This window comes from Bombina bombina, chromosome 6 (assembly GCF_027579735.1).
Source record: "Bombina bombina isolate aBomBom1 chromosome 6, aBomBom1.pri, whole genome shotgun sequence".
In the NCBI taxonomy this organism is placed as follows: domain Eukaryota; kingdom Metazoa; phylum Chordata; class Amphibia; order Anura; family Bombinatoridae; genus Bombina; species Bombina bombina.
In genome coordinates, this window is record NC_069504.1 from 942,377,259 (window position 1) to 942,449,347 (window position 72,089).

General features: G+C 38.6%; 1 pseudogene; it reads left to right on the forward strand.

The window, feature by feature from the left end:
* The first annotated feature begins 25,473 nt into the window (after positions 1–25,473).
* On the forward strand, positions 25,474–45,442 carry LOC128664782 (GA-binding protein alpha chain-like; annotated as a pseudogene).
* The last annotated feature ends 26,647 nt before the right edge of the window (positions 45,443–72,089 follow it).

Consider the following 72,089-nt stretch of genomic DNA (forward strand, 5'->3'; position numbering starts at 1 on the left):
GGACAATAGGGTGTTCCACCATTAAATATTGTGCTGTTTCCTGATTAAACAGGCCTAGTTCTCTACCATCATCAATTAAATGTCTTAGTTCTCTAGAAAACCTATTTGTTGGATTATTAGGGAGTTTAGTATACTGGGAAGTGTCATTTAATTGTCTGAATGCTTCATTTATAAACCATTCCCTATCCATGACAACAATAGACTCTCCTTTATCTGCATTCCTAATGGTTTACTTCAAGACCCCCCTAAAAGAGAGAAGAAGAACTATTCTGACAGAAGCATATTTTTTGTAACAGATTACAGTGATCAGTATCACAGAGTCTGTGACATAAGAAAGAACCTCCCTATACTGAGTGCTGATGATCGCCTAGCAAACATTGCAAAGAAAGGGTGTAACTTCTCATACAGAAGAGCAAAAACAGTAGGCAACATTGTAGCACCCACAAAACTTCCAGAAAATAGAGCATTCACAAGTTCTTGGCTAAGCTGTGTGGGTGTGTTCCCATGCAGTAATCATACGTGTGCAGCATGCGAACACTTAACCCCTGGCAACTATTTTAAAAGTGAAGCCACTGGAAGAATCTTTAGCCAGCGCGAATGTCTAAATTGCAGGGCAACAAATTGCATATACCTATTAACATGTCAGATCTGTAATGTGCAATATACAGGGTTAACGACACGAGAGGTGAGGAGTTGCATACGTGAACATATCTCAAATATAAAAACTGGCACCATGACAACACCGTTAATTGAACATTTTTCAGGGAAACATGCAAAAAGTCCAAACTCATTGAGATGGACGATTATAGAAAAAGTAAGGGTCCCCAAACGGGGAGGTGATATAAATTATTTATTATCCAAACGAGAAATATTTTGGATGATAAAATTACAGACACAATTACCTAAGGGCTTAAACCTTGAATCAGATGTTATAAACTTTTGGGAATAAATATGTGCGAAAAAGAAAAGCTATAAAACATTAGATGAGAAATTAAATTATAGAAATTAAAATATAGCGTTGCCTAAAATCAAAGTTTTTTTATTGTTATGACTAACCATGCTACATATCTGAAAATAAAAGTGAATGATATCAATATGTGAATAGCATGAAATAAAAGAGTTAAAAAACAGTTAATAATATTTTACAAGTTTAATAAGTTTAAATTGAAGTTTAGATCACCAAGACTAACCATGCTACATATTGGGGAATTTTTGAAAAACAAAAACTTAACTAATGATAAATAAAAAGGATATGGTGCAAGAGAAAATAAACATAAATCCCCTAATAGAATGCACAAAAATAAAATAAGATAATTTCAACCAAAGAGATATATTTGCAAAATAAAGGTCACGATCCTGTTCCGCTATAAATAAATTGTATTTTATTCATTTAGGTATTTACTTACTAATTAGCTAACGAAGAGCAAGAATTAGGTTACTGAATAAATTTAATAAATATACTGAGAATAAGTAAATAGTGGGTAACACAAAATGTGAGAAAGTTATGTCAAAATCATGATAACATTTATGCTAAGTTAACAATGCGTGCAGCAAAAAGAAGGTATCATGAAGTAGAATAGAGCATAGCTAGAATGATTGGGTAAATGCAACCAATTGCAAGTGGTAGCGTCATGTTTCTAGTAACCAATGATAAGTTACGAATTGCCTTTTAAACATGGAGGTGTGTGAGGCTTTGACTACGGCTATTGGCCGAAATGCGCCAGCTGATCCATTGACGCTACCTCAGTGGATCAACATGTGCGTCTGAATACATGGATGCACAGAGGATCCTCTTTTACCTGTGTTGCTGCACAAGAAAAGTTTTTACGCTATGTATATGAAATAAAGAATTGAATTTTAACAGAGTTCCCCGGGTGAGTTCTTTTTTGGATTACTGTTGTACCTTTAGTCCGGGTTGAGCTCTGCAACGTGGAGGCGTGGATAAAGCCCCGACAAGTACACAGAGGATAGGACTCGGGCCAGTGTCTCTGAGGAGGAGGAGAGGGGCGGTGAGTAATCAAGCGTTATTTCATACTGTTATAAGATAACACTACTGTTATAATCACACCGCAAAATATACTCCCTCTATGGACCGGAGCCGGTCTGTCACACCATTGACACAAGCGGAACGAGTGCTAAGTGTGTAATATAATTTGACCGTTACTGACCCGAGATCTGAAAAACAAATGTTTTATAAAGATAAGAATGCTAAGTGTACTCATGATGATTGAAGGGACTTTTATATCATATCTATAATATATATCATTCTGATACGGCATATGTTGTGATAATTGGATTGCAAAAGACTGATCACTACGGGGGAAGGTTAGATATATTGCTGCCAATACTTTTGGTTGTCTACTAAAAAAAAATATATACATGTAAAGTGATATTCAGCAATTCCTGACAGATATCAGTGTTACAACGTAACTATCGCTAATGTTTAAAAAAAAAATTGTTTGGAAATAGCAAAGTGCTACTTGAATTTATTGCTCAATAACTTGCAAAAAAAGCAAAGAACATGTAAACATTGGGTATTTCTAAACTCAGGACAAAATGTAGAAACTATTTAGTATGGTTGTTTTTTTGGTGGTTGTAGATGTGCAACAGATTTTGGGGGTCAAAAATAGAAAAAGTGTGTTTTTTTCCATTTTTTTTCATCATATTTTTTTTTTTTTTTTTTATAATTTTTATTGAGGGAAAGATTTGGCATATAAACACACAATTGCAGCAGTATACAATAGAAATCTAAATTTGCTTATGACAGGTTACAATGCAAAGGTTAGAGATTGATAGACATTACACGTGATCTCAGTTATACTAAGCAAAGCGAAAAACATATACACCTGCTGCAAAAAAATACAAAACTAGGTAAAACAACCGTTCAAGAAAATGCCAATAAAAGTTTTGAACCTTCTTATTTATCTAAGAGGCCACTCTTGGACCTCATAACAAAAAATATTAAACAGCTATAGCAGAAGGTTATCCCAAAGGTAAGAGGCCTCTCATGGACCTCATCCTGAAAACCTCAGATTTTAGTTTTATTACACTATAGGTGTGTCAGATAGGGGAAAAATGGGAGTGCTTATCAATGGAGAGTATATACCCTAGGAGTCCAGAATATAGGGACATGAGTGAGCTACGTATGGAGATAAGTTTAAAAAATGTGTCAAAGTATACCGGATTACGGTTATGAAGTGATAATTTAAAGACCATTAGGGGCCTACACCCATTCACTGTGAACTACGGGATTTTAAGGAGAATACTTTGGTCATTAAAGTAATTCACTATTCGTTGACAGGAGTGACTGGCGGGGACATAGGGAAGAGATGCTTTACCTTATATGCTTACCTTGTTATTAAACTGAGTTGAGGCTTTATGATAAGTACAATTATGGAGACAACTATCAAATACATATAAATATAGGTATGATACATCTGCTAGCTTCTAGACATATATAGGACCTCGCTATCTCGGCCGCAGACAGAGAGACCCAGACCAGGCTAATTAGACGCTGGTGTAAGAAAAAGCATTGGCACAATTGTTGTTCCAAGGGAAAGGAGAGTAAATATATTTGACCTGCAAACATATGTAGAAGGGGGTTACATCCTGCATCTAGTTATATTCATACCAAATACCAAATATCTCCAATGCACTACTCTATTTTTCCCTCCAAATCCCAATCCATCAGATGCCATGCAAATACCTATATAAGGGCTATCCCAGCATGAGTATATTGCTATACTTGACCTGCAGAGAGCGCATTAAATACACACTCACCTCCTGTTACTATAACCAGGGTGACATGATGAGATAGTTATCTCCTACCTGTTACTCTAAATACTATGAAAGGGCTCAAACTGGTGGGCACAAAATCGTTATAAAAGTTATGAACATCAAGGTATAGATAATTGAACTATAAGCTATGCAGCAAACCATATGTTTGCTTTTTGTTCCCCTTCTCTTTCTATCCTGTAGTTATATATTAAACAAGCAACATGCAATACAGTAACCGCCAAATATTTGCATATAAGAAAAATGTCTGCAGCAGTCTGAAGTAACAGCATTGGTAGGGCTCTAACTAGAGGGTATACTGACAATATCAGGATCATGAGAAACAAATAAAAACAAAAAATGCAACCAGGGACTAGTGAAACAGACACAAAACCTTACGGTATAAAGAGCTTTTTTAACTGACCAAAATTTATCAATAGCGTCCCATTAATGACCGCAAAGGTCTGACTGTCAATGTATGGAGATGTCTGCGTAGCTTGAACAAGTAATATTTGTGAGTCCAGGCCATAATGAGTTCACAATAAATGAGCAAAAAATCTGTGTGGCTTTAGGTGGTTGCGTACATAGGAAGTTATGAGGAGTTTACCACCCATCTCCATGTCCCTCAAGGATGCTGCACGCTAACCTATGCCTGCTCTCAATGCACCAAAGCAGTACCTGGGGTAAGTAGAACCACAAGGGGGGTCCAAGCTAGCTGGTATGGATCTCTGGAAATGGGTTCTCGGGATAAGCCGCAGAGAGCTAGAGTGCCATAGCAGGCTGTACTCTAAGTAATGCAGGACCCCCGTGATTTGGATATTCCCATTAGGCAGTCGCCCAACCACTTTTGATATCGTCTTCACCGCCTGTAGAATTGGGATGGTCGCAGACACGGAGCTATACCCCCGTGTCTTCAGTACAACCTGATGACCATCAGCAGGATGTAAGATGTCAGGAAGCCGGGTTGCGGTGTAAGCGTTAATCCCCGCCTGTATAGGATATGTAGAAGTGTTCAGAACAGGCCCTCTCTCTAGGTGACATAGGGCTGTAAGTGGAAGCTCCCTCTGCTGCATTTCTAAGAGGTTCCCCTCCGTTATAGGCACTGGAATAGGCGGCAGCTCCTTCACTCCGTCCTCGTTGCACTGTGGGGCTGTGTCGCCATCTTTGCTCCATGGTGCACTTATTGCTCTCGCAAGACGAGCAAAATGGTCATCCAAGATATTGGTGATTAGCTCCAGTAGAATAGTTTTCTCGGACTCCATCCGATATGTTTGATTAGTTGATCCCCGCTATTAGTAGGCAGTATCTGTACTTCTCTGAGTACCACTTAACGACAGAGGCCCAAAGGCGCTCCGCCGGGGGGTTAGTTAGGAGGCCGCAACCTCAGAAAGTCTCCAGTCAATTGTAGCTGGTTTTTCTCAGGAAAATAGTTAGGTTTGATGAAAGGGCTCCTTCAGCTGAGTTTCATATGCTGTGTACATCCAAGTGATGGTGTATGTAAAAGGTGATTTTAGCCAGATTAATGTAGGAGCCGTGAGCAGCTAACAATTAAGCAGCCTGTCATGGCCGCCGCCCGGAAGTTCCCCTCTTTTTCATCATATTTTATAGTTTTCTTATAGTAAATTGTAAGATATGATGAAAATAATGGTATCTTTAAAAAGTCAATTTAATGGCGAGAAAAACGGCATGTAATATGTTAAACACAAACACCGCAGAAATGTAAAAAAATTAAGGGTAAGAAATTGTAAAATGGCCTTGTCCTTAAGGGGTTAAATTAAATATTCAGGGACAAACTAAGTCATCTATAATAGAGCTTTGGAGTCTGTATATCTGACACAATATGCTCAAAGCTATGATTTAGCTTGTACACCACTAGATTTATACATGGTAAAACCCAATTTAGTATTAACTGGTCGAATTAGTCCTGATGAAGAACCAATTCTCCTGAGTGAACAGATTAAAGTAGTCTGTGTCCCAATTGTTCACTCCTTGAACATGAAGTTGATAGGGAACAGCTGTTTCCTTCCCTATTCATAACAGAAAGAGGGACATTTCTTACATGGTGAGGGAGATGCAAGTTCCTCCTTGATAGTTGATTTAAGCATTTACAATAATGGAGATGGGACTTGACTGAGAATGACCATGGCCTGAAGAGCTCTAAGAAACTCTCAGAGTTCCAGAATGTTGAGTGGTAACCTTGCCTCCAGAGGGAACTAAACTTCTTGTATCCCTTGAGACCTCCAGATTGTGCTCCAGCTCAGGCTGATGAGAGCACTAAAAACAAGAAAAGCAAAAAAAAAAAAAGGACGCATAAATAAACAAGGAAATAAAGTACCTTTGAAATAGCCATAAGGGAAATAGGAACCTGGTAAGACACTGTAAAAGCTTCCTAAGCATTAGGGCTTACCTTACCCATTTGCTAGGTAGACTCAGGAAATCTAAGTTAAATACCGAGCATAGCACCTTATCACATCTGCACCTAAGAATGAGTCTGTGATTTCTAGTTTGCAATGTATGCTTTGTCCTTAAAGCACAGGAGGGCTGAGGAAAAACTTGCAGCCAACACTTTTTGCATGATAAAAAATATGTTAAAACACAAATAAGAATTAGATATGCAGGAATTGAAATATGGTATGAGCTTGACAAAAACCCCTGCCATATATATGTTTTTAAACAAGCATGTAACAGAGATTTGTACATCACCCTATGAAAAGTCATGCAACTATAACGCAGTAAATATTCATGCTTGAAGCAATGAATATTCGAAGTTGAGCCACTGCAGGAAGATCTTGTAATCCAGTAATACAAACTCAGATTATAAAAACAGTATCTGCAGAGATAATGTCTGTTGTACAATTTCATACCTATATATAGTATAAATGTACTGTAAGGAGAGTATGTCATTTTAAATCATAGAACCCTACAGAAACTCTCTGGCATAATTGATCATACTCTAGCAGCAAGGACATACATGTAATATTATATGTATACATTTTGTATGAAAATGTAAGCATCTGAAATAAATATATAAAAAATCCTGTATGATGAATGAATATGCAAATTGTTAATACAGCAGATAAGCCTTTTAGAATATATATGTACAAGCAATAAAGAAAGCAAAACTGAAGCCATAAGCTTGATAATAACTTAGTTTATTGGCTGATGTGTTTCATGCAATACACACATGCACTTCATCAGATGCTAAAGGTTCTGTGGGAAATGTAGTTTATATGCGCTGTAGTCATATGTTCACCGTATTGTGTTTTGGAGCATACTTGCCAGATGTACTGTAATACAGCGCATACAAAGCTACAAATTTTTCTTAATCTGTTATATAAACAAACAGAAAACTTAAAATATAATAAAATGAGATATACTGAATAGATTCATTATGTTATTCAAATCCTATAAGAGAAAATTAGGATTTGTAAACAAAATAATTGTCAGCCGCTTTGGAATCAGTCCGGGATGCAACCCAACTGCTAGCGTGAATAGAAAGCACACGCTAGCACACTGAGAAATATCCAGGACGTGACCCACTCAGGAAACAGATGAGAAAGATTACAAAAAATAATAGTTGCTCCAGAATGCAGGGAAACCACAAAGGAAAAAACGTCCCTTTAAGCAGGTCAAAGAATATAAAGGAAATGCTCTTATTTGCAGCTTAGAAAAAAGGTCCTCATTAGCAGGCTTGTAACAAAGTTCCCTTTTGCAGCTTTGAAAAAGTAAATGTCCCTTTAAGCAGGTTTATAACAAAACAGAAAGTCAAAGTTCTCCTTTGCAGTTTGTAAAAGAAAATGTCCCTTTAAGCAGGTTTATAACAAAACAGAAAGTCAAAGTTCTCCTTTGCAGTTTGTAAAAGAAAATGTCCCTTTAAGCAGGTTTTATTAATCAAAGAAAAGATTGTGTAATAAGGCAAAAGCAAGATCAGGCAGGCAGAAGTCGGCATCCAAACAAAGGCAAAAAGGGTTAAGGCAAAAGGCTTGGTCAGACAGGCAGAAGTCGGTATCCAAATATCAGCAAAAGGTTTAAGGCAAAAGGCTTGGTCAGACAGGCAGAAGTCGGTATCCAAATATCAGCAAAAGGGTTAAGGCAAAAGGCTTGGTCAGGCAGGCAGAAGTCGGTATCAGGAAAACAGATTTTGACAAGGTACTCACAAACTCCAAGGGAAACAAACAAACGGGCCCCGATTCAGATCTCCCGCCGTGGTTTAAAGGCAGGAGCGGCAACGTCATCAGAGGGGTGTGTCGAGAAAGCGTCACGTTGCTAAGCAACGTGACGTCAGTCACACAGAGGAGATCCGGGAGCCGCGGCGACACGGCAATGAACGGACGAAATCATAACAGCACCCCCCTCCTCAAGGACCCCTCCGGGGGACAGGACCAGGCCTATCAGGATGAGTCTTGTGGAAGGTCTTGATCAAAGTAGGAGCATTTACTTGATGAGCCGGTTCCCAAGAACGTTCCGTGACTGGATAACCTTTCCAATGAATGAGATAATACAATTTCTTGCCACGCAACTTGGAATCTAGAATATGGCTGATCTCAAACTCAGGGTGTCCATGCACAAATAACGGTGGAGGTTTAGAAAAAGGCTTAGAATACCTGTTAGTCATCACAGGTTTTAAAAGAGAAACATGGAATACCGGATGGACTTTGAGAGTCTTGGGTAAAGCCACCCGATAAGCAGTAGAACACACCTGACCCAGTATTCGGAAAGGACCCACGTATCGTGGTCCCAATTTGTTAGAAGGTTGTTTCAGGTGAAGAAATCGAGAGGAAATCCAAACTTTATCACCAGGGTGATATTTGGGAGCTTTCTTCCGTCGAAGGTCTGAAAAGAACTTGTAACGTCTAGAAGTTACAGAAAGAATACGATGTATTTTCTGCCAATGTCGAGTTAATCTTCGGGCTGTAAGATCAGAAGCAGGATTCACTGTGGAGGAAGTATGCAAAGGGAATGTTCTGGGCTGATATCCGTAAGCTGCACGAAAAGGAGAAGTCTGAAGGGAGGAATTGTACCGGGCATTATGAGCCAATTCAGCCAAAGGAAGGTAAGAAGTCCAGTTAGAGTGATAATGATCCACATAATGTCTAAGATATGTTTCAAGACACTGGTTTACTCTTTCAGTCTGGCCATTCGATTGTGGGTGGTGAGAAGTAGAGAGAGATATAGTAGTTCCAAAATGTTTACAAAGTGACCTCCAAAATCGAGAAACAAACTGTACCCCTCTATCTGAAACAATATCTAGAGGAAATCCATGGATTCTTACAATATGTGAAATAAAAAGTTCAGAGAGTCTTTTGGCAGATGGTAATCCTGGTAAGGGTACAAAATGGGCAGTCTTAGTGAACCTGTCGACCACCACCCAGATAGTATTGTTTCCAGCGGACAAGGGAAGGTCGGTAATGAAGTCCATGGATACATGAGTCCAAGGCTGGTGAGGTATAGGCAATGGTTGGAGCAATCCTGAAGGAAGTTGGCGTGGAGTTTTGTTCATGGCACATTGTGTGCATACTGAGACGTAATCCTTCACATCTTGAGAGAGAGTAGGCCACCAGACATGTTGTTTGAGGTTTCGAGTGGTAATACTGATGCCAGGATGTCCAGAAAGGGGACTATCATGAGCCCAAAATAAAATCTTGGAACAAAGGCGTTCAGGAACAAAGAGTAAACCATCGGGAGGTTTACAGGACAAAGGAAGATTCCCTTGAGCAGACTGTAATTCTTGTAGCCAGGAAGTTGTTAACTGGGCTATGACTTCATGAGGTTGGAGAATGGTACCAGACTCAGGAACTGGGGAATCTTGAAATTGTCTGGAAAGGGCGTCTGCTTTAATATTTTTTGAACCAGGTATGTAAGACAAATTATAGTGAAACCGGGAGAAGAATAATGACCAGCGTGCTTGCCTGGAATTCAATCGTTTGGCTGTTTGGAGATACAGAAGGTTCTTATGATCAGTGAGTATAGTAAATGGCAAAGAAGTACCTTCCAGCCAATGTCTCCATTCATCCAATGCCATTTTGATGGCAAGCAACTCTTTATTCCCTACGTCATAGTTAAATTCCGAAGGAGTGAATTTTTTAGAGAAGAAAGCAACAGGATGAATCTTTCCAGTCTCTGGTATTCGTTGAGACAGAACAGCTCCAGCAGCAACAGAGGAAGCATCAACTTCCAGGATAAATTGAAACTCAGGATTTGGATGACGGAGAATAGGTGCAGAGGAAAAAGCTTCTTTGAGAGACTCAAAAGCTTCTATAGCCTCAGGAGGCCATTTTTTACAGTTTTGTCCTTTTCTAGTGAGAGCAGTAAGAGGAGAAGTAATGGTAGCAAAATTCTTGATGAACTTCCTGTAGTAGTTGGCAAAGCCTAGAAAACGTTGTAAAGCCTTCAAAGAATCAGGTCTAGGCCAATCCAAAATGGCAGAAAGTTTAGTAGGGTCCATTTCAAATCCAGATGCCGATATTACATAACCCAGAAAGGGTATGGATTTTTGATGGAAAGAACATTTCTCCAATTTAGCAAACAGATGGAATTCTCTTAAACGTTGAAGTACTTTCTTGACGTGGTGCACATGATCTTGGTGATTCTGAGAAAAAATTAAGATGTCGTCAAGGTATATGATGACAAAGATATTCAAAAAATCACGAAAGATCTCGTTTACAAAATGTTGAAAAACCGCTGGAGCATTGCATAGCCCGAAGGGCATGACCAAATATTCATAATGCCCAAATCGAGTGTTAAAGGCAGTCTTCCACTCATCTCCTTTGCGTATACGGATCAGATTGTATGCACCACGTAGGTCGAGTTTGGTGAATATGGTGGCTCCCTGAAGATAAGTAAAAAGTTCAGGAATAAGGGGTAGAGGATAACTGTTCTTGATGGTAATCTGATTTAATCCTCGATAATCGATACAGGGTCTTAATCCGCCATCCTTTTTTCCTACAAAAAAGAAACCAGCCCCTACAGGGGAAGAGGAGGGTCGAATAAATCCTCTAGCCAGATTGTCTTTAATATATTCTTCCAAAGCCATGTTTTCTGGTTTAGAAAGTGGATATGTCTTGCCTCGAGGATAGGCAGCCCCGGGAAGGAGATCAATGGGACAATCAAAAGGGCGGTGAGGAGGAAGACGTTCAGCTTCTTTTTTGGAGAAAACATCCACAAAGTCATGATAAGGCATAGGTAAGGAGTCCGGAGTTTCAACTGTGAGAGCAATAGTGAGTGGTAACTTGGTAATCTTTTGAAGACATTTAGTCTGGCATGTAGATCCCCAGGAAGTGAGTTCACCAAAAGTCCAAGAAAAAATGGGATTGTGAATTTGGAGCCAGGGTAATCCCAAGATAATGGGAAATTGTGGAGTGGGGATGACATCAAAACAAATTGTCTCGGAATGAAGTATTCCTACGGTGAGGAGTAAGGGTTGAGTAGAAAACTGAATATATCCAGAACCCAAAGGATCTCCACTGACCGTAGAGACTGAAATGGAATACTCCTTCTTTAGTAAGGGTATAGAGTGAGTAGAAGGGTTACTGGAACAAAGAGTTTCTTGTATAGGGAATGGCAACTGTTTTGGCTTAACTCAGTTCCCTGGACTAGAGTTAAGCCCTGGCTTTTACTGGCCTAGTAGGACAATCCCTTAATAAATGCCCTTTAAGGCCACAGTACAGACATAAGCCAAGAGTCCGTCTTCTCAAGCGTTCAGTCTCAGTTAATTTTATACTTCCCACCTCCATGGGTTCAGCCTGATCAGTAGTAGGAGAGACTGGAGTGACTGGATTAGAAAAACGAGGAGCCAAACGAAAAGGAGTTCGAGTTGAAGACCTCTGTGTTCTATCTTTTTCTTGTTGGCGTTCACGAAACCTGGCGTCGAGACTGATACAGAGATTTATTAAGGCTTCTAAGGACTCTGGAAGTTCACGATACACCAATTCATCCTTGAGACGCTCAGAAAGTCCTTTACGGAATGCGGCTCTGAGTGCTCCCTGATTCCAAGTGGTTTCAGAGGCAAGGGTGCGGAACTCAATAGCGTATTGAGAGACTGGTTGATTACCTTGACGTAAATCCAGGAGATTGGCTTCAGCAGCGGATGACCTTCCAGGTTTATCGAATACATTTGAGAACATAGATAGAAATGTATCAACATCCAAAAGTATGGGATCATTCTTTTCTAGCAAAGGTGATACCCAAGCCAAGGCTTTTCCTTTCATTAAGGAAATAAGAAATGTGATTCTAGAAGAGGGAGTAGCAAAAAGAGTAGGGCTATTTCGGAAATGAAGACGGCATTGATTCAGAAAGCCTCTACATTCTTCAGGATTCCCATCATATTTATCCGGAAGAGGTATCCTGGGACTTAGTTGTACCTGAGACTGATTGTTAGGAATTGAAGGAGGTAATGCCTCAATAGGATTAGGATTGGGATTAGGATCGGGAGGTGCGGTAGCAACCAAATTTTGTAATATAGCAGTTATTTGATCAAGTTTAGTGTCCAGAGACTGCAAGTGAGTGGCATGAGATCCCAAAAGCTGTCCCTGGTGAGCCACGGCCATGGATAATTCAGTGGGGTCCATTTTTATGGCCCGTTTGTAATGTCAGCCGCTTTGGAATCAGTCCGGGATGCAACCCAACTGCTAGCGTGAATAGAAAGCACACGCTAGCACACTGAGAAATATCCAGGACGTGACCCACTCAGGAAACAGATGAGAAAGATTACAAAAAATAATAGTTGCTCCAGAATGCAGGGAAACCACAAAGGAAAAAACGTCCCTTTAAGCAGGTCAAAGAATATAAAGGAAATGCTCTTATTTGCAGCTTAGAAAAAAGGTCCTCATTAGCAGGCTTGTAACAAAGTTCCCTTTTGCAGCTTTGAAAAAGTAAATGTCCCTTTAAGCAGGTTTATAACAAAACAGAAAGTCAAAGTTCTCCTTTGCAGTTTGTAAAAGAAAATGTCCCTTTAAGCAGATTTATAACAAAACAGAAAGTCAAAGTTCTCCTTTGCAGTTTGTAAAAGAAAATGTCATTTAAGCAGGTTTTATTAATCAAAGAAAAGATTGTGTAATAAGGCAAAAGCAAGATCAGGCAGGCAGAAGTCGGCATCCAAACAAAGGCAAAAAGGGTTAAGGCAAAAGGCTTGGTCAGACAGGCAGAAGTCGGTATCCAAATATCAGCAAAAGGTTTAAGGCAAAAGGCTTGGTCAGACAGGCAGAAGTCGGTATCCAAATATCAGCAAAAGGGTTAAGGCAAAAGGCTTGGTCAGGCAGGCAGAAGTCGGTATCAGGAAAACAGATTTTGACAAGGTACTCACAAACTCCAAGGGAAACAAACAAACGGGCCCCGATTCAGATCTCCCGCCGTGGTTTAAAGGCAGGAGCGGCGTCATCAGAGGGGTGTGTCGAGAAAGCGTCACGTTGCTAAGCAACGTGACGTCAGTCACACAGAGGAGATCCGGGAGCCGCGGCGACACGGCAATGAACGGACGAAATCATGACAATAATGATGGATTAATACATTTCTTAATGCTTTCTTGCATATCTTAATCAAAACAAAAAATATAATTTTTTATATAATAGAAATAAAGTAGATCTTAGTGAATGATAGCAGCTCTACTAAATAAAAAGTAATAAAAAATGATAAAAAAATAAATAAAAATTAAAAGTAAATACATTTTTTTTAATGTTAAAGGGACACTGAACCCAAATTTTTTCTTTCATGATTCAGATAGAGCATGCAATTTTAAACACATTTCTAATTTACTCCTATTATCAAATTGTATTCATTCTCTTGGTATCTTTATTTGAAAAGCAAGAATGTACATTTAGAAGCTGGCCCATTTTTGGTTGTTCTTGCTGATTGGTGGATAAATTCACCCACCAATAAACAATTGCTGTCCAGGGTCCTGAACCAAAAATTGACTGTCTCCTTAGCTTAAATGTCTTCTTTTTAAAATAAAGATAGCAAGAGAATGAAGAAAAATTGATAATAGGAATAAATTAGAAAGTTTCTTAAAATGGCATGCTCTATTTGGGTTCAGTATCCCTTTATAGTCAGGATGAAATCTTTCTTTTGCTTTCATCAGAAGAGTTGCTCTTTGTTTGTATTAATCTTGTTAAGTTCTCTGTATGTAGGTGTACAGGTATATTTTACTAGTCAATAGGGAATAGGAAAGATATGTTGTGCTTAAATGATATTAGTTTAATGAATTGTTCAGTGATTAAATCACTTTCAGCAAGATTACAAGTTTTGCGGTACGGCTATACCGCTGAAAAAGTGGCCATTGAGTGCGGAATATGCAGAACTCTCGTATTACAAGTCGCAGCAGTACGGCTATACCGCTAGCATTTTAGCCTTTACGCAACTCTCCATTCTGAACTCAAAAAAATATTTTTGAGTGTGGAATTTTGAGGTCTCACGTATTACAGGTTGTGTGGTCCAGCTATAATGCTTGCGTTATAGCTTATACTGCCGTGATCTATTCCGCTATCTGAGACCAGTAGTTATGGAGTTTGCAAAACAAAAATGTTTCACAAAACTCATAACAAAAATGTTACAAAGTACACTAACACCCATAAACTACACTATAAACCCCTAATCCACCATCCCCCCGCATCGCAAATACTATATTAAACTTATTGACCCCTAATCCGCCACCCACCTACATCGCCAATACTAAATTAAAGTATTTACCCCTAATCCACCGCCCACCCACACGCTAACACTAAAATAAAGTAAGGCAGAGAGAAAAACAGAAATGCCACAAATGGCCTAGTACCACCAAAAACTGAAGAAGGAACGGATGCCCAGATAATAGAATAAAAAGTTCTTTATTTCAACAAATGGTTTAAAAGTTGCAAACAGGGGCAACAGTGAAGAAAACAGGTGCAAAACAGGCGAGACACCTATGGGCTTACATGTTTCGGCGCTTAGCCGTAATCATAGCCTCAGGTGTCACAGTTAGCAGTAAGTTTAAAAGAAGTACAGTGCATGCTGATTGGTTAAAACATACAAACAAAAGCACGCCTATTTTACACAACAGTAAGAAACATTGGAAAATAACCCTATATGCCATGTAGAGCTCAGAAGAAATAATGAAAACTGAAAGTGGATACAAAGAAGGAAAAAAGGGGGGCGAAATAAATAATAAATGAAAAAAATAAAATAATTGAGAAACATAAATATGTCAAAGTATTAAAGATGCAATCAAGGCATAAGAAAGAGAAAAACAAGGGAAGAAAAGGGGAAACAAAAAAACAAAAAAATATATATATGATACTTTGGTATATTAAACAAACATGAAAGAAAAAAGAAAAAAGTATATAAGAAGTAAAGGGTTGCAAAGAAAAATATAAAAATGTAAACATAATTAATAGTGATAATACAGTCACTTCCTTATACATAGTAATATATAGATAGTGAGATGAGTTTACTTTCATTTTTATATATATATATTTGCATTTTTGTTTTGTTGTAATGTTATTCCCAGAAGTTAATTAGATCATATTTTGAATTCAAACCCAGAGGGAGTCTGGTTTTTAAGGTAAAAATCCAGTACACCTCTCTTTTGGCCAGCGTGTCATCTAAATTACCTCCTCTATTAGGGATTTTTGCTTTTTCTATAGCTGCCCATCTGAAGGTGTCTATACTACTATTGTGTTTAGTGACAAAGTGTTGGACCAATGGGGTAGATGATTTTCCTTTGGATATGGTTGAAAAATGCTCCCTAATTCTAGAATTGACATCCCTAGAGGTTAAACCTATGTATTGCACCTTGCACACTGTGCACAAAATTAGGTACACCACATAGGTACTTTGGCAATTGAGACATGTCTTGATGGAATATGCACTGACCTGTCACAGTAGAGGAAAATGTAGAGGTAGTGAGAACATAGTCACAAGGCTTGCACCTATGATGGCCACATTTGTACATTCCCAAATGTTGTAACCAAGAGCTAGTTGAGTTTTGTGATTGTTTGAGTTGTGTAGGGGCCACGATAGATGCAAGCGTGGGACATTTCTTATAGGAACATCTAAACCCATTATTAACTGTCTCTTGCAGTTTATCGTCAGCGGCAAGTAAGGGGAAATGTTTCTTAATTATGGTACAAATCTGAGGATATTGTTCACTAAAAGTCGTCACAAAGTGAACTTTATTATGAGTCTCAGAGGTCTTACTGGGTTTGTCACATAGCAAGGCAGCTCTGTCCAATTTGTCTACCTTATTTCTGGCTGTTTTTATATGTGTGCGAGTGTACTTTCTCTCCTTAAGCCTCTGTTCAAGTCTATTTGCCTCCTGGATGTAGTCAGATGTCTTACTGCAGTTCCTTTTTAAGCGGACAAATTGTCCCTTGGCTACCGCAGAAGCAGTATTAGAGGGATGGCAGCTGGACGCATGCAGGAGGGTATTGCCTGTAATTGGCTTGCAATAGACTGTAGTGTGTATAGGTCCCTTGACATCTCCAATAAGAGTTAAGTCTAGGTAGTTAATGGACCTAGAGTCTGAAACAAAAGTAAAACGGAGATTAAGGTAATTGGTGTTAAGAAATTCCACAAAAAGAGGGATTAGTGTTTGAGGACCAGACAAAATCAATAGAAGGTCGTCGATATATCTCTGATAGAAACAGATTGACGATTTGAAAGGGTTACCATCTCCAAAAATTTTGTATTGTTCCCATTTACCAAGGTATAGGTTGGCATACGAGGGGGCATATTTAGCCCCCATCGCCGTACCACACTTTTGGAGAAAGTATTTACCTTCAAAGGCAAAAAAATTGTGTGTCAGAAGAAAAGTTAAAACCCGCACAATATATGCCTGAAAATCCTGAGTATAGTCAGTGGCAGTAGCAAGAAAATACTCAACCGCCTCAATACCCTCTTTATGGGGAATTGTGGAGTAAAGGGAGACCACATCAACAGAGATCCATGTATAGTTATGTTTCCATTTGAGGTTAGCGAGGAGGTTGAATATGTGCTTGGAGTCTCGGGTATAGGATGGCAATGCTAGTACCAGGGGCTGGAGAATGGCATCCAGCCATTGGGACAGGCGCTCCAATAGTGAGTCAACTCCACTCACTATTGGACGTCCTCTTACTTCTTCCAGAGATTTGTGAACTTTTGGAAAAAGGTGGAATAATGGCATTTTAGGATTAGATACGAAAAGATAAGAAGCTGTATTAGCATCTAAATAGCCATATTCCACACCATCATCCAAAATGTCAGTAAGAATACATTTGTATTCATTAGTTGGATTTCGTGGTAGAGAGACATAGTCATGAGAATTACTTAGCTGTCGATTAGCCTCAGCTAAATAGTCTATTTTGTCCATAACAACTATAGTGCCACCTTTTTCGGCAGGACGTACCACCAGTTGGTCATTTTGTTGGAGTGTATTGAGTGCTTGTCTAAGTCTGTGTGGAAGGTTAGAAGGTAATCTATCACAGTCAGACTTAAGTCTCTGTAGATCCGCCTCAACACGAGAGTAGAAAGTCTCAATAACTGTACCCCTGCTTTGGATAGGTTGGATAGGAAGATCTATCCTTAAAAGAAGTGCCACAGTTGACAGCTCCTAAGGTGCTGTCTGTTTCCAGAGCTAGAATTTGAAGGGAGACTATATCACATGTTTCAGAAAAGGTCAAAGTATGCGAGGCATGAATAGTGTTGGTGCGAGCTAGTGGGGTCAGTTCAGGTTGGGTGGAGGGTGTGTTGCAAAAATGTTTTTTTAGAGTAATATTTCGAATGAATTTGTTAAAATCTATCATGGTCTGGAACAAATCAAATTGGTAGGTGGGAGCAAAACCCAAACCTAAGCTCAATAGCTCGACTTGGTCCTTAGTTAGTTGAATTGATGATAGATTTACAACATTATTTATTTGTATTTTGTCTGGCTGCGATTGGTCCTCACTGGGTATCTCTCCTGATTGAGTGAGGCTCGTGCGGACGTGCCCCCCACCCCCTGAGGCGGCTGGCCCATGGGAAAAACCTGGTCAAGCATAGACTGTTCTTGTGTGGCTAAATTACCACCATGTTGTACTGTAGTGGTCATTGTACTCTGAGTAGGTGTATATTTAGAGGCTGTGGACTGAGAATTGTGCTTATCTCTATCTTTGGGATTAGTACCTGATTGTGTTTGATTATTCGTACTAGAAGTGGAAGTATTTTTCAGGATGCCCGATTGTGAGTTAGATGCAGTATTCATCTGAGTGTTGGTGTCAGTGATGTCCTCTGTACCTGACGTGTATTCATCTGATGACCTATCAGTGTCACTGTCAGAGAAAGTAACTTGTTTCGATTGTTTGTTTCTATTTCTATTTCTACGTTGTCCTCTGTGATTATTGGACCGTGGCAAACTGCGTCTGTAATCAGACCGCTGCTTCCTATTCCAGATATAGACAGAGTTTTTAAGATAATCTGTCTTGTCTCTGAGGAATTTCATATGTTTGTTCTCCATAATAATTTGTTTGCCACGTGCCAATGATTGTTGTAAGATATTATCAAATTTTGGGAAATCTGGATCAATGCTACATGTATTAAGTTCAATTTGTAAATTGTCAATTTCAGCTTTTATATTATTAAGTTGGTATGTTCTATAGCGTATCAACAAAGACATTAATTGTAACGAGCATTCAGTAAGAACATTGTTCCAATCATTCACAAAATCTTGGTCAGAAGTGTCAACCTCAAAGGTGGGAAATTTAAACAGTCTAAGGCCTCTGGGAATCATCTTAGCCTTAATATAGGACTGGAAAGTCCAGATGTCCCACTGAGCTTTTGTCTCCTTAAATAATAAAGTCTCCATAGTATCAAAAAGGGTGCTCAGTGAGAGACTTGCTTTGTCATCTGAAAAGATTTTATCACAGTCCAAGGGGGGATTAGTACGAGCTGTTGCAGGCATAAGGGAGAAGAACTGTTGTACTGTTGCTGTGCCCTCCATTGCAGATAATGAACGTTAGGAATGCAAATATAAATAAATGTCCATAAATCCCTAATAGAGGAGGTAATTTAGATGACACGCTGGCCAAAAGAGAGTTGTACTGGATTTTTACCTTAAAAACCAGACTCCCTCTGGGTTTGAATTCAAAATATGATCTAATTAACTTCTGGGAATAACATTACAACAAAACAAAAATGCAAATAAAATGCAAATATATATATATATATATATATATATAAAAATGAAAGTAAACTCATCTCACTATCTATATATTCCTATGTATAAGGAAGTGACTGTATTATCACTATTAATTATGTTTACATTTTTATATTTTTCTTTGCAACCCTTTACTTCTTATATACTTTTTTCTTTTTTCTTTCATGTTTGTTTAATATACCAAAGTATCATATATATATTTTTTGTTTTTTGTTTCCCCTTTTCTTCCCTTGTTTTTCTCTTTCTTATGCCTTGATTGCATCTTTAATACTTTGACATATTTATGTTTCTCAATTATTTTATTTTTTTCATTTATTATTTATTTCGCCCCCCTTTTTTCCTTCTTTGTATCCACTTTCAGTTTTCATTATTTCTTCTGAGCTCTACATGGCATATAGGGTTATTTTCCAATGTTTCTTACTGTTGTGTAAAATAGGCGTGCTTTTGTTTGTATGTTTTAACCAATCAGCATGCACTGTACTTCTTTTAAACTCACTGCTAACTGTGACACCTGAAGCTATGATTACGGCTAAGCGCTGAAACATGTAAGCCCATAGGTGTCTTGCCTGTTTTGCACCTGTTTTCTTCACTGTTGCCCCTGTTTGCAACTTTTAAACCATTTGTTGAAATAAAGAACTTTTTATTCTATTATCTGGGCATCCGTTCCTCCTTCAGTTTTTGCTATGGCTTAACACCAGACTACGGATACCCTTTCATCTATAGCCCTGCTAATGTTGTCATCCCGGGTGAAGACTGTCACGCCCCCCGACACTCATGCACGCATACGCTGAATGCCGAATACCAGAGAGAGCAATTTGGATAACAGCCAACTCTGACGGATTGCCGTCTGTCTCTACACTCTACCTCTCCACAGGGATACCAGCGCAGATTGCAGACGCACTTGCTTACGCCGAAGATAAGTTCCGGCCAGCACGCTCTTCGGAGTCTCCCAGGTGGTTATTTTGGTTTTTCATACAGACGGACGGCTCACCCCCGGGTGGGTGAAGGCAATAGCTTCCTAGCTGAGCGGTGAGTGGGGGTCATTTGGACTGAAGTCCCGGGACCAACATTTCTCTTTATATATTGTGAGATATTTCAACTCCTAATGAGAACTGATATTTTTCTAACATAGACACATATTGTGAGTGTACAAATCCTCCCTTCTTACTAGTACCACCAAAACAGATGATATAAATGGGTATAATAAGGAATATACTCACAAGAATATTGCACCCAATGGTGCTATTCAGGCAAGCTGGAGCTTTGCATTAGTCCAGCTCACTGTTTACATCCATCAATCGTGTCAGGTCTGGAACATATTAGATAGTGGTCTCCTTGTCTGTAAGAGAGCAAACAACCATAGCACAATACCATATAGACAGGGGAAACAAGGTATAAGGTAAATGATTGCACTTACAGAATTTGAAGCACCTCCAGGCGCAGTAAGAGCAGGCTAGGACTTCCCAGCCTCTCAGCTGACTGCACTCCTCAGCTTGCTGGACACCCAGGGAGACAATGAAGTAATATCCAAAGAAAAATGCAGAGTAATATTGTGATAGACTACACTAGACACAGCAAGTGTATATTAAAAACAATAATTTTATTAAAAAGTGACGCATTTCTCAGCCTCTGCAGGGGCTGTTTTCTCAGGCTATACAAAAATTAAATGAAATACACTTGCTATATAAAGGGATACAACACACTAAAATTATTGTTTTTTGTTCAGGAGAAAAGGATTTAGAGTTGAAATCAAGAGCCCAAACATCGGAAACCCTGCGAAAGGAGATAAGTCAAAGAAGGGTAGCTAATTTAGCTGAAATCTGTTTTAAGGAAAGAGAATCATTAGATGGCAAAGATTTAAAGAGAGAGAAAATTAAATATAAGTCCCAAAAGAAATCATGTTTAGGAGAAGGAGGTCTTTTTAGTCTAATAGATTTGAGAAGACGACAAATTAGAGGATTCTTTCCAATAGGTAAATTATTAATAAAATCAGGTCTAGCAGAAATTGCAGATCTAGAAAGATTAATAGCCCTATAAGCTAGACCAAGATCAAAGAGATGAGAGAGATAGTTAAGGATTTGAGTTATAGGGGCTGAAAAGGGATCCAGACTCCTAAGCATGCACCAGCTAGACCATCTGGTCCATGTGGAAAGGTAAGATTTGTGGCTTCCTGGAGTCCATGAATCCCGCATGAGAGCTTTAGCTGATTCCGAAAGTTTGAGGAGATTTCTGAGTTTCCCGTAATTGACCAAGTTATCAACCTGAGGGGTTGGTTGAGAATGAGATTGTGAGGGTTGTCTTCGGGGTCTAGTAGGAGATCTGGAAGAACAGGAAAAAGGAGAGGAGGTCTGAATGACATCTCTAGAAGAGAAGGATACCAAGCTTGAGTTGGCCAAAGGGGAGTTATTAGAGATATAGATAGACGATTCCTGCGAACAACTGAGATCATCCGAGCTATCAGGGAAAAAGGAGGGAAAGCATAAGCTCCTTGATTCGGCCAAGTTTGTAAAAAGGCATCTTTTGCCAAAGCCTCGGGATCTGGACGCTAGCTGAAGTAAAGAGGGAGTTGGCAGTTGAGACGAGAAGCAAAAATGTCTATAGAAAAAGGACCAAGCAGAGTTTGAATAGAAAGGAAAACTTTCCTGTGAAGTCACCAATCGCTGGAGTCTCTGAGAAAACGAGAACCCCAATCTGCAGCTGAATTGGAAAGACCTGGAATACACTCTGCCTTGATAGAGATATTCCTGTCTAGACAAAGATGAATAAAGTCCTTGGTTATGTTGGACAGATTCCTCGATTTCATTCCACCCAATTGATTGAGATATCTGACTGCCGAGATATTGTCCATCCAGAGAAGAATGGAAGCAGGAGCTAGAGATTTTACAAATCTCTTTACCGCAAAAGAACCAGCCAAAAGTTCCAAACAGTTTATATGCAAATCTTTCTCTTCTGTGGACCACTTTCCTCCGGTAATGCAACGAACTGCAACGGGCTCCCCAACCCAACAGACTGGCGTCGGATTCTATAATTAAGTCTGGAGATTTTCCAAATATGGCTCTCCCATTACAAGATTCTATGTGGGAAAGCAACCATGAAAGCTTCTCTTTGGCTTCTAACGACAACGGAATGAGATGGGAATAAGAAAATCCTTTCTGAAGATAGGAGATTTTCAATCTTTGAAGCTCACAATAATGAAGCGGGGCAGGAAAGATAGCCTGAAAAGAGGATGAAAGTAACCCAACTATTCTGGCTATCTGTCTGACTGTGACAAATTGTTTGGAGAGAGTCTTGAAGATTTCTTTCTTGATGTTCTTTATTTTGATTAAGGGCAAACTTAAAGAAGCTTTTAATGTATCTATGAGAAATCCGAGAAAAACAAGAGATTTTGAAGGAATTAGAAATGATTTCTCTTTGTTTACAAGAAAACCCAAGTTTTCCAAGAGATTCATCATCGTGGTTATTTGGGATTGTAAAGAGAGAAAATTCTGGTTCATAAGAAGGATATTGTCTAGATAAATGATGAGACAAATTCCTCTGAGTCTCAGAAAAGAGACCACCGGTTTGAGAAGTTTCGTAAAAATCCAAGGGGCAGAGGACAGGCCAAAAGGAAGACAAGTGAAGTTCCAAATTTTATCTTCCCTAGAAAAAGTTAGATATTTCCAGTGTTCCGGATCTATTGGAACAGTGAGGTAAGCATCCAAAAGATCTATCCGGACAAGCCAATCGTTGTCTAGAAGGCAGTCTCTTAGAAGATGAATACCTTCCAGTTTGAAGTGATTGTAAACCACAAAAGCGTTTAGGGGTCTGAGATTTATAACAGGTCTGAACTGACCGTTTTTTTCTTTTTTACTAGAAATAGATTGCTGAAATAGGCCAGATGGAGATTTATACTTTGAGTAATTGCTTCTTTTAAATGAAGATTTTTTTATTTCTTTTTGAACTAGAACTTTGTCTCTCTTGGAAAAATGAATAGGATTGGGAAATAACATTTGGACATGAGGAGAGATGAAATCTATACGGACTCCTCAAACCGTATGTAAAATCCAAGGATCCGAAGTTATGAGGGTTCAGTTGTGAGCAAATAACGCTATTCTTCCTCCAACTCTTAGTGGGAAAGAAGGGGGAGAGGGGAGAAAAGGACATTTTACCTGCAGGAGGGCGAGATCTTGATCTGATCCGTTGTCCTCTTTGATGCCGTGGTCTGGCACGCAATTGAAAAAAATTGTATGAGGTACTGGCTTCATTGATGTATCTGGAAAGATGTGAGGTATGGCCGGGAAAGCAACCTCTTCCTTTACCAACTCTGTCAGAGAAATTCTGAGAGTATAGAATTTTTGTAATTGTTGTTTTTACCTTATTAAGTGTTAGCATAGAGTTTCAAGTCTTTCAAAAAGGCATCGCCAAAAAGCAAACCATCCTTATCAGAATGTAAATAATTTATAGCAAAATCACAAATCTTTGGATCAATTCTGCGAAGGATATTCTTTCTCCTTTCTACAATAATGGCAGAATTTGTATTTCCAATGAATGATAAAATATGTTGAACCCATTCTCTAACAAGAGTAGGGTCCATAGAGGACTCTTTTAAAACTGCCTCCTAGGACAATTCAAACAGTTTGGTAATTGGGCCAATAGTATCGAGAAGTTTATCTTGACAGTTCCTCCAAGATTTATCTAGACCCTTCTTTATTTTGTAACCAGGAGATCCAATAAATTTGAGAACCTTGGGGTCTATATCAGGGGTAACGTTGCTGTTTTTAGGAAGTAAGGGTCTAGGGCATTCTGCCCTCATATTATTTCTAGACCTTTTCTTTAAACTTTTCTTAAGCTGGAAATCCACAAAAGTGATGATTTCCATGGGGGGAAACCACTCAGAAGACCGAGTGTGATGCAAAGTATCTGCAATAAAGCGAGGATTACCTAAGGCATCAGTAAAATTATATTCATCCTCGTCAAAATGTTTTGATTTTTTAGAGTGTTTTTTAATTTTTTTATTTTTGTGTTCAGAATCAGAGGAAGAATCTGAATCATAATTATTAGAGGTTGTATTATCTGAATCTTCAGAAATTTTTTCAGAATTAACAGAGGTAGAGGAATCTGAAAACTCATCTTTAAACGTTACTTTGGATTTTTGTTTAGAAACTCCCTTTATATGCCCCTTGGGAGTAAGGGGTCATTTAGCGGATGTTTTACTTCCTTTGCCGCAAGGAATACTAGTTTCTGATAACATTTGTTTAGATTTGCAAACAAGTTTTTTGCTTGCTTTAACAGCACTAGAAGGTCCCTTTCTTTTTAGTGCTTTTTTAGCAGAGGATTTTGAAATTAAAGGGACACTGAACCCAAATCTTCTTCTTCTTTCGTGATTCAAATAGTGCATGCAGTTTTGAGCTACTTTCTAATTTACTCCTATTATCAATTTTTCTTCATTCTCTTGCTATCATTATTTGAAAAATAAGGCATTTAAGCTTTTTTTTATTTTTTGGTTCAGGACTCTGGACAGCACTTTTTTATTGGTGGATGAATTCATCCTCCAATCAGCAAGGACAACCCAGGTTGTTCATCAAAAATGGGACCGCATCTAAACTTACATTATTGCATTTCAAATAAAGATACCAAGAGAATAAAGAAAATTTGATAATAGGAGTAAATTACAAAGTTGCTTAAAATTTCATGCTCTATCTGAATCACGAAAGAAAAAAATTGGGTTTAGTGTGCCTTTAAAGATGTCATGTGAGACATTAATTTACCTAAGGAATTATCAATAATATTTTGAACTGATTGTTCAGTTAGGGGATTAGGGGTAGAATTATCTTGAGATATTTTAATAAATTATATATATAGGAAAACACTTGAAAAAAATAAAAATATATTTAAGATAAACTGAAAGACTTGAAAGAAAAAAACAGTTATTCACAAATTTAGAAATAAAATATAATAAATGGAAATAATAAAATGATAAATGATAATTTTAAAATTTCTCTGACAGGAATGAAAATATATAAATGAGAAAAAACTTTCCACCACCGGATGGCAGCAAACACCTAAAAATGACAAAAAGACAAAATAAATGGAGATTGAAACAAATCTATCTGTGAGGGAAAAAACGAAACTAAAAGTAACCAAAATGTGTACTTGAGACAATGAAGGAGGAGGTGCTGACAGGTCTCTGAGGCTCTCTGAGGGAAAAAGAAGGCGGGCTGTGATGTCACAAATTAACACCCACAAAATGGCTACAGTCTTTGTGACCAGAAGAGAAAATGGAGACACAAAGATGCCTGGAAGCAAGAGGGAAAAACGGAGCAGCACCACAAGGAAAAAACTGCTGAACAGAGTGGTTATAGTACCAGAGAGAGCCTAATACTGAGGTAAACACTGTATTGGAAAATAAAAACGAAAATAGGAAAAAACGGAAAGAAATGAAGATAGAAAAAAGAAAAACAGTAAATAATAATTATAGAATAAAAGGAAAAAAGGGGAATAAGAAATAAAGAGAAAATATTGAAATAATAAATAAAATAATAATACAATTTAATATAATAATATATTAATATCACTGAGAACAAATGCACACTTATCTTGTTGCTGAGCAGCAAAATAAAGAGGAAAATGGGGTGCTCATTGGGCTGTTTATGGTCAATATGGGTCATCTGATTGGTCAATGTTTACCCTGGTCTCCAACCTAGCATTCTCATTGGCTAGTTATGTAGGCTCTTTTTTCTCTGTATTAGTTTAACTCTGTATGTGATTTATGTACTTTAAAGGCTGCACATGAGTAGTAAAGGAAAGTAATGCAAAATATGAAGTCTCTGGTCTTGTAATAAAATTTGTAGCTTTGTATGCGCTGTATTACATCTGGCAAGTATTCTCCAACACACAATACGTTGAACATATGATCACGATTGTTGGCTTAATTAAACCTATTACACCATTGGTTACTACAGCGCATATAAACTACTTTTACCACAGAACCTTCAGCCTCTGATGAAGCGCATGTGCGCATGTGCGAAATGCGTCAATCATTCCAGTTTGTCAACCTATGTTACTTTGTGGAACAGCCAATAAACTGAGTTATTATCAAGCTTGTGGCTTCATCTTTGCTTTCTTCATTGCTTGTACATTTGGATAGCGGTTGGGAATTCCACCTTTAACAAGCTGAAGCCTTTACCTGAATGGTGCATTCCAGACTCGTCATTTATCCCCCCATGGCATGCAGCCAATCATAAGTGTTCTATGAGCTGACGACATAGGGAGGTCCTGAGCTGGCAAGGAGGGTTACATGCCCACCCCGATAAAGGATTCTCATACCTACACATTAATTTTATCCGCGGCAGAACTGGACGGCTTACTTGCCTGACCAGGGACACAGACGGATTATCTACTGGAGCTACCAGCATCTTCACTTTCTAAACAGGCTAGCTGGGGGGTTATATGGACTGACTTCTCTAACATTGAGATAACACCAAGGTTATCAGATAAGTACTACCATTTTGTTATAATAGTGGAAAACGCGTCAGGCATTCCAGTTTGTCAACCTATGTTACTTTGTGGAACAGCCAATAAACTGAGTTATTATCAAGCTTGTGGCTTCATCTTTGCTTTCTTCATTGCTTGTACATTTGGATAGCAGTTGGGAATTCCACCTTTAACAAGCTGAAGCCTTTACCTGAATGGTGCATTCCAGACTCTTCATTTATCCCCCCATGGCATGCAGCCAATCATGTAACCAACACCAAGGTTATAAGATAAATACTACCATTTTGTTATAATAGACTTGGACGGATATTAGAGGCCTCAAAACAAACACAACAGTATACAGGCTGATGACATTGGGTCCCAAAAGATTTCTGTTATAAGGGCACCCATATAGAACTGAACACATTTAAAGAACATTATTGTTACCAGCTGAGAAAACAAAAATAACATGTATGCGGTTCTTAGCATAATTTTGACAAGCCTCTATTCTTATCATTTTATGAAAAATGCATACTTGTTTCTGTAATTTTAGAATATATAAACTAATTATAGGCAGTTTAATCAGCTTGTTGCATGAAAATAAACCAAGTTGCGGTAACACAGGATTGGCAGCACTGCATAAAAGGGAGTCAAAGTCTCCCTTAACGGGTTAAAAAGGGGTTAAATTTGCTGCTCAACACACAAAGCTGTGGACAGATGGGGGTTACACAATTAAAAAGCAAATTGTTCTACAAAAAACTGGGATAAAAATTATTCACACCAATACTAGCCCACAGCACACCTCAGAACATAAAAGAGCTAAAAGATTGAAAATTGAAGAGCCATAATAAAAGAAACTGTTTTGTAGATGTAAAATATGTTGTACTAGCACATTACAAGTTAATGGCTTTTTGTGATTAAGCAACTACAAGTATATTAAATTATTACTTCAAAACGCCCACATTTTCTTCCCACTGAATCCTGAGGTCCAATCATCAAGAGCGAGAAATAAAAAGAGGTCCATATTTCTCCTAATCTAGCCATAACAAAGATAGAGGCAAAAAAATTGATGGTACAGAGAAGACAGAATGTACAGAAGAAAGCATTTTAGAGCATCACTACACCACTGCAGAGTTTGTCAGCCAGTCTATTGACATAAATGAACCTACTGGAAATCTCGAGAAGCTTCAGGAACACAGACTTCAATGCTCACTTGATGCTCATGAGATCTGTTTGCAAGACATACAGCTTGATCCTGAGCGCAGTTTATTTGACAAAGGTGTAAAGATTGATGGGTCAGTACAACTCAGTGTGCAAGTTATATCACAACAAGCTTTAGAGCTAAAATTGAACATACTTGAGATAGTTAACTAGTAGAGACAGTTGAGATGTTTATTGACCCAGATGCCTACCATGGTGGGGTTGAAGCTCAGCTTGTTGAAGAAACCCAAGTGATGACCTTGAATGGGACAAAGCATATCACAACTATTTCTGATGAAACGTCAGAACAAGTGGGTAACTACGATGCCGGGTTGCTTAGTCTCGATAGTTATTAGGCTGCACATCTCGGGTCATCATTGATACCTCACGTTTGTGTTGCTCGTCGCTCCATTTCCAATGCATCGTTCTCACATCACCTTTTTCCTTTAAAAGCAATTTTGCGTCTCTCTATCATTGCCCTAGTATTGAGTTTTGCTCTTGGGTGTGCCTTATACTTATAGTTTTTGGCTTGTGACTCAGACCTCTTTTAACCATTCTTCTGTCTGCTGATAAGTCCTTGGAAATGCCTGACTAAGGTTTTGGACTCTGATTCTGTAAACTGTTACTGTTTGGTTTGACCTCTGGCTTGTCAAATCTGCCTTGACCTTTTCGGTCATTTCCTGGTTACTTGCTCCTGGTTTTCCTTTTGGTGCTCAACTCAGTTATCCTCTCCTGGGTCCTAATGCTACTTACTATACCTAAGATTTTTCATTATCACTCCACTTGATACCGGGATAACAAGACTACCGGCCAGGATTAGTTTAATAGCAAAATATCTGAAGGATCCTAACACCGACATCAATATCAACGCTCTTGGCATTCCTATAAGAGAGCTGTGTAATATTACTTGAGGATTTTTTCCAGAGAGTTCCCAGAGGAGAGATTCTATGGAGCCATTTGGAGCTGCATAGAAAGTATGTTTTGGCAAGTCAAGACCATAGTGGATAAATTGCTACAGTGACTATTGACCAGCCTGTACAGATTATTCCAGCATCAATACAACCCCCTACCCCAAGAAGTATTAAAGTTATAAATAGTCAACCAAAAGCAGCAAAAGTGCAGAGGGCGCCATTGGATTTCTGAAGAAGACAGAAGTTCACCTGGAAACCGAACAGGGAACAATGGTCAAATAAAGCTTTGGTAATTCCTCCTAGAATTACTTACTGACAAAGATGCTAGAGATTGTATATCTTGGGAGGGGCGATGAGGGAGAATTCAAACTAAACCAACCAGAGCTATGCACACACACACACATAACTGCAGTGATTATGCATGAGCTCCACTAGGCTAGAGCAGAAATTTCAATGTTGTCAGGCAAAAAGAAGCTAAAACTCTGTGCAGCTGAAATTTAAAAAACAAACTCACTACAAAGAGGTTGCCTAGGCAACTAGAAGGTGTTTCCCCTTTGTATCAACTGCAGAATGTTTCCTGAACTCATAATATGAGCAGATGTGCCTGCACTAAACTTTGATTTTCTGAAACTAATACAGTGCTTATAACTGACAACAGAAAAGCAAAGCTTAGTGCAGGCAGATCTGCTCACACTGAGCTGCAGACATGGAGGGTGCTTCCTGGTTTTCTTGGAGATGTCAGCTTGCAGAGAAGGCTGATTGGTTGCCGGTGCACCTGCATTCTAAAGCACTGCTCAGTTTCTGAGCACGGATGAATGAGCAAGGTAGTCTGCGCATGAGCAGGTAAACACAGCCCTGCTTATTGGTCTTTGGTCTTTGAATGTTGATTTCAGAGGGCACTGGAAAGCTGATAAATTTAAAAGGTAAATAACTTAAAAATGAAAAATATAATAATAATGGATGACAATTATAAAAATGTTAATCTCAGGTTAATTTTTTACATTTTTTTTGTTCCCAAAAAGTCCCTTCAAATAGTACAGTAATCATTCTACACTTAGCACCCCTAGAAACTCTCACCTCCAGGGCACAGAAGGGGTTAAACTTGCCAGAATAAAACACAGAAAATCCATGCTTAGACAGAACTAAGCATTCAATCTCCAAGCAGTCAGCTTCAGAGAAATGAGATTTGGATGGAGGAATGGACCCTGAGTTAGAAGGTCCTTCCTCAGAGACAACCTGCAAGGCGGCTGAGAAGACATCTTCACTAGGTCTGCATACCAGATCCTGCGAGACCATGCAGGAGCTATTAGAATTACTGATGCTCTCTCTTGTTTTATACGAGCAATAATGCATGGAAGGAGCGCAAAAGGAGGAAACAGGTATGCTAGACTGAAATCCGAAGGAACCGCCAGAGCATCTATCAGAGTGGCGTGAGGATCTTTTGACCTTGAACCGTACCTTGGAAACTTGGCATTCTGCCGAGATGCCATCAGATCCAACTCCGACACCCCCCATTTGAGGATTAACCTGGAGAACACCTCGGGATAGAGAGCCCACTCCCCGGCATAAAATGTCTTTCTGCTCAGGAAATCCGCTTCACAGTTTTCCACTCCAGGAATGTGGATGGCAGATAGACAACAATTGTGAGCTTCCGCTCACTGAATAATCTGTGCCACCTAATTCATGGCTAAAGAACTCCGAGTTCCTTCCTGGTGGTTGATGTAAGCCACTGATATGATGTTGTCCAACTGAAACCTGATAAACCAGTCTAAGGACAATTGACGCCAAGCCACCAGAGCATTGTAAATTGCTCTCATCTCCAAGATGTTTATGGGGAGAGCAGACTCCTCCCAAGTCCATAGTCCCTGCGACTTTAAGGAGTCCCAGACTGCTCCCAGCCTAGCAGGCTGGCGTCTGTGGTCACAATCACCCAGGAAGGTCTCCAGAAGCATGTGCCCTGAGACAGATGGTCCTGAGAAAGCCACTACTGGAGAGAGTCTCTTGTCGACTGGTCTAGATCTATCCTCTGAGACAGATCCGAATGGTGTCCGTTCCATTGTCTGTGCATGCATAATTGCAGAGCTCTCAAATGTAATAGAGAAAAGGGAATGATGTCCATGGAAGCGACCATCAGACCAATGACTTCTATACATTGAGCCACTGATGGCCAAACAGTAGACTGAAGAGAGAGGCAAGAGGAGAGAATTTTGGATTTTCTGACCTCTGTCAGAATTTTTTTTATAGATTGGGTTTTGTTAAAAAGATGGTGCCTGAACCAATATGTCATCCAGGTATGGTGCAACTGCAATTCCCCAAGACCTGATCACTGCCAAGAGAGCCCTCATACCCTAAGAGAAAATTCTGGGAGCTGTGGCAAGGCCAAACGGAAGAGCCACAAACTGAAAGTGTTTGTCTAGAAATGCAAATCTCAGGAATTTATGATGATCCCTGTGGATGGGAACATAAAATATGCGTCCTTCAGGTCTATGGTCTTCATGAACTGACCCTCTTGGACCAAAGGTAGAATGGAATGAATAGTTTCCATTTTGAAGGACAGTACCCTGAGGAACTTGTAGAGGCACTTTAATTCTAAAATGGGTCAAAAAGTTCCCTCTTTTTTGGGAACCACAAACAGATGTGAATAGAATCTTAGACCCTGTTCCCTTACTGGAACTGGAACAATCACTCCCAGGGAGGAAAGGTCCTGAACACAGTTCAAGAATGCCTCTCTTTTTACATGGTCTGCAGATAATCTTGAGAAGTGGAATCTGCTCCTGGGAGGGAAAGTTTTGAATTCTATTTTGTGACCCTGAGATACTATGTCCACAGCTCAAGGATCTGGGACATCTCATCTCCATGCTTGACAAAACAGGGAAAGTCTGCCCCCCACTTGATCCAAACTGGGACGGGGGCCGACCCTTCATGCTGACTTAGACTCAGCTGAGGGTTTCTTTGATTGCTTCCCCTTATTCAAAGACTGATTGGGCTTCCAAGAAGACTTGGACTGCTCCTGCTTGGGAGAGGAAGACTTTTGACCTTTGAAGTTACGAAAGGAACGAAAATTACTTTGACGTCTTTGAGTCTGTTCTTCTTGTCTTGCGGTAGAAAAGACCCTTTTCCTCCTGTAATATCAGAAATTATTTCTGCCAGACCAGGTCCGAACAAGGTCTTCCCCTTGAAAGGAAGCACCAGAAGGTTGGACTTAGAGGTAACATCAGCTGACCAAAATTTTAGCCACAATGCCATGCGGGCTAGGATAGTGAAGCCAGACATCTTGGCTTCCAGTCTAAGAGCCTTAATCTTATATTGTATCTCCTCCAATGGAGTCTCTACTAAAATTGATTCAGACAAGGTGTTGCACCAATAAGATGCTGCACTTGCTACTGTGGCAATACTGCAGGTTGCCATTGAAGACCTTAATGAACATACATCTTCTTTAAATAAGCTTACACCTTTTTGTCCATGGGATCCTTAAAGTAGCAGCTATCCTCTATAGGGATCGTAGTTCTCTTAGCCAGAGTAGAAATAGCCCCTTCTACTTTAGGCACCATGTGCCAAAAATCTTTAATAAAGTCAGCAACAGGAAACATCTTTTTAAATACAGGAGACGTGGAGAAAGGAATCCCTGGCTTCTCCCATTACTGTGAAATAATCTGGGACAGGAAAAACTTCTACAGAGGACGGAACATCATATTATTTATTAAGTTTACTAGACTTCTTAGGATTGACAACGACAGAAGTATCAGAGTTGTCCAAAGTAGCCAATAACTCCTTTAACAGTACACGAAGGTGTTCAAGCTTAAATATGAAGTTTACTTCTTCAGTATCAGATGAAGGAATAATACTTTCCGAATCTGAGATTTCACCATCAGAGGCTACAGGCGTATCCTCCACATCAGACTTATGAGGGACAGCATCCTGAATAGCAGTAAGTGGAACAGAAACCTTACTAACTGAATGTCTAATTTTCCCAGCATAGGAAAAGCAGATAATGTCGCAGATACTGCAGAAGATACAGTACCTGTTCAGCAAAATCTGTAGGCAAATAAACTCCTCCAGGAAGCTGAGAGGAACTGCAGGGCACTGTATGTGACGCCATAGAGGCTTGGGATATTAGAGAAGAAAGCTGTGGCATTGCCTGAACAGCATCATCCTGAGAGACATTGGGCTCAGAGGGCAACAATTTATCTTTAAATTGAAGTGTTCTAGCTAAGCATGCAGCACAGAATTGCATAGGCAAAACAATTTGTGCCTCTATGCATAACAAACATTTGTCAAAAAACACAGAGCCTTGGTCCATGTCCATAATACTAAATAAAACATTTCCCAAATTATAGAATTTTTTTAAATACACTTTAAGAATTTTTAATACCACAATTTGGCTGCCAGAAGTCTCTAAAACAATCTTATAGTAGATCGACACTGAAGAGACTGAAATTCAATGATGCCGCTCCGTGAATATCCAACAGCAGAGACAAGTCACATGACCGGCAGAGAGAGGAAACTATGCAGCAAGTAAAAGATGCACATTTCCCTCTGCCTACAACATAAGATGCAAGTAGCTGCAGCTGATTTCAAACTAAAGCAGTTTGTCAGTTAAATATATTATCTGGGATATTTGTGATACTAAAATTAATACCACAAGTCCCCTATAGGAGGCGCTAGTAACTAGAGGTAGAATAATGGTGATGAACAAAGTGTGCCACTTAAGATAGTAATAAAATCAATGTGCCACTGATTATACCATATATGTAAAATGGATAAATAGAATTATAAATTTAAAAATTATTAAAGTAGGTAATAATTAAAAATTAAAAAATAATAAAAATTGGTAAATATATATATATATACAGACGTATCAAGTGGTCAATCTGGTAATAGAAAAGTTCAAATGAAGTCCAACAAAGTCCAGAAATAGAGAAGGCAGCTCTCGGTCTTCACCCAAACGATGGTGTATCTTCAAAGAATGGTTAACTGCAAGGAAAACAGAAACAGAGGCGCCACATGTGTAGATCAATCAAAGCTAACAATATCCAAACCAGATGAGATACAGGATACTCACAAACATGAAGGCACTCCCTTGTGCCTATAGGGGCAGGCTGGTATTTAACAGCAAACCAGCTGGCTGTACCAGGGAATCCCCGTCAAGATGTCCTATGGTTGCCGTGGATCTCACAACAGCAACCCTTATCTAGGTCACTTTCAGCAGAAAAGGAAAATATGTCCAGAGGGGAGGAAGGCTAGACAGCCTTATGGTTACTGGCAAGGAAAATGCCACACGAACACCAGATTAGTTAAAAAGTTTCAAGTATTTTATTTTTCCAAAGATAAAAATACCATCAGTGCAACGAATTACAACTGGGTGTGTGATAAGGCAAGTCTCCTTGTATATGCAGAGATAATAGCGACGCGTTTCTCAGGGAAGACCCTGTTTCATCAGGCTTGTATACTCTAAAACTGTTTGAATCCCCTTTATATAGGGATCAGTAACCATATGTTTGTAGTAAACCCTCCCCTTCCTTAACATAAACCAATTAAACCTTTCCTTTCCTAAAACTCCCACTTGTTGCTCGAATTAGAAGTTTATTATAATTTTTGTTATGTAGTAGCTTAACTTAAATAATAACCCATGAACTATAGCTCTAATGTGGTTGGCTGTAAAATTAAATCTAAATAATGATGTATTAATTATGAGATTGTTACAAATGTATAAATGTAAACAAACTCCGTGGGTGATCGTTCCTTGACCAATTGCAAACAATCTTGAGGAGGCTTGTATAACATGGAGCATCTAATTGGTTCGTGTGCTACTAGTCTAATGACTACAAGTACCATCATGCCTCTGTGTTCTGTGCCGGAACTACCCGGAAAAAGTATCTGCGTGATTGTCAATTTCATGTTATTCTGTAAGAGGCTTGTCTGAATAACTACAAGTACCATCATGCCTCTATGTTCTATACCGGAACTACCCGGAAAATGTGTTAGCGTGACTATTACTTTATTATCCTTTTGTTCCTGGAGGGGGCTTGTGCTTATTAATCCGTCTAATTGGTTGGTGTCATATTGCAATGAACTGCAGCTGCCATCTTACTCTAATAAACTACAAATACCATCATGCTTCTGTGTGTCATATCGAAAATATCAACAAATACAATCTCATGATTGTCTATTAGTTATTTATTTAACATTTCCCACGGAAGCACATTGGGGGAACTTATGTTTTTAGAACGTTTTTGCATGAATTGCATAATGAACATATAACGCTCCCCAATGTGATAGCGGGGGCACCCCAAGGAAATAATTAATTGTATATGAAAATACAGTTATAGATACTGGGAGACTAAATATTCTCTCACATATTGATGTGGTGACAATAAATAACAGATAATAAGTGCTATGGGTAACTAATCTATACTATACTCACCCTATATATATATTTAAATAATAGTAACTATAAACTCTCACAAATTTTTAACATATATATAAAATGTCAGTACATATGTCAAGTATAACCATAGAATTATCAATAAAGTTCTAAAAAAACATTGGCCCATCCTCCTTAAAGATCCGATTTTAAATAAAACTCTACCATCACAACCAAAATTGGTTTTCAAAAGAGCACCGACATACAAACAAAAATTAGCCCCAAGTAAAGTTGTCATGTCTAAAAGGAACATCGCCAACACATCTAGATTAGCAAGAAAGAACGGTAACAACATCTTTAATAAGATGGGAGTTTATAGATGTGGAAAGAAACCATGTTTTATGTGTGAACATATAACTCAGGGTTTCACTGAGATTGTTTCATACAATACCGGGGAGGTATTTTCCATCAAAAGCAAAATGACTTGTGACTCCAGCTTTGTCATTTATGCACTTACGTGCGAATGTGGGATACAATATATAGGCAGGACCTGTAGGAAGGTCAGGACTCGGTGGAGTGAACATTTAAGGAACATCAAAGTAAAGTCATCTAAACATAGTGTATCCCGCCATATCTGTGAGAAATATATATCTGGAAAATGTCCATTAGAATGTATTCCCAAAAATAATCTGTATAACAGGTTTAGCAAGCTTAGACAAAGAGAAACCTATTGGATCTTCAAATTCAATAGTTTATTTCCCACTGGCCTCAATGAGGTTATAGACTCTGCTGCATTCCTATAAGTTATTTTTATAGTGTTTCAGTGTTACAGTGTTAGGTCCATCATGGGTTCTTGTAACATTTCTGTAGATTAGTATGTATAATACAGTCTTATCTGCAGATTATTTGATATATCATCATTTTTACAGTTATTGAGATGTTCTTTGTATTCTTTTTCCTATTGATGTAAATAGTAGGAGTTCTTGTACACTGGACTTTCCTAACTCACTTGTTGCTTAGTTACATCCAATTATAACAATAATACATTATATTACTACCCCTAGTATACAAGATTCCATTCACATAGTCGTAATCTTTCACATTACCTAACGTAGTAACATAGTCACTTTATCATCATTATATATCACAAAAGGCATTCACATATTAGAGATATTCACATCAATATTTCATCACAATATTAGGGTATAGCTTAGACGACGTGGTAGTCCAAAACATCATTATGAGTTTACAATCACCTTCACATTATCTGTAATGGTCAATATACACACTAATGTTTGATTAGCCACAAGTGTCTTAAATACGACCATTCACTTTCACATATTTCTTTAGCTTTTATTACATATTTAGTACAATATATAACACCTCACATAGCATATCCTATACCTTCACTATTATTATAATGGTGTGGATTATCAAATCTCACAAGGAGAAAAGGGAAAGTCACTTTTAATACCCATCACTTGACATATGTACTGACATTTTATATATATGTTAAAAATTTGTGAGAGTTTATAGTTACTATTATTTAAATATATATAGGGTGAGTATAGTATAGATTAGTTACCCATAGCACTTATTATCTGTTATTTATTGTCACCACATCAATATGTGAGAGAATATTTAGTCTCCCAGTATCTATAACTGTATTTTCATATACAATTAATTATTTCCTTGGGGTGCCCCCGCTATCACATTGGGGAGCGTTATATGTTCATTATGCAATTCATGCAAAAACGTTCTAAAAACATAAGTTCCCCCAATGTGCTTCCGTGGGAAATGTTAAATAAATAACTAATAGACAATCATGAGATTGTATTTGATGATATTTTCGATATGACACACAGAAGCATGATGGTATTTGTAGTTTATTAGAGTAAGATGGCAGCTGCAGTTCATTGCAATATGACACCAACCAATTAGACGGATTAATAAGCACAAGCCCCCTCCAGGAACAAAAGGATAATAAAGTAATAGTCACGCTAACACATTTTCCGGGTAGTTCCGGTATAGAACATAGAGGCATGATGGTACTTGTGGTTATTCAGACAAGCCTCTTACAGAATAACATGAAATTGACAATCACGCAGATACTTTTTCTGGGTAGTTCCAGCACAGAACACAGAGGCATGATGGTACTTGTAGTCATTAGACTAGTAGCACACGAACCAATTAGACGCTCCATGTTATACAAGCCTCCTCAAGATTGTTTGCAATTGGTCAAGGAACGATCACCCACGGAGTTTGTTTACATTAATACATTTGTAACGATCTCATAATTAATACATCATTATTTAGTTTTAATTTTACAGCCAACCACATTAGAGCTATAGTTCATGGGTTATTATTTAAGTTAAGCTACTACATAACAAAAATTATAAAATAAACTTCTAATTAGAGCAACAAGTGGGAGTTTTAGGAAAGGAAAGGTTTAATTGGTTTATGTTAAGGAAGGGGAGGGTTTACTACAAACATATGGTTACTGATCCCTGATGAAACAGGGTCTTCCCTGAGAAACGAGTCGATATTATCTCTGCATATACAAGGAGACTTGCCTTATCACACACCCAGTTGTAATTCGTTGCACTGATGGTATTTTTATCTTTGGAAAAATAAAATACTTGAAACTTTTTAAGTAATCTGGTGTTCGTGTGGCATTTTCCTTGCCAGTAACCATAAGGCTGTCTAGCCTTCCTCCCCTCTGGACATATTTTCCTTTTCTGCTGAAAGTGACCTAGATAAGGGTTGCTGTTGTGAGATCCACGGCAACCATAGGACATCTTGACGGGGATTCCCTGGTACAGCCAGCTGGTTTGCTGTTAAATACCAGCCTGCCCCTATAGGCACAAGGGAGTGCCTTCACGTTTGTGAGTATCCTGTATCTCATCTGGTTTGGATATTGTCAGCTTTGATTGATCTACACATGTGGCGCCTCTGTTTCTGTTTTCCTTGCAGTTAACCAGTTTGTCAGTTAGCCTGTTCTAGCTAAGCAAGCAAAGAAAACCAACTGTCAAATTTTAAGTTTATACATAAATCCCTGTATAAAACATAAGCCACAGACATACTAATAAAGGTTTTCAACAAAATTAGCCCAAAGAGGAAAAACCTCCCAATAAAGGGAAGATTAATCCCTAGTCTAAACATACATAATGTGCCTGCCCACTGCCAAAGAAAGTCCTGTATAAAGGATTTTAAAAATGTCCCCATCTACTGCATATTATACTCTTCTGAAGTGCAAGTCTCCAAGACCTAGAAGACAAAAGCACTTACCTGCAGTCTAGCTGTCCGGCAGGAAGACAGCTCACAAGGCGTGAAAGGACACATACTCCTTACAGAGACCTGTAGAAAAAGAAAGAACAGAGTAACCAACTCTGGCTTTCTGTACCATGGGCAGCAATGTGTTAGGAAGCAAAGCAAGGATTACCTCACAACTTCCTAACTGCTTAAAAGCCACCACTATTCTACTGAAGTGATTGACGTGGACTCAGCTAAACCCAAATCCTTGCTTGCAGGGAAAAGTACCCGAAAAAGGAAGGAATTAATTTAATCAGACACCAAACTTCACCTCCTCCATTTACAGAGGCAAAGGGAATGACTGGGGATTATGGGTAGGGGAGTGGCACTTAACAGCTTTGCAGTGGTGCTCTTGGCTTCCTCCTGCTGGTCAGGAGTGATATTCCCACTAGTAATTGAATGACATTGTGGACTCTCCATATCTTAGAAAAGAAATAAGGTTTTTGAGATAAAAAATTGTAAATTGAGCTGCTAAGTATTCCTAAGCATGCTAGATAAGAACTGTGCTTTGCCTTTCCCCCTAAATTCCCATGTTAAACAAATAAGCACCCCTCCACTGTGTATTACCAGACTTGCTCACAGTAGAGAGCCCATCCAGTGCAAGTAACTATACTGCAGCTACTTTTTCAGACAGCAAGAGGAATAAAGAAGAAAAAACATTTCAGCTGTGCACTGCGAAGGAACACAAAAAATCACAACTGGAGAAAGGAAAAACGATAATGGGACATGGAAGTCCTGGGCCTGAGAGAACCACCACGTGAGTAGTGATGTACTACGGGGGTTACAGGATACAATATAAGCCAAAGGAATACAAGGTAACCATTCACACAACTAGTGAAATATTACCTTCAATAGAGGAACTCACACACCACTTAAGGATTCTAGAAACCACTCACATTTAGATCTTAAGACCAACTGTTAGTTCCGAGGTAAGACTGATACTAAGGACCCTCTAGCCACCAATAAAGGTTCTACCAGCATACCCATCGGTGTAACGACACACATTAAGGACTGGTTTACAACCATTATAATAGTATATATAACATGATTTAACAGGTTTAGTAAATGTATTTTATACTGAATTTTACACATTTATTTTAATAAGCACATAGTATAAAACACCGGTGTCTATTTATATTTTATAACGTATCATAATATATATTCAATAAATATTTTTATACAAATATAAAACCACTGTCTTTAGGAGTACTTATTACCAAATTAGAGAGAATTGTAACAAGCGAGACAGTTGCGCCCCCTTCTTCTGACATGGATATTGCAGATATACCTGTAACCCCTCAGGGGGAGGCTAGGGCCCGGTCCCTGCAACACCTAAGGGCAGTTATGGCCTTTAGAATACCCACTAGGGTTATGGAAAGCACATAACAGAGGTAATCATCATCCCTGTTTCACTCAGAGTCTTCTTAAATCTTCTTGGAGTGAAGTTGTCTAGGAGTACTGGGTCCAAAGTAAGGTTTGAGCCCACAAACTCTTGATAGTAGAAATCTTCAACCCTTCTCCTCAGAGGCCAAGAACAAACTGGAGATGAAGAGGAGGTGGGTGGGGCTTAAGCTCTTTGAGGGTTCTTGGCCTCCTAATTATGGGCTAAAATATATCCCACATGTTATGAAGCTAAGAAGGAAATAACATGTTCACATTACATGATGATTTTTTGGAGTAGTATGTAAAATTGTGAAAATTAGTGCTTTTAGATAAATTTTCTATTATTGCTGCTAGTTATATATTTACCTAACTAACCTAGAAAATATAATAAAAATATTGAAAAAAGTCTATAATTTCAGGTTTCTCAGCAAGCCGTTCAGGCAGCTGTCTAATGTTGCATCATCCAAGGGGTCACTATCCTAGATGATCAAGTGACAAAACTGCAATATATTCTGTATTATCTTACATTCTTTGTTCTTTAATACCAACTGTTCTTATAAATCGAAGAAGAAAATGTGAAGGCAGCTTTATCATGTAATCTGTCAATAATAAGGATATATATTAGTGGTAATATTGCCAGAGACAAGTGAGCACATTACCTAGTGTGTGTGTGTGTGTGTGTGTGTGGGGGGGGTGGAATGGCAGTGTAAACCTGGTCCTAATATATTATGAATAGTGTTGTTGTACTAAAGAAAATAAAAAAAAATAGCAACAATTATTGGGAGAGGAGGTAAACTAAGTGCTTAATATCCATTCTTGTATTCATTTAGCCTCTGTTTCTAAGAAAATTATCTTTTAGTGAATACAATATACCCTTTTTATCATTTACGCAGAATAATTTATGTCACATAACAGTGGAGCCTGGATTAAAAATTATACTGCCCTTTCATATTAATTGATTATGCAATCAGAAAAGAGGGAACTTAATTTTAGCATAGATTAATTTCTCCTCAACCCTGATTGGTTAGTACAGAAGGGAATCCTGACCAGGCTAAGATAATAGTCAGGTAGAAACCATTGTAGTACTTCAGCCTTTTTGGGGCATGAATGTTCATTTAGAGTCCTTTAGGTCCCGGGGGCTCTTTGGTGCAAAAAGGCCGATTATACATGTGGGGTCATGTAGAGAGGTCCCTTGGGCACTGGGATGAAGGTTATGAAGGGGGAGGTGGGTACCTAAATGCTGTCTTATACAGTATCTCACAAAAGTAAGTACATCCCTCACATTTTTATAAATAATCTTTTCATGTAACAACACTGAAGAAATGACACTTTGCTGTCACCTCAAAATAATTCCAAACACAGCCATTAATGTCTAAACTGTTGGCAAGAAAAGTGAGTTCACCTCTAAGTGGAAATGTCCAAATTGGACTCAAAGTGTCAATATGTCAAAGTGTCAATGGTGTCAAAGTGTCACCATTATTTTCCAGCATTGCCTTAACCCTCTTGGGCATGGAGTTCACCAGAGCTTCACAGGTTGCCACTCGAGTCCTCTTCCACTCCTCCATGATGACATCACAGAGCTGGTGGATATTAGAGACCTTGTGCTCACCCACCTTCCGTTTGAGGATGCCCCACAGATGCTCAATAGGGTTTAGGTCTGGAGACATGCTTGGCCAGTCCATCACCTTTACCCTCAGCTTCTTTAGCAAGGCAGTGGTCATCTTGGAGGTGTGTTTGGGTCATTATAATGTTGGAATACTGACATGCGGCTCAGTTTCCGAAGGGAGGGGATCATGCTCTGCTTCCTGTCACAGTACATGTTGGCATTCATGGTTCCCTCAATGAACTGTAGCTCCCTCATGCACTCATGCAGGCGCAGACCATGACACTCCCACCACCATGCTTGACTGTAGGCAAGACACACTTGTCTTTGTACTCCTCACCTGGTTGCTGCGACACACGCTTGACACCATCTAAACCAAATAAGTTTATCTTGGTCTCATCGGTCCAGAGGACATGGTTCCAGTAATCCATGTCCTTAGTCTGCTTGTCTTCAGCAAACTGTTTGCGGGGTTTCTTGTGCATCATCTTTATTAGAGGCTTCCTTCTGGGACGACAGCCATGCAGACCCATTTGATGCACAGTGTGGGATATGGTCTGAACACTGACAGGCTGATCCCCACCCCTTCAACCTCTGCAGCAATGCTGGCAGCACTCATACATCTATTTCCCAAAGACAACCTCTGGATATGATGCTGAGCATGAGCACTCAACTTCTTTGGTCGACCATGGCAAGGCCTGTTCTGAGTGGAAACTGTCCTGTGAAACCGCTGTATGGTTTTGCCCACCATGCTGCATCTCAGTTTCAGGGTCTTGGCAATCTTCTTATAGCCTAGGCCATATTTATGTAGAGCAACAATTCTTTTTTTTTCCAGATCCTCAGAGAGTTCTTTGCCATGGATGTGCCATGTTGAACTTTCAGTGACCAGTATGAGAGAGTGTGAGAGCGATAAAACCAAATTTAACACACCTACTCCCCATTGACACCTGAGACCTTGTAACACTAATGATTCACATGACACTGGAGAGGGAAAATGGCTAATTGGGTCCAATTTGGACATTTCCACTTAGGGGTGTACTCACTTTTGTTGCCAACGGTTTAGACATTAATGGCTGTGTTTTTAGTTATTTTGAGGGGACAGCAAATTTACACTGTTATACAGGCTGTACACTCACTACTTTTACATTGTAGCAAAGTGTAATTTCTTCAGTGTTGTCACACGAAAATATATAATAAAATATTTACAAAAATGTGAGGTTTGTACTCACTTTTGTGAGATACTTGTATTTAGCAGGAGTAAATAATGCTATAAATAAAAGTTAATTTTTAAATGTGTATGCATTTCTCAAAAGTAAAGACATTAAAGAGAAAGTAAAGTCAAAATTTAGCTTTCATAACTTAGAAAAAGTCTGCCATTTTAAACAACTTTTCAATTTACTTCTATTATCTAATTTGCTTAATTCTCTTGCAGCTAGATTACAAGTTTGTGCATTCGTCTTTTAACTCTAAAAATATGGTATTTTCAGCGCTAAAACAGCACCGCAGCCATTACAAGTCTTGTCGGTATAGGTGTACCGCAAGCCTTTTAGCCTGTAACGCAACGTCAGTACCGCACTCATAAAAAATTATTTTTTTAATAGGATTCCCATAGCGCTGGTATTACGAGTTTTGCGGTGAGGCTAAAAAAACCTGTGTTACAGCCTAAAACGACAAGATCCGTATCTAAAAGCAGTAGTTATGAGTTTTACGGTACAAAACTGTAACATAAAAACGCATAACTAAACTGCTACAAAGTACATTAAACACCCATAAACTACCTATTAACCCCTAAACCGAGGCTCTCCCGCAAATACTATATTAAATTTATTATATTTTCTGCTGCTCCCGATATCACTGCCACTTTAAAAAAAATATTAACCTCTATTCCGCCACTCCCTGACATCGTCACCACTATAATTAACTTATTAACCCCTAAACCGCCACCCTCCTGCATCACAAACACTATCGTCCACCCTCATCACCTCCACTATACTAAAGTTATTAACCCCTAATTCCGCTGACACTATAATAAACCTATTAACCCCTAAACTGAAAGCCCCCCACAGCAAAATATACTAATTTAAACTATTAACCCCTAAACCGAAAGCCCCCCACATCGCAATAAACTAATTTAAACTAGTAACCCCTAAACGCCCCCTAACTTTATATTAAAATTACAATTTCCCTATTTCAAATTAAATTACCTGTCAAATTAAAAAAACTACAATTAAATTAATATAATTATTAAACTAATATTAAACTAACTACTAATTAAAATAAACTAAACTACACATTAAAAAATTCCTAACACTACTCTAAAAATTACAAAGTATCTAATTACAAAAAAAAGACTAAATTACAAAAAATAACAAACACAAAATTATGGAAAATAACAAACGAAATTATCAAAAATAAAAAAGAATTACACCTAATCTAATAGCCGTATAAAAATAAAAAAAGCCTACCCAAAATACACCCCCCCAGCCTACAATAAACTACCAATGGCCCTTAAATGGGCCTTTTGTAGGGCATTGCCCTAAATTAAATAGCTCTTTTACCTGTAAAAAAAATACAAAGACCCCTCAACAGTAAAACCCACCACCCAACCATCCCCACAAAATTAAAAAACCTAAATCTAAAAAAACCTAAGCTACCCATTGCCCTGAAAAGGGCATTTGGATGGGCATTGTCCTTAAAAGGGCATTTAGCTCTTTTGCTGCCCAAACCCTAATCTAAAAAAAACAAACACCCAAAAAGCCCTTAAAAAAAACCCTAACACTAACCCCCGACGATCCACTTACAATTTTTGAAGTCCCGCTTGAACGATCTTCATCCCGGCGGAGAAGTCCTCATCCAGGAGGCCTCTTCAATCTTCATCCCGGAGGCGAAGTCCTCATTCAAGCGGCGAGAAGTCTTCATACGGTCACGGCTGTACGCTGAATTTTCAATACTAGGTATGCGATCCAAGATGGCGCCCTTGCATTCCATGGGCTGACAATTTTGAATCAGCCAATAGGAATTAGAACTGCTAAAATCCTATTGGCTGTTCATATCAGCCAATAGGATTTAAGCAGCTCTCATTCTGTTGGATGATTCATCATCCAATAGAATGAGAGCTGCTTAAATCCTATTGTTTATAGGTTTAAACATAACTTAAATCCTATTGTTTATAGGTTTAAACATAACTTTTCTTTTCCCTATAGACATCAATGGGGTTGCATTATGGAGCTTTTCTTTCCACGATCGCAGGTGTTTTTTTAGCCCGCTCTCCCCATTGATGTCTATGGGGAAAGCGTGCATGAGCACGTCAAAACACTGCTTGTTTTTGGTGCGGTATGGTGCTCAAAAGCACCATATCGCCCGCACAAGCCGGGTTTTGAAAAACTTGTAATGGCAGCGCTATAGGGGATTAAATAACACAACTTTTGTTGCGTTCGTTAATTTCCCTAGAGTGCTCAAAATCATAATCTAGCCGTTGGTGTCCTTTGTTAAAGAAGGTTCAGCAGCAGCAGTGCACTACTGAGATCTTGCTAGTGATTGGCGGATGCACATATATGTTTTTTATCATTGGCTCACCCAATGTGTCCAGCTAGTTCACAGTAATGTTTTGCTGCTCCTTCAACAAAGGATATGAAAAGAGCAAAGGAAATGTGACAATAGAAATACATTGAAAGGTTGTTTAAAATTGTATGTTTTATCTGAATCATGGATGTTTTTTGTTTCATATGTCCCTTTAACCCATTAAGCCTAATGAACATAGGTACTGCATCACAGGGTAGTTTACTCAGTGTACCCTGTTGACGTAGTACCTACTTCCAAACTTCTTCCTCATGTTGCGGTCCAGGATGTCATCTTTGACAGCCGAGGCTGCAGCCAGAGGCAGAAAGCATCTGCCTTCATATGGTAAGGAAGAACTGACAAAGTCTGAACACTGTCAGCCAAAAAGCATTGAAGTCATCACACTCCAACCCTTGATGTCCACTGACACATCAGGAAGTTTTGACGGCTCCCTGGTCTTGTGCACACCACGGACGTTGCCGCTTCTGAGTTCCACCTCGCTGGGTGCATCTACAGACCGATGGGTCATAAGAGACTTCTTTTTTGCTGTATTTATTCTTACATCTTGTAAGTTTGATTTTATTTGCGCTATTTGATTGGTGTCATTAAATTTACTACCCTTAGAGTGGGATGTGCTGTGTTTCTTCTTTTCATTTAGTTCAACACGCCTGAGGATTCGTCAAACGAATGTTTCCTGCAACAGTCAGCAGCTCCCCTGGTTTTTGCCATACTATACTCTAGAGATGGCATGAAGTAATATCCACACATATACCACACTCTAAGGGTGGAAGGAAATAACTTGACTCTCTGGCTTATGCTATATTTGGACTCCTGATCAACACTCAATTTACATTGAGAGATACTGCTACCTATTGATGGTACATTTTTGATTAATATTTTACTAAGACTATGAACTTGCTACGTTTTGCACATTCTGTTCTGATTTGCACATAATTTAATGTGTTCTTGTCCACTTCATGGTATATTTAATAACCAATATAATTATTCACTCACTCACTAGGGTACGCTATATAGGGAGTGCTTAGTAATTTTCCTAGTAATAAAAATAAGTATGTGCCTTTAAAAAAAAAAAAAAAAAAAGTAACTTAAATAGCAGACAAATGAGGTGATGTAAGAAGGTGTCTTTTTGATCCAAAATTGATGAATAAATGTTTGTAGTGTAAAGTGTTAGTTATATGCTTACAATTTTTTGGGGGAAGGTAACTATGGCCTAGATTTGGAGTTTTGTCGGTAAAGACCCGCGTAGCTAACGCCGGCTTTTTTCTGGCCGCACCATAAAAATAACTCTGGTATTGAGAGTCCACATAAAGGCTGCGTTAGGCTCCAAAAAAGGAGCGTAGAGCATATTTACCGCAGCTTCAACTCTCAATACCAGAGTTGCTTACGCAAGCGGCCAGCCTCAAAAACGTGCTCGTGCACGATTCTCCCATAGAAAACAATGGGGCTGTTTGAGCTGAAAAAAAAACTAACACCTGCAAAAAAGCCGCGTTCAGCTCCTAACGCAGCCCCATTGTTTGCTATGCGGAAACACTTCCTACGTCTGCACCTAACACTCTAACATGTACCCCGAGTCTAAACACCCCTAACCTTACACTTATTAACCCCTAATCTGCCGCCCCCGCTATGGCTGACCCCTGCATATTTTTATTAACCCCTAATCTGCCACTCCGTAAACCGCCGCTACTTACATTATCCCTATGTACCCCTAATCTGCTGCCCTAACATCGCCGACCCCTATATTATATTTATTAACCCCTAATCTGCCCGCCACAACGTCGCCTCCACCTGCCTACACTTATTAACCCATAATCTGCCGAGCGGACCTGAGCGCTACTATAATAAAGTTATTAACCCCTAATCCGCCTCACTAACCCTATAATAAATAGTATTAACCCCTAATCTGCCCTCCCTAACATCGCCGACACCTAACTTCAATTATTAACCCCTAATCTGCCGACTGGAGTTCACCGCTATTCTAATAAATTTATTAACCCCTAAAGCTAAGTCTAACCCTAACACTAACACCCCCCTAAGTTAAATATAATTTACATCTAACGAAATTAATTATCTCTTATTAAATAAATTATTCCTATTTAAAGCTAAATACTTACCTGTAAAATAAATCCTAATATAGCTACAATATAAATTATAATTATATTATAGCTATTTTAGGATTAATATTTATTTGACAGGCAACTTTGTAATTATTTTAACCAGGTACAATAGCTATTAAATAGTTAATAACTATTTAATAGCTAAAATAGTTAAAATAATTACAAAATTACCTGTAAAATAAATCCTAACCTAAGTTACAATTAAACCTAACACTATACTATCATTAAATTAATTAAATAAAATACCTACAATTACCTACAATTAAACCTAACACTACACTATCAATAAATAAATTAAATACAATTCCTACAAATAACTACAATGAAATAAACTAACTAAAGTACAAAAAATCAAAAAGAACTAAGTTACAAAAAATAACAAAATATTTACAAACATAAGAAAAATATTACAACAATTTTAAACTAATTACACCTACTCTAAGCCCCCTAATAAAATAACAAAGACCCCCAAAATAAAAAATGCCCTACCCTATTCTAAATTACTAAAGTTCAAAGCTCTTTTACCTTACCAGCCCTGAACAGGGCCCTTTGCGGGGCATGCCCCAAGAAGTTCAGCTCTTTTGCCTGTAAAAAAAAACATACAATACCCCCCCCAACATTACAACCCACCACCCACATACCCCTAATCTAACCCAAACCCCCCTTAAATAAACCTAACACTAAGCCCCTGAAGATCATCCTACCTTGTCTTCACCTCACCGGGTATCACCGATCCGTCCTGGCTCCGATATCTTCATCCAACCCAAGCGGGGGCTAGACATCCACTGAAGAAGTCCAGAAGAGGGTCTTCATCCTATCCGGGAAGAAGAGGCGATCCGGACCGGCAACCATCTTGATCCAAGCGGCATCTTCTATCTTCATCCGATGACGACCGGCTCCATCCTGAAGACCTCCACCGCGGACCCATCTTCTTCCGGCGAAGTCCAACTGAAGAATGACGGTTCCTTTAAGGGACGTCATCCAAGATGGCGTCCCTCGAATTCCGATTGGCTGATAGGATTCTATCAGCCAATCGGAATTAAGGTAGGAATATTCTGATTGGCTGATGGAATCAGCCAATCAGAATCAAGTTCAATCCGATTGGCTGATCCAATCAGCCAATCAGATTGAGCTCGCATTCTATTGGCTGTTCCGATCAGAAGATGCCGCTTGGATCAAGATGGTTGCCGGTCCGGATCGCCTCTTCTTTGTAATTATTTTAACTAGGTAGCTATTAAATAGTTCTTAACTATTTAATAGCTATTGTACCTGGTTAAAATAATTACAAAGTTGCCTGTAAAATAAATATTAATCCTAAAATAGCTATAATATAATTATAATTTATATTGTAGTTATATTAGGATTTATTTTACAGGTAAGTATTTATCTTTAAATAGGAATAATTTATTTAATAAGAGTTAATTAATTTCGTTAGATTAAAATTATATTTAACTTGGGGGGGTGTTAGTGTTAGGGTTAGACTTAGCTTTAGGGGTTAATACATTTATTAGAATAGCAGTGAGCTCCGGTCAGCAGATTAGGGGTTAATAATTGAAGTTAGGTGTCGGCGATGTTAGGGAGGGCAGATTAGGGGTTAATACTATTTATTATAGGGTTAGTGAGGCGGATTAGGGGTTAATAACTTTATTATAGTAGCGGTGCGGTCCGCTCGGCAGATTAGGGGTTAATAAGTGTAGGCAGGTGGAGGCGACGTTGAGGGGGGCAGATTAGGGGTTAATAAATATAATATAGGGGTCGGCGGTGTTAGGGGCAGCAGATTAGGGGTACATAAGGATAACGTAGGTGGCGGTCGGCAGATTAGGGGTTAAAAAAATTTAATTGAGTGGCGGCAATGTGGGGGGACCTCGGTTTAGGGGTACATAGGTAATTTATGGGTGTTAGTGTACTTTAGAGCACAGTAGTTAAGAGCTTTATAAACCGGCGTTAGCCCAGAAAGCTCTTAACTACTGACTTTTTTCCTGCGGCTGGAGTTTTGTCGTTAGATGTCTAACGCTCACTTCAGACACGACTCTAAATACCGGAGTTAGAAAGATCCCATTGAAAAGATAGGATACGCAATTTACGTAAGGGGATCTGCGGTATGGAAAAGTCGCGGCTGAAAAGTGAGCGTTAGACCCTTTTTTGAGTGACTCCAAATACCGGAGGTAGCCTAAAACCAGCATTAGGAGCCTCTAACGCTGGTTTTCACGGCTAACGCCAAACTCCAAATCTAGGCCTACATAAGCTATGATGACTTTAAACCTCTTATTTGAATTGTAAAACCTCACTCTTTCAAACGTGGGGTCTTTTATGATATTATTATGGTGAGAGGGTAATAAAGGTCTTTCAAAAAGCTCTATAGCCCCCAAATAAAACTAATTTGGGGGGTATTTGTGATTGTTATAACAACCCGCTGCTAACAGGACCACTCATCTGAAAAAGCTGGATTATTGCATTCAATTAAGATGACTAAAGATTGTTTATGTGTGTGATGTGCAATAAAATAATTTATGTAAGAATTTACCTGATAAATTCATTTCTTTCATATTGGCAAGAGTCCATGAGCTAGTTACGTATGGGATATACAATCCTACCAGGAGGGGAAAAGTTTCCCAAACCGCAAAATGCCTATAAATACACCCCCACCACACCCACAATTCAGTTTAACGAATAGCCAAGAAGTGGGGTGATAAGAAAGGAGCAAAAGCATTAACAAGGAATTGGAATAATTGTGCTTTATACAAAAAAATCATAACCACCATAAAAAGGGTGAGTCTCATGGATTCTTGCCAATATGAAAGAAATGAATTTATCAGGTAAATTCTTACATAAATTATGTTTTCTTTCATGTAATTGGCAAGAGTTCATGAGCTAGTGACGTATGGGATAGCAAATACCCAAGATGTGGAACTCCATGCAAGAGTCACTAGAGAGGATGGGATAAAAATAAAGACAGCCAATTCCGCTGAAAAATTAATCCACAACCCAAATCAAAAGTTTTAATCTTTATAATAAAAAAAAACTGAAATGATAAGCAGAAGAATCAAACTGAAACAGCTGCCTGAAGAACTTTTCTACCAAAAACTGCTTCTGAAGAAGAGAAAACATCAAAATAGTAGAATTTAGTAAAAGTATGCAAAGAAGACCAAGTTGCTGCTTTGCAAATCTGATCAACAGAAGCTTCATTCTTAAAAGCCCAGGAAGTGGAAACTGACCTAGTAGAATGAGCCATATTTAAGTTAGGGGTGTTAGGGTTAGACTTAGATTTAGTGGTTAATACATTTAATATAGTGTTGGCGACGATGTGGGCGGCAGGGTATTAGGGTTAGACTTAGATTTAGGGGTTAATACATTTAATATAGTGTTGGCGACGTTGGGGGCGGCAGATTAGGGGTTAATAAATGTAGGTAGGTGTTGGCGATGTTAGGGACGGCAGATTAGGGGTTAATCAAATTTACTAGTGTTTGTGAGGCGGGAGTGTGGCGGTTTAGGGGTTAATATATTTATTATAGTGGAGGCAATGTCCGGTCGGCAGATTAGGGGTTACATTTTTTATTTAAGTGTTTGCAATGTGGGGGGGGGGGCTCGGTTTAGGGGTTAATATGTAGTTTATGGGTGTTAGTGTACTTTTTAGCACTTTAGTTAAGAGTTTTATGTTACGCCCATAAAACTCTTAACTACTGACTTTTAAATGCGGTATGAGTCTTGACAGGAGAGGCTGTACCGCTCACTTTTTCTAAGACTCGTAATACCGGCTTTAGGAAAATCCCATTGAAAATATGGGATACGCAATTGACGTAAGTGGATTTGCGGTATGTTCGAGTCGCGGAAAAAAAGTGAGCGGTACACCTGTACCTGCCAGACTCGTAATACCAGCGGGCGTTAAAAAGCAGCGTTGGGACCTCTCAACGCTGCTTTTTAAGGCTAACGCAAGACTTGTAATCTAGGCGATAGATTTTAAAATAGAAAGTAGTTCATGAGAACTAAGGTAAGGAGAGGAAAGGAGAGAGGGGCCTATATAAACTGCATGTGGAGAAGGGTAAGGTATGAGCATGTGAGCATGCCTGTGGAATAGGCATGAGACTGTTAAAAATAAAAGCAGTCCTGAAAACATAGCAGAATATTAAGTAAAATAAGATAGGGCACGAAAAATGAGGGTAGTACTCACTGTAGTTTCTTCTACCTATTTGTCAGCAGTTTTATGAACCTCCACTCATTACATTCATTATAAAGACTTTTTTTTCTTAAAAACTTTCTAGCATAACTTATTAGCTGTACTTGAAAGTCCAATGATTAGTCCTTTATCTAAACATGAACATTTTATGATACCTCTATTATTTGTGATTACTGAGAACAATTTCCTAGTAAAGGGTCCTGCAATGTGTTGGAGGTATGGAGCTATGGCTGGGGAGGGGGCACAAATAAAGGATTTCCCCCCAGAACCTCATGGCCTTGCATCTGCCTCACCATTTTCACTTAAATTTATAAATTATTTTTAAAGGTTTATTCAATCTTATTTAGTGATGAGATTAACTTTAATGTACTTTAACATGTTAACATCTGTTTTTTATTCTGTTTTAAATGTTAGGTAACAAAGAAAAATATTACAAAAAGTTTAGGAAAACAATAAAATATATTGATTAGTATTGAATTATCAAATAAAATGAAATGGGAAAAGTTAAGTATTTGTAAAATCACAGGTTGCTTGAGAATTTAGTTTTTTCCTCTTATGTCGCTAATCATAAAGTCTAAATGGCCTTCTTGCCAATTAAACTTGAATTTCTCAACTAACTTTAAAGCTACATTTGGGATAATAAATAAACAAACTTACCTTCAATCCTTGAATGAGATGTTCTTCCCCCAGGAGATGTATTTTCTGCCTTTGTTGGGCCTGTAGCTAAGAGCTGCTTGGTCACTGTCCTTTTTATGCTTGCAGCAGGGAACTAATGGACTAATGTTCTACAGCATCTGCTTATACAGGCATGGGGCCATTGTGATGTCATCTACTGTGACTCCTGTGATGCATAATAACATGACCATTGCCTGCTGTGTCTGGTAACCACTATGCAATATGTTTACCTCCCAATGGCCAACTTACAACATGGAATCTTAGTTTAACACTTTCACTGCTGAGGAGTTTCTCACCATTAAGCTAAACAAATGCAATTTTTACATCAATTTAAGCCCATACAAATCATGTCTTTTTCTTTGACAGGCCACATGCTCTTTAAAGATTTCTCTCATTAGCAGACAAGTCCAACAATGACAAAACTTACTACCCAGTAAATGGTCATTATTAATGTAAAACAGTTGACACTATGTGCCGGATGTTCAAAGCATTGTCAAAATAGCTCTATGATATGACACTGGTTTTCAAACCTGTCCTCAGGCCTCCCTAACAGGCCAGGTTTTCAGGATTACCTTGGGTGAGAACAGGTTAATAACCATGTTAATAATGATCAACTGATTATTTCACCTGTGCTCCAGTATAGATATCCTGAAAGTCTGGCCTGTTAGGGAGGTCTGAGGACAGGTTTGAAAACAAGTGTTGTGAAAATATTTGCATCACTATCAAAAGTTCAGATGAAATGTTGTAAAACAATCTAAGCTCATTAGAAAAATACTTAATTGTAAATTAACATTAACAACAGAAAATGATTTAAACACAATAAAGGGATAATTCAGCATAAATTGGAATCCACATGGATGCATTTGAGTTTTGAATAGAAGCATTTTTTGTTATTTACATGTATTAGCAAAAATGCTTCTAATAAAAGTTATAGCTGTTTCAAAAGTGTATTTGAGTATGCACTGTGCACCAGCATTTTAAACACAGCACTTGCTTAGAGAGCCTATGATGCTTGTACCATCTAGTAATAACTGAATTTGTTAATTGCTCACAAGCCCCACTTGTGCTCTTAGCAGCTGCAGTATTTAAAACGGTGATGCACTAAGATTATCTAGCTATGCTTTACATGAACGTGCAAATTAAAACGTTAACACTAAAACAGTGATAATGTTTACTTGTAACATTTTTGTTAATACATGTATATTGCAAATATGCTTCTATTTAACAATGTCATTCATCTATGTGCATTTACATTTTTACTGGTGTTCTGTAATATTTCCATACCTTGTTACATTGTTCTACCTACTTAATGCGTACGGCCAAGCCTACATCTAGATAGTGCACTTTCATATCCACCATATTTGTTTCAAAAGAAGGCTGATGTTAAAATAGTGATCGGATTCTCTATAATTTTCCAACCACGTTATATTTGGCTGTTTTGAGTGTAGCGCTTGCTCAAACATAAATAATTAAAACCTAAACACAAAATATTATGTATATTAGCTTGCGATAATAGCGTTCATTTTATAAATGTATTTTTCAGGCTATGTAACAAAAAATAATGGAAACATCTGTACCCTGAAAAAAAAAACATTTATAAAATGAATGCTATCATCATAAGCTCATAACATACATTTCTTTCATGTAATTAGCAAGACTCCATGAGCTAGTGACGTATGGGATATACATTCCTACCAGGAGGGGCAAAGTTTCCCAAACCTTAAAATGCCTATAAATACACCCCTCACCACACCCATAATTCAGTTTTACAAACTTTGCCTCCGATGGAGGTGGTGAAGTAAGTTTGTGCTAGATTCTACGTTGATATGCGCTCCGCAGCAAGTTGGAGCCCGGTTTTCCTCTCAGCGTGCAGTGAATGTCAGAGGGATGTGAGGAGAGTATTGCCTATTTGAATGCAGTGATCTCCTTCTACGGGGTCTATTTCATAGGTTCTCTGTTATCGGTCGTAGAGATTCATCTCTTACCTCCCTTTTCAGATCGACGATATACTCTTATATATACCATTACCTCTGCTGATTCTCGTTTCAGTACTGGTTTGGCTTTCTACAAACGTGTAGATGAGTGTCCTGGGGTAAGTAAATCTTATTTTCTGTGACACTCTAAGCTATGGTTGGGCACTTTATTTATAAAGTTCTAAATATATGTATTCAAACATTTATTTGCCTTGACTCAGAATGTTCAACATTCCTTATTTTTCAGACAGTCAGTTTCATATTTGGGATAAATGCATTTGTTTCAATCATTTTTTCTTACCTTAAAAAATTTGACTTTTTCCCTGTGGGCTGTTAGGCTCGCGGGGGCAGAAAATGCTTCATTTTATTGCGTCATTCTTGGCGCAGACTTTTTTGGCGCAAATTTTTTTTTCTGTTTCCGGCGTCATACGTGTCGCCGGAAGTTGCGTCATTTTTTTGACGTTTTTTTGCGGCAAAAATGTCGGAGTTCCGGATGTGGCGTCATTTTTGGCGCCAAAAGCATTTAGGCGCCAAATAATGTGGGCGTCTTTTTTGGCGCTAAAAAATATGGGCGTCATTTTTGTCTCCACATTATTTAAGTCTCATTTTTTATTGCTTCTGGTTGCTAGAAGCTTGTTCACTGGCATTTTTCTCCCATTCCTGAAACTGTCATTTAAGGAATTTGATCAATTTTGCTTTATATGTTGTTTTTTTCTTTTACATATTGCAAGATGTTCCACGTTGCAACTGAGTCAGAAGATACTTCAGGAAAATCACTGCACAGTGCTGGAGCTACCAAGCTAAGTGTATCTGCTATAAACTTTTTGGTATCTGTTTCTCCAGCTGTTATTTGTATTGCATGTCATGTCAAACTTATTAATGCAGATAAAATTTCCTTTAGTACTGTTACATTACCTGTTGCTGTTCCGTCAACATCTAATTTTCAGAGTGTTCCTGATAACATAAGAGATTTTATTTTTTAAATCCATTAAGAAGGCTATGTCTGTTATTTCTCCTTCTAGTATACATAAAAGTCTTTTAAAACTTCTCTTTTTTCAGATGAATTTTTAAATGAACATCATCATTCTGATACTGATAATGGTTCTTCTGGTTCAGAGGTTTCTGTCTCAGAGGTTGATGCTGATAAATCTTTGTATTTGTTCAAGATGGAATTTATTCGTTCTTTACTTAAAGAAGTGTTATTTGCATTAGAAATAGAGGATTCGGGTCCTCTTGATACTAAATGTAAACGTTTAAATAAGGTTTTTAAATCTCCTGTAGTTATTCCAGAAGTGTTTTATCTCCCTGATGCTATTTCTGAAGTAATTTCCAGGGAATGGAATAATTTGGGTAATTTATTTACTCCTTCTAGACGTTTAAGCAAATTATATCCTGTGCCATCTGACAGATTAGAGTTTTTTGGGACAAAAATCCCTAAGGTTATGGGGCTGTCTCTACTCCTGCTAATGTACTACTATTCCTGCGGCAGATAGTACTTCATTTGAGGATCCTTTAGATAGGAAAATTGAATCCTTTCTAAGAAAAGCTTACTTATGTTCAGGTAATCTTCTTAGACCTGCTATATTTTTAGCGGATGTTGCTGCAGCTTCAACTTTTTGGTTAGAAGCTTTAGCGCAACAAGTAACAGATCATAATTTTATAGCATTATTATTATTCTATAACATGCTAATAATTTTATTGGTGATACCATCTTTTGATATCATTAGAGTTGATGTCAGGTATATGTCTCTAGCTATTTTAGCTAGAAAAGCTTTATGGATTAAAATTGGAATGCTGACATGTCTTCTAAGTCAACTTTGCTTTCCCTTTCTTTCCAGGGTAAATAATCATTTTCGTTCCTTTCCTCACAACAAGGAACAAAAGCCTGATCCTTCATCCTCAGGAGCGGTATCAGTTTGGAAACTATTTCCAGTTTGGAATATATCCAAGCCTTATAGAAACCTATAGCCAGCTCCTAAGTACCTATGAAGGTGCGGCCCTTATTCCAGCTCAGCTGGTATGGGGCAGATTACGTTTTCTTCAAAGAAATTTGGATCAATTCCGTTCTTAATCTCTGGTTTCAGAAACATTGTTTCAGAAAGGTACAGAATTGGCTTCAAGTTAAGGCCTCCTGCTAAGAGATTCTTTTCTTTCCCGTGTCCCAGTTAACACAGCAAAGGCTCAGCATTTCTGAAATGTGTTTCAGATCTAGAGTTGGCTGGAGTATTTATGCCAGTTCCAGTTCTGGAACAGGGGCTGGGGTTTTATTTTATCTCTTCATTGTACCAAAGAAGGTCAATTCCTTCAGACCAGTTCCGGATCTATCATTATTGAATCGTTATGTTAGGATACCAACATTCAAGATGGTTACTGTAGGACTATCCTGCCTTTTGTTTAGCAAGGGCATTATATGTCTACAATAGATTTACAGGATGTGTATCTGCATATTCCGATTCATCCAGATCACTTTTAGTGTCTGAGATTCTCTTTTTAGACAAGCATTACCAGTTTTGTGGCTCTACCGTTTGGCCTAGCCTCAGTTCCAAGAATTTTTTTCAAAGGTTCTCGGTGCCCTTCTTTCTGTAATCAGAGAATAGGGTTTTGGTATTTCCTTATTTGGACGATATCTTGGTACTTGCTCAGTCTTCTCATTTTCGAAGAATCTCATACGAATCGACTTGTGTTGTTTCTTCAAGTTCATGGTTGGAGGATCAATTTACCAATCAGTTCATTGATTCCTCAGACAAGGGTAACCTTTTTAGGTTTCTAGATAGATTCAGTGTCTATGACTCTGTCCTTGTCAGACAAGAGAAGTTTAACATTGATATCAGCTTGTCAAAACCTTCAGTCACAATCATTCCCTTTGGTAGCCTTATGCATGGAAATGTTGGGTCTTAGGACTGCCGCATCAGATGCGATCTCCTTTGCTCGTTTTCACATGCGACCTCTTCAGCTCTGTATGCTGAACCAATGGTGCAGGGATTCCTCAAAGATATCTCAATTAATATCTTTAAACCGATTTTACGACACTCTCTGACATGGTGAACAGATCACCATCGTTTAGTTCAGGGGGCTTCTTTGTTCTTCCGAGCTGGACTATAATCTCAACAGATGCAAGTCTTACAGGTTGGGGAGCTGTGTGGGGGTATCTGATGGCACAAGGGGTTTGGGAATCTCAGGAGGTGAGATTTCCGATCAATATTTTGGAACTCCGTGCAATTTTCAGAGCTCTTCAGTCTTGGCCTCTTCTGAAGAGAGAGTTGTTCATTTGTTTTCAGATAGACAATGTCACAACTGTGGCATACATCAATCATCAAGGAGGGACTCACAGTCCTCTGGCTATGAAAGAAGTATCTCAAATTTTGGTTTGGGCGGAATCCAGCTCCTGTCTAATCTCTGCGGTTCATATCCCAGGTATGGACAATTGGAAAGCGGATTATCTCAGTCGCCAAACGTTGCATCCGGGCGAATGGTCTCTTCACCCAGAGGTATTTCTTCAGATTGTTCAAATGTGGGAACTTCCAGAAATAGATCTGATGGCTTCTCATCTAAACAAGAAACTTCCCAGGTATCTGTCCAGATCCCGGGATCCTCAGGCGGAGGCAGTGGATGCATTATCACTTCCTTGGAAGTATCATCCTGCCTATATCTTTCCGCCTCTAGTTCTTCTTCCAAGAGTAATCTCCAAGATTCTGAAGGAATGCTCGTTTGTTCTGCTGGTAGCTCCGGCATGGCCTCACAGGTTTTGGTATGCGGATCTTGTCCAGATGGCCTCTTGCCAACCGTGGACTCTTCCGTTAAGACCAGACCTTTTGTCTCAAGGTCCTTTTTTTCCATCAGGATCTGAAATCCTTAAATTTAAAGGTATGGAGATTGAACGCTTGATTCTTGGTCAAAGAGGTTTCTCTGACTCTGTGATTAATACTATGTTACAGGCTCGTAAATCTGTATCCAGAGAGATATATTATAGAGTCTGGAAGACTTATATTTCTTGGTGTCTTTCTCATCATTTTTCTTGGCATTCTTTTAGAATACAGAGAATATTACAGTTTCTTCAGGATGGTTTAGATAAGGGTTTGTCCGCAAGTTCCTTGAAAGGTCAAATCTCTGCTCTTTCTGTTCTTTTTCACAGAAAGATTGCTATTCTTCCTGATATTCATTGTTTTGTACAAACTTTGGTTCGTATAAAGCCTGTCATTAAGTCAATTTCTCCTCCTTGGAGTTTGAATTTGGTTCTGGGGGCTCTTCAAGCTCCTCCATTTGAACCTATGCATTCATTGGATATTAAATTACTTTCTTGGAAAGTTTTGTTCCTTTTGGCCATCTCTTCTGCCAGAAGAGTTTCTGAATTATCTGCTCTTTCTTGTGAGTCTCCTTTTCTGATTTTTCATCAGGATAAGGCGGTGTTGCGAACTTCTTTTGAATTTTTTACCTAAGTTGTGAATTCCAACAACATTAGTAGAGACATAGTGGTTCCTTCATTATGTCCTAATCCTAAGAATTCTAAGGAGAAATCGTTGCATTCTTTGGATGTTATTAGAGCTTTGAAATATTATGTTGAAGCTACTAAGTCTTTCCGAAAGACTTCTAGTTTATTTGTTATCTTTTCCGGTTTTAGAAAGGCCAGAAAACTTCTGCCATTTCTTTGGCATCTTGGTTGAAATCTTTAATTCATCTTGCCTATGTTGAGTCGGGTAAGACTCCGCCTCATAGGATTACAGCTCATTCTACTAGGTCAGTTTCTACTTCCTGGGCGTTTAGGAATGAAGCTTCGGTTGATCAGATTTGCAAAGCGGCAACTTGGTCCTCTTTGCATACTTTTACCAAATTCTACCATTTTGTTGTATTTTCTTCTTCTGAAGCAGTTTTTGGTAGAAAAGTACTTCAGGCAGCGGTTTCAGTTTGAATCTTCTGCTTATGTTTTTCATTAAACTTTATTTTGGGTGTGGATTATTTTCAGCAGGAATTGGCTGTCTTTATTTTATCCCTCCCTCTCTAGTGACTCTTGCGTGGAAAGATCCACATCTTGGGTAGTCATTATCCCATACGTCACTAGCTCATGGACTCTTGCTAATTACATGAAAGAAAACATAATTTATGTAAGAACTTACCTGATAAATTCATTTCTTTCATATTAGCAAGAGTCCATGAGGCCCGCCCTTTTTTGTGGTGGTTATGATTTTTTTGTATAAAGCACAATTATTCCAATTCCTTATTTTATATGCTTTCGCACTTTTTTCTTATCACCCCACTTCTTGGCTATTCGTTAAACTGAATTATGGGTGTGGTGAGGGGTGTATTTATAGGCATTTTAAGGTTTGGGAAACTTTGCCCCTACTGGTAGGAATGTATATCCCATACGTCACTAGCTCATGGACTCTTGCTAATATGAAAGAAATGAATTTATCAGGTAAGTTCTTACATAAATTATGTTATTTTTTATTTATTATTTTTCAATGTTTTATGTTTGAGCGAGATCTGCATTCAAAACAGCCAAATATCGCCATCTGATCAATATTTTGATATCAGCCTCCGTTTCAAACAAAAATGGCAGATATGAAAGTGCTCTATCTGCCCGTACGTGTTACATAGGTAGGAAAATGTAACACAATAGGCAAATATAGCAGAACACCGGAATGTCCCTTTAACACCCTGTTTGCTGCAGTTGTTTCTTAATGACCAAACTCCCAATATTACTTGTCTTACCTACCAAATATTAGTATCAAATTAATTGCTGTGGCTAAATTGCAATATGGCTAGAAGTGGAAACAAAAAAAAAATAGATGAAAGAAAAAAAATGGTGGGAATTATAACTTAAGAGTTTAATTCTTGAATGGCGCATTCAGGACCTTGATCTTGTTCGTCCATTAAAATATATCCCAATCTACTTAAAGGGTCACTGAACCCAAATTTTTTCTTTCGTGATTCAGATAGAGCATGAAATTTTAAGCAACTTTCTAATTTACTCCTAGTATCAAATGTTCTTTATTCTCTTGGTATCTTTATTTGAAATGCAAGAATCTAAGTTTAGATGCCGGCCCATTTTTGGTGAACAACCTGGGTTGTCCTTGCTGATTGGTGGAAAAAAATCATCCACCAATCAAAAAGTGCTGTCCAGTGTTCTTAACCTAAAAAAGCTAAGATGACTTTTTTTCAAATAAAGATAGCAAGAGAACGAAGAAGAATTGATAATAGGAGTAAATTAGAACGTTGCTTAAAATTGCATGCTCTATCTGAACCACAAAAGAAAAAAAATTGGGTTCCGTGTTCCTTTAAGGAGCATTCTCTGTGTGATCATTAGAGCAATAATTCTATTTGAGAAGGACAGTCCCTGATTCTGAAATCTTTCCCACTGTCTCTCTGAGACAGCCATATGTCCCTATTTGCAGAATTTCCCTTAGCCCTACCCACATAACAAACAGGTCCATAAACTGCCCAGACACACCAACTGACCACCCAGACACTCCCACAATCCCACCCACTAATCTACCACTATCCTACCCCCTCCCAACACAACTCCTCCCACAAACCGGCAACCAGCCTCATCAGCTTCATGAGTCCCTGATACTAAGAATTTGTGACCCTCAAAAGGTGCTTTCAGGTCTTTTCAACAACTTTAAAGTTGATTACACTGTGTGATCACCAGATTTCCTTTATCATTACCAAAACTGCAGATCATGATTTTCACCATCTGATATAATCTGTCACATGACATTGCGTACCATTCAGTGCTGATACAGCAGTAGGCTGAATGTATGAGCATATGTGTCTCGCACATGGTTCGGGGGGAAATTATTATGTGTTGCCTAGTATCTTAAAAAAGTGAAAATAAAACTTTCATGATTCAGATAAATCATGCAATTTTAAAATACTTTCCAATTTAATTATATCATCAAATTTGCTTTGTTCTCCTGGTATCCTTTGTCAAAAAAACATTCCTAGATAGTCACAGGTACAGCAATGCTCTAATGGTAGCTAGCTGGTGATTGGTCGCTGCAACATATATGCCTCTTTATTTTATGTATACATCATGATGTGTAGGAAACCTGCAACATATTTAATTAAAATTTAAATTAACAAGGTTATAAACAATGGTGTATGTGTGTGTTTTCCCTCTAATCTCTGTAGTAAAAAGAACTGGCTATCCTCATATAAATGAGGGCCTTTTAGTACAGTTATGTAACTTTGATCTGCACATATGAGCTCCAATGATTCATTATGCAAATAGATGGTCATTTATTTACCCCAGGTGATCACTATTACCACAGTTTCCACCTGGCTATTAATTTTGTATATAGGAGCATTATTTTTAAGAGGGGTCTATGAGATTTAAAACAAGGGGTCTTGGATATCTGTTGGCATTTTTGTTGCCCTGTTATAAGAGTATTTACATATTTAGTAATTTAAAATGTCTTTTTTATTTATTTATTTTTTTAAAAAGTGCTTAAACTTTTACCCACAAGACACAAACCATTTGAGGGAGCAAGTGATTAGCTTTCAAAAACTGTCTTGGAGGTTTCTAGGGCTTGAAGGGGCTAAGATGTTTGAATACCAACCCCTCCATCCAGCTCCCTTCAAAAGAATACCTAGGTAGGTAGTGTGCATGTGACTAGAGCACTATATGACAACAGTTTTACAAGAATGCTTTTGAACACTTTTTTTTTTTTTTTTATAATTCTTTTTATTGATTTATCAATTCTTATTATACAAAGAAAAACAAGGCTGAAGTGTACAGATACAAACAAAACAACAAAAAAAAAAAAAAAAAGCAAAAAAACAAAAAACAAAAAAAAAAACACATTAATACAATAGCAGTGAAACGAATCAATCAATAACACAAGCTCAATTTTCTGGTATTTCTTATGTCAAAAACATGTTCACTCTGTATCACCAAATAATACATACACCGTTGCATTATATATCATCAGCCTGTCTTTTTTTTTTTTAAATTAAACATTACACCTGCAATATCAAAGTGTACATAAAACACAAAAAAAAAAAAAAAGGGAAAAAAGCCCCTAAATCCCCCCTCCACGCGCCCCACGGACGAGATAATACCTTGCACCCAGCTCCCCAGCCAAAATACAACTACAAATATACGCCCTATTATACCGCCGAGTCTAACCAGGATGCCGGGAATTTCCCTAGTAACACTAATTCAGCAAAGCAGGCCGTTGATCGCACCGGGGCGAGAATCTGCCTTTGTATCCGAAGCGGATATGACAAGATAATTGGTAACCATCCCTGCAAGAACTCCTTGGTTCTCTTCTCAGATGCTTCCAAAAGATGATATGACTCAAATATAATTTGACCTTGGATTTCTTTAAAAGACCTCTCAAGGCTCGGTGCTCTCTTCGCTTTCCAATTTAATAAGACAAGATGACGCATGGCTTAAATAATCGTATTCAAAATACAAGTCAATGACCCCAAGTTTCTATGTGTTTCTGTAATTAGTAAAATCACATCTTGGAGTGTGAGAACAAAATTTACCCCATATAATGTATTGAACCAGTGACCCAATTTACGCCACAACTGATTAATTTTGGGACAGGACCAAAACATATGAAATAAATCAGCCCTAGAATTTGAGCATCTGGGACAGTTATTTGTTCCAATATCAGAAAATTTTTGTAGTTTCAGGGGATGCAAATAAAAATTATTCAAGAGCTTCGTGTGCGATTCCTTCCAGGACATCGAGACCCTACATTTATGCGCCATGTTACAACTCTGTATGATCCTCTCCTCGGTAATATCAGTAATAACCGGAAGCAACCAATTACTTATATTATGCAGATACTTATCACTTTGTTTAGAAAGCATAATATCATACATTAAAGAGATAGAGGAGCTTCCCATACTAAATTTCTTAATTAAAGCTCTGATGAGAGACCATTCTGGTGGCACACTATTCTCCCAGTTTTGCTCACGCATGAAATGGCGGATCTGGAAATAGGCAAATAAATCGGACCTCGGAAGATCATAAGTTTGAAACAAAGACTCAGCAGACTGGATCAGATTATCAGCCCCCAATAATTGCTTAACCAACAACAAGCCTTTATTTCCCCATGCTTTAAACACCTTATGATATAAGCCCGGGATGAAGTTCGGATTACCCTGAATCGGAAGGTATTCTGAGACAGAGGGATCTACTCCAAGACAAATACAAAACTTCCGCCACGCAACTACGACATTTTTAAAAGATATCATTCTACTGATGTTAGAGGGCAGCTGTTTTGTATTACAATGTAACAGTGCTCTGAGCGCAAATGGGCGAGTATAAAAGGCTTCCTCTTGACTAACTGCTAACCTGTCGGAATCTGCTACCCAATCCAAGGCGAATTTCACCAACGCCGCCGTGTTATAAAGCCTGACATCGGGCAGAGCCAACCTGGCGCGGTTTGATTTCTGCATAAGCTTAGCTAATGCTATCCTGGGTCTCTTATCTTTCCATATAAATTTGGAAAAACAACTATATAAATTCCTAATATCTGCATTGGAAATGAAGAGAGGAAGATTCTGTAGCACATACAGAAGACGGGGAAAAACAATCGTTTTTATTAGATTTACCTTTGCCGAAATTGATAAAGGAAATGAAGCCCATAATTGCAGATCTATTTTAATTTTTTTCAGCAAAGGGACAACATTCGCAATATACCATAATTTCGGATTTTTATGCAACTCAAGCCCCAAATAATTAATTGCATTAACAGCTTTGAAAGGGAATTTTCCCAGGCAAAGTGAGTTATTACCCATATACATGAGTTCACTCTTCTCCAGATTCACCCGATAACCGGAGAAGGAACTAAACTGTGCCAGGAGTTGGAGAATAACTGGAATCGATTGCAAAGGCTTATCTACAAAAATCAACATATCATCCGCATAGAGAAGAGTTTTTAAACGGTGAGGACCCAGAGAAATTCCTGTTAAAACCTCACGGAATCTGACCGCTAAGGGTTCTAAAGCCACGTTAAACAAGAGGGGGGATAATGGACACCCCTGCCTGGTGCCACGCTGTAAAACAATCCCCTGTGAGCGTATCCCATTAACCAAAAGAAAAGAAATCGGTTTGCAATAAATCTTATGAATGAAGAGATTAAAGTTACCAGAAAAGCCGAATTTCTGCAGTGAGCAGAATAAATGCTCCCAGACAATAGAGTCAAAAGCCTTGACTGCGTCGAGGGTTAAGACTGCTGAATCAAGAATTCCGTCGTTACTAGGCTCTGGTTCCAAATTCGACATAAAATCTAAAAACGTAATAACCTTGCGTATATTCCGCGACGAGTTTCTAGAGGTCATAAAGCCAGTCTGATCCTGATGGATCAGATCCTGCAGACAACTATTCAATCTGGAGGCAATAATACCAGCGAGAAGCTTGTAATCAGTATTGAGTACTGATATTGGCCTGTATGAGGCCATATCCTCAGGATTTTTATTTTTTTTCGCAATGAGTGAAATATTAGCTGCCGCAAAATTATCAGAAATCCCATTGTCCGAAAGATAATAATTGTTGAATATAGCCTCTAATGGTGATAGCAGTTCTTCCTTTAATAATTTATAAAATTCGGCCGGGAGCCCATCAGGGCCAGCGGTTTTATTAAGCTTAAGATTATCAATAGCAATACCAATCTCCTCACGCGATATCGGCTGATTCAGCATAGCCAACTCTTCTGCTTGTATCTTTGGAATACTTATTGCAGACCAGAAAGACTCTAGGCTGTCACGGTCGAAGGTGACGGCCGAATATAGTTCTAGATAATACCTGTAAAATTCCTGAGCAATCTCTGCTGGCTTAAAAAACCTATCCTCTCCATTTTTTATTACTGCAATATAATTTCTCTTTTTTCTATTCTTAACCAAGCGAGATAGATGCTTCGCCGAACACCCGTGAAAACTCCTATATTTAAGGTTCAATCTAGCTTCTTCCTCCAAAGATTTCTGTTTTATAAAAATCTCTCTTTCCTTTCTGGCCTCAAGATACACTGCCCAATTCCTTAAAGAGGGATCCGACTGAATATCCCTGTACGCTGCTCTAGTTCTTGTAACAAGGGAACTCCCCTGTTCCTTGATTTTTTTCGAGCGCATACTCATATGAGCTATAATTTTGCCTCGGATCACGGCTTTAGCCACCTCCCAATAAACCTCCGTTTTATAACTGTAATTCGCGTTAAATGATACATATTCCTGCCAGATAGTCTTAATCCAAGATAAGAAGCTCGGGTTAGTGTATAAGAAACGGGGGAAACCAAAGACCTGTGTTGGTAAACGTACCTCATTCGTGTCGAGAATAGATAAAGAAATTATAGCGTGATCTGATATCTGGAATTCCCCAATTCCAGATTTAAACTGGAAGACTGTCAACGCTTCAGAGATTAAAAAAAAATCTATCCTCGAGAAGGTCCTGCACGACTTAGATTCACATGTATATGCTCTAGTTAACGGATTTTGTAAACGCCAAATATCTGTCAATGTCAACTTACTACAAAATTTTTTAAAGTATTTAGCTTGATACTTATATTTAACGTAATTCTTTTTTGAGAAACGGTCCAATTCCGGACACAGAGTAACATTAAAATCCCCACAAATAATTAAATTCTTCCTTTGAAAGGGAAAAATTATATTTTGAATCCGGTCCCAAAATTTTACTGAAAATTTATTGGGGGCATAAATATTACAGAATATGTATTTGGCAGAATTTATCAACATCTGTAGCAACATATATCGGGCCGAAGAGTCATACTCCACTTTGATAATTTGATAATCCAAATCTTTATGCAATAGGACAGCAACTCCTCGTTTTTTAGATGGAGAAGATGAGGCTAATACCTCGCCAACCCATTTCATTTTAAGCTTTACAGCTTCTATTGCATCTAAGTGCGTCTCTTGTAAACAAACGACATCTGGATTTTCTACAGCCAGTGTTTTAATAACCAATTTGCGCTTCGCGGGAGAGGATATCCCCCCCACATTCCATGAAAGAATTCTACAGCCCACCGCTATTCTTTAATCTAACTCGCACACCAAACCCTATAGAAGACATGTAACTGGCGGTATCAACCAACAAAAAAAGAAAAAAAGGGGGGGGGGCACGGGAGGGAGGAAAGAAAAAAAAAAAAAAAAAAAAACCAGAACCCAAAATATTTGTCAGCAATCTCATTTTCAGTAATTTTCGTAGAACAGATTTAGCATATACATGTTTCTCAAACAACATTGAAATACAGGTGCTAGACATTGCAATTACCTAACAAAAAAAAAATAAATAAATAAATAAAAATCAGAAAGTAAGCCAAAGACCAGAAAAATCAAAACTTTCCTAAGAGAATATATGGACCTAAGCTGGCCTACAAACAAAACCTAGCTTAATAGCGAGCCCAAATCTAGGACTCAAGGGTTCTCAGAAATTCTTTAACCTCAGCAACTTCGTTAAAAATAAATTTGGCTCCCTTATTTTCCACTATAATTTTGGCCGGATAAAATAAACTAGCTTTAATACCTTTAGAAATCAATTGTGAACAGTACGGGGCCATAAGTCTTCTTCAAAATCTTGCTGTTCCCAAATTCTAATGAACCAGCTTTCTTCGCTAACTTTAGGATCTCAAGCTTATCCTGAAATTTTAACAACTTAAAAATACACATCCTGAGTTTACCCGGACCGCTAGCTGAATCCCTTCTGGAACCCACTCTGTGGGCTCTCTCTATTGCTAGAGGGAGAGACTGGGGTGTAAAACCAATGGCAAGGGGGAGAGTGGAGGAAGTGAATTTAACAAGATCCTCAAATTCTGGCAATTCAGGGAGTCCTATAACCCTGATGTTGTTGCGCCTGGAGCGATCCTCAAGATCCTCCAGGCGCGACTGCATGCTATTGAGTTTGACTTCCTGGGCCTGGATAATAGCCCCTTGGGCTGTCAGCCTATCTTCAGTAGCAGAAATTCTATTTTCTGCTTCTCCAATTCTCTGCGAAATTTTTTTGACTTCTACTGAGAGTGTAACTAGCTCTGAAGAAATACCTCCCAATTCTTTTTTAATACCCTCAAACTGGGGAGAGAAGATTGCTGTAAGTTGAGTAATCAAAACCTGGGTATCAATTACTGTAGGTGCACTTTCTGTGGATATATCTACACTTGTGTCGCCACATTTAGAGTTTTTTTTATCCCTAGATTTAGCAGGCATTTTAGGTGTAGTGTTGTTACCGTGAGTTATAAATTTTTCCATGAATAGTGACAAGTGCAAAATAATAACAAAAACAAATACTGTGCACAATAAACAAAATATAGGTCCCCTCTGTGGGGGAAAACAATAGTGGAACCAAACTCAGTGAAATAAAAACTAAACACACAAAAATTTGTCTCTTTTTTTTTTTTTTTTTCTCTTTTCTTCCCCTTCTTCTCTCCCTTTCTTTTTTTTTCTTTCCTCTGTCTCTTTCCCTTTCTTTCCCCCCCTTCCCCCCTTCTCTCTACTATTTCCTTCTTCTCCTTTCCTTAACTTAAGTGCACACTTACATTAGTGCTTGTGCGTGGATATAATGTATATGATGAAGATTAAAAAAGAGCCCCTAAAAAAATTATAATATATAGACTTTCAAAATGGAGCCTAATACCAATAAACAGTGTTTGTGTAATCTAAAAAAGAACAGTGCCTTGGGGAAAAACCCACAAACAAATGCCTGCACCTTTATAAATCAAGCAACCAAAAAAAAATAAAACACCCCTTTATATTCTTATGTGAACGACAAAATAAGCACCTATGTAAAGAATCATTGCCCTGTTATACCTTCCAGCATAACAAACAGAATGTATAATGTTAAATTGATATAAGACCCAGGGTGACAGCCCCCACTCTGCCTAAGCCCCAAGCAGAGTCCTTTAAGAGTTCATAGGGCCCAGTAGACTTCGCGGCCTTATATCATACACTGCCAGGCCTACAGCTTCCCTTCTGAGGAAATTGAGAAATCCCAAAAAGGAGAAATATTAGTTCTTGATATAGCCACCTCTAGGCTCTTTATATCCCAGGGACCAGGTACCGTGAAAGAGACTATATCCTGCGATACTTGCAGAGTGCCTAAGGAGCTAGGCTGAGCCTGGGAGAGATTGGCATCTAACCGGGGGAGCTCTTACCCGGAGGAGCAATACAGATAGAACACAGAGTACCTGAATTGAAGAACCCCGGTGCCTTATCTCCGGTCCGGTCTAATGGCTGGCCAGTGGCAGATGCAGGGCCGGTTATGACAGCGACCTCTCCTTGAGTAGCCAGAGGGGATGCAGGCTCCGGAGACCCCTGCAGATTCCAATGCGGCACACCAGCCTCCAGCAGCAGGCCCGCTTCTACTCCCGGCACAGCTTCCTCTATAGTGGGACAAGTCTCCAGGGCTGTCCCTCCCGGACTGACTACTGACAGGGCCGATTCACCTGTCACTCACGGAGGCTAGTGGCAGATGCGAGGCCGGTTATGACAGCGACCTCTCCTTGAGTAGCCAGAGGGGATGCAGGCTCCGGAGACCCCTGCAGATTCCAATGCGGCACACCCGCCTCCAGCAGCAGGCCCGCTTCTACTCCCGGCACAGCTTCCTTTATAGTGGGACAAGTCTCCAAGGCTGTCCCTCCCGGACTGACTACTGACAGGGCCGATTCACCTGTCACTCACGGAGGCTTACTCCACCTCCTCACGATTTCTGATCCGCTCCTCCACCAGCCCCACAGAGGAGCCGCGAGTCCGGCGATTCACTCCGCCAAGGAAAATAAAAGGCAGGTTAGTGCTAGCTCCTTGGAAGTTCTGATAATTCTGGCAACAGTTTGTAAAAAAATAGATGCAGATTTACCGCTGCTAATCCAGCAATAGAGGTTTCCCTTTAGCTTGCGGTGTCGTGTCAAGCTATAGCCCAAACCCAAGCAGGTACAGTGGGCAAACAGTGAAGGCTGTGATGGCTGCTGTCGGCTCAAACGCCGAGTCGGAGCACCTGTCTTGTTGCTCCGCCTTCTCACCGGAAACCTGCTTTTGAACACTTGATGCAGCAGTGTTTGCCTGTAAAAACATTCTTAGAAAAAAATTTGGTAAAAACACTTGAACTATAACGAACTTTCTAAAGCAGTGGTAAACATTCACTAATCCCCTTAATTGTGCTTAAGAATCCAATAAAGCAAAAAACAGTTACTCTAAAAATAGTAAACCAAATAACCACCCCGCCTTTAACGTGTTAAAGGAAACTGCAAATAAAGTGTATAATTAAATAATATGTCAACACATGTAATAAACAATTTGATATATTTAAACAGATAAAAATAGTACATGTATAATAGATGCAATCAAACAATACCTAAAAGATACATAAAAAATACTTGAAATATGTAACACAGTCCTTTTTAGTATTCCGTGTAACAAAACCGTCCGTTCCTGAATGTGCTGATGTAAAAACAAGATTCTGGTGAGGTGCGTTAGAACCTCAATAATGCACACACAAAAGGAGGTACTCACTGGAGGCAATCATCAATCCAGCTTTACTATCATTCATACAGATAATCACTGCGGTCTGGAGTCACCCGCCATCTGAAGCACCGTAGCTAGAAATAGTCTGTATTACAGTGTAAGGGATCGTAAAAGATGGATACCGATAATGGTATGTGTGATACAGATTGTGACCTCGGCCCCTTATTACTACTCCCACACTTTACAAGAGTATATACAGAACTATAGTGTGAATCAAAGTTCCTAAGTATTCACTGCTGGTCATAAGAGTAAACAATCATGTGCACCAATGAAACTTTGCACAGTATGAATCTCTGACAAGGCTCCTTAGAACTTTATTTTACAAAAAATAAGTAGCAGTATACACAGAGCAATGTGTTTCAGCTCCCTAGTGGCCTTACTCAAGCTCTAAATTAACTTCTAAGCCCGCTGCTTTTAAACTAATTTCAACCAATCGCAATAGATTATGGATTTAAGGTGGTATTAAGAATTTAAGATAGTATTAAACAATTATTTATGAAATAATCTACTTCCCTCATATATAAATATATTCTCAAATTATTTATAAATCAAGGATAAAATGACAAAATATAACATATATTAATTTCTATATATACACAACATAAAAATAGCAATGGAGATAGAGGATATATAAGGTCATATTTAACGCTTCTAATATGTATTACACAAAAACATTTCAGTTAAAATCTACATTTAAACCAGATAGCATATTAAATATCCATTTAGCTTCTGTTTGCAATAGTTTCATATTAAACTATTGGTTAGAACATCTTCAAACTAACCATATTCTAAAAATCTGCTCTTTAAGGGACAGTCAAGTCCAAAAAAACTTTCATGATTCAGATAGGGTATGTAATTTTAAAAAACTTTCCAATTTACTTTTATCACCAATTTTGCTTTGATCTCTTGGTATTCTTAGTTGAGTGCTAAACCTAAGAGGTTCATATGCTAACTTCTTAGACCTTGAAGGCCGCCTCTAATCTAAATGCATTTTTATAGTTTTTCACCACTAGAGGGCATTAGTTCCTGTGTTTCATATAGATAACATTGAGCTCATGCACGTGAATTTACCATTGAGACAGCTCTGATTGGCTAAAATGCAAGTCTGTCAAAAGAACTGAAATAAGGGGGCAGTCTGCTGAGGCTTAAATACAAGGTAATTACAGAGGTAAAATGTGTAGTATTATAACTGTGTTGGTTATGCAAAACTGGGGAATTGGTAATTAAGGGATTATCTATCTTTTAAAACAACAAACATTCTGGTGTTGACTGTCCCTTTAAGGACTTCTGCTTGTAACTGATAATCAGAAATAGAGAAACAATTGTTCCTTAAACATGTGAATTTTTTAAATTGAACACTCCTTTTAAAAAGCTGCAAATGTAAACCTGCAGCCAAGAGTGAAGAAGCAGCGGTCATCAGACCACTGTTTGTTAACCTGCTACGCCAACTGTAAAGTAGCGTTTCTCAATCTCACTGGATTTCTACAACCAGGGAGATTGACAGCCACGTGCTTGCAGGGGGCGGTGTTGCATGTGCAACAGATTTTGTAATGATAAATGCAGGCAGTGTATTTCTGCCCTCTAGCCGTGATGTCGAGCGGAAAGGGGTACTCCCGGGGGTCATTAAATATTTAATAACTCTCTATCTGAATCTGGGTTTCATATTCATTTAAAGGGACACTAAACCCAATTTTTTTTCAGATAGAGCATGCAATTTTAAGCAACTTTCTAATTTACTCCTATTAGCAATTTTTCTTCGTTCTCTTGCTATCTTTAGTTGAAAAAGAAGGCACCCAAGCTAAGGAGCCAGACACTTTTTGGTTCAGAACCCTGGACAGCACTAGTTTATTGGTGCTGTCCAATCAGCAAGGACAACCCAGGTTGTTCACCAAAAATGGGGCGGCATCTAAACTTACATTCTTGCTTTTCAAATAAAGATACCAAGAGAATGAAGAAAATGTGATAATAGGAGTAAATTAGAAAGTTACTTAAAGGGACACTGAACCCAAATCTTTTCTTTGGTGATTCACATAGAGCATGCAATTTTAATCAACTTTCTAATTTACTCCTTTTATCAAATTTTCATCATTCTCATGGTATGTTTATTTGAAAAGCAAGAATGTTAGTTTAGTTGCCGGCCCATTTTTGGTGAACAACCTGGGTTGTCCTTGCTGATTGGACAGCACCTTTAAACAAGTGCTGTCTATGGTTCTGAACCCAAAAATTGCTGGCTCCTTAGCTTAGATGCCTTCCTTTTCAAATAAAGATAGAAGGAAAACAAAGAAAAATTGATAATAGGAGTAAACTAGAAAGTTGCTTAAAATTGCATGCTCTATGTGAATCAGGAAAGAAAAAATTGGGGTTTTTTGTCCCTTTAAAATTGCATGCTCTATCTGAATCACGAAAGACAAAATTTGGGTTCAGTGTCCCTTTAACCCAGTCGTAGGCAAAAGGTAGGTTGCGGTCTACCAGTGGACCGTGAGTGAATTTTGAGGTGACCGCCTGGAAAATGTCAAAAGTCTGCATAATTAGAGAAACATTTCTCACACAAGTAGATTCTGAGTGAAGAGCCTCGCCACCGTAGATGTATGAGAAATGTTTCTCTTATGCAAACTTTTGAAATCGGCTATGAGTCTATGACGGCGGTCTGTGTACTTCAGCATGCGCGACGCGGCTGTAGCTGAACTCGCTGCCCCAGCTTTGGTTACTGCCTGTCCCAAACTCTCCTACTTTTTGTCTCAAGAGCAGTCATTCCATAGTACTATTAATGGGTTTGCCAGTTCCAGGTCCTGCTCTGTCTGATATTCTGCTGCTACTTTCTAGTTCTGTCCTCCGTTACTTGTCACCAGGCTCTGCTGGGTGAATGGTCTGGTGTTGTTTTTTTCCCAGGGTCTGTTACTCCCCTCAGGTTCTTTTACTTACTCTTCACCAGGCTTTGATGCTGCTCTCTGATACTTTCTCTGAC